Source organism: Nicotiana tabacum, chromosome 12, assembly GCF_000715075.1.
Source record: "Nicotiana tabacum cultivar K326 chromosome 12, ASM71507v2, whole genome shotgun sequence".
In the NCBI taxonomy this organism is placed as follows: Eukaryota; Viridiplantae; Streptophyta; class Magnoliopsida; order Solanales; family Solanaceae; genus Nicotiana; species Nicotiana tabacum.
The window spans coordinates 105,668,922-105,741,010 of NC_134091.1; positions in this window are offsets into that span (position 1 = coordinate 105,668,922).

Here is a 72,089-nt window from a genome sequence, read left to right on the forward strand (position 1 = left end):
TCAGTCGCAGCTCGGAAAGGTGCTCTAATTGAACCACGTGCCCCTCCTTGGCCTCTACCCCGGCCCCGACCTCTTGCGACTCTAACAGGGGCACATCTGTCTAATCATCCGATACAGCAGTGCGTGTCCTCACCATCTGTGAGAGCATAGAAAGTCAAAGATTTAGATTTCGAAGTCAACCAATTCACACGATAAGGAATCAAAGAATATAAGATGTCCTAACAGTTTCGTAGCCTCTCGAAGATAAGTACAAATAGCTCCATACCGATTCGCAAGACTCTACTAAACCTGCTTATAACTCGTAACACCTATGAATCTAGATCTCTGATACCAACATTTTACGACCCCAATTTCCCTCCTTAGGATGCCTTGATGGCACGTAGTCTCTAAAACTAGGTAAGCCTAATATTTAATAATAACTTGGCAAAAATAATCAAAAGAAATGCTAAAGCAAGACTGATAAGCTCATATAGACTTCCAATATAGGATCTCAACAGCACACTTCCCAAAACCCGTAGAACTAAGTCATAAGCTCTACAGAATAAACTAGAATGTCTACTACAACACCGTTTGAATGATAAATACAATAGAAAAGTAAGATAAGGGAAGGTGACTCCGAGGCCTGTGGACGCCGAGCAGGTATACCTTGAAGTCTCCGAATAACAGCTGCAATCAAACACTAACGCCCGGCACGAGCAAACGTACCTGGATTTGCACAAAAAGGTGTGCGGAAGTGTAGTATGAGTACACCACAATGGTACCCAGTAAGTATCAAGAATAACCTTGGTAGAGTAGTGACGAGGTCAGGTCAAGGCCCTATACTAGGACATAATAAACAGAATGAAAACATTATAATGAGAAGTAATGGAAAATGGAGAAATAGATGATACAAAACAAGTTTATATCATATACTAATGACAAAATTGTAAGCATTGAGATAACATAAAGGAAGAAATTAAAGAGAACCATGACAGTCAAATGCGAACAAAAACTGCTAAGACAAGGAAGAATAATACAATAAGAAGTGTTTCACCAATACCTCTTTTCAACATGAGGTGCACAACAAGAATTACAATCGAGGTACCGCCTCGTATGCAACAAGATTCACAACTGAGGTACCGCCTCATATACAACAAGAATCACAACCGAGGTACCGCCTCGTGTTCACATTGCTCAATTTCTATCACAATCTTTCCTTATACCGCCGTGTGAGCCTTACATTTAAATAGTTTTGAAATTATTTTCCCCAAAATAGCTATACGCACTTTAGCCCATCTTATGACGCCGCGTGGCTTCAAGTAATTCGCTAACTAGCAACATGCACATAAGTCCCACCACATTAACCCCTATCTTTATACAGCCGCATGCGCATCGATATCACATCACACTAACAACTCGCACCACAAGTGCCCATATGCCATAACTTGCCAATAATCAACAATATTAATGTTTCACAACAATAGGACATGGCTCATCCACAATGTGTACATGAATATCAATAATAACAATGAATGTAAATTTTTCAACAATTAACAACTTCACCTCAATTTGATAACGACTTTTACAACTTCAACACCAATAACTCAACAATGAGAGAGATAATGTGTAACCAAGATATCAAATAAGAATAAATCACAATGGGAGAGATAACGTGTAACGAGGACTTCAAATAAGGATAAGTCAATAATAGAAGAGATAACACGTAGCAATGACTTCAAGTAAGGATAAATCAACAATGGAAGAGATAATATGTAGCAATGACTTCAAATAAGGATAAGACAACAATGGAAGAGATACCATGTAACAATGAAAGAAGCAACAACTTCAACTAAAGCATAAGAGCAAGGTATCAAGTAAGATGTAGAACAAGTGTTAACAAAGTCAAATAATGCATGTAAAGATATACTAACACAAGTAAGAGTAGATTACAACAGCAACAATGACCCAGTGAAATCCCACAAGTGGGGTTTGGGGAGAATAGTGTGTATGCAGACCTTACCCTACTCCAGAGGAGTAGATAGGCTGTTTCATATAGACCATCGACTCACGACGATGGTAAAGGACAGTGGAGCAGTAACATCAAAGGAAGTTATAAAGATAACACCAATAACGTGATAACCAGAAAGAAGAAAAAAAAAAGCAATAACAATAACAAGTAACAATGGCAAAGTAATACAAACACGATAGAAGTAATAAAGACACAACAAGATCCACTAGTATCCTAAGACAAAACACTATTAAACTAGCTACTTACAACCTAACATGCCACCCTAATGAAGTAATATGGACACAACAGGGGCTACTAGTAGCCTAGGACACAACACTATCAGACTAGCCTCCTACCTCCTAACCTACAACCCTAATGCTCGACCTCCACAGCTTTCTATCAAGGGTCATGTCCTCAAAAATCCTAAGCCGCACCATGTCCTGCCTGATCAGCTATCCCCAATACTTCTTAGGCTGCCTTCTACCTCTACTCATACCCGTATAATACGTGGGAGGGGGGGGGGAGAGGTGGGGCGACGCAAAATATAGAGAAGGGAGGAAGAGGGTAGAGGCGAGGCAAAATGAAAGAGGGGTGGTGCCACTGGTCAGAACTGTCATCAGTGGGGCGATCTAGGGTTTGCAGAGGCAGAGAAGGAGAATAAGGGGGAAGAAAAAAGAAAGGTGAGAGAGAAATGAGGAGAGAGAAGTTTTTGCACAAGTAAGAGTAGATTGACTATGAGAATTTAACACATGATATGACAATTCAATTAAGGCATGTAAAAAGTCTAAATAGCTTAAACCGATCAAATACCACATACAACTCGTTTACCCACTCGTCACCTTGCGTACGCGGCTTTCACATAGCATAAATAGCATAATGAATCCCAAATCCTAAGGGGTAGTTCCCCACACAAACTTAGGTAAGATACTTACATCAACTAGGCTAACTCAACCCTCAAAAATAGCTTTTCCCCTAAATTCACATCCATATGGCTCAAATCTAACCAAAATTGACTTAATATCATCAAATTATGCAAGGGAAAACAATTACAATAAATAAAGCTATGATCTTTATACTTTTACCAAAAAGTCAACAAAAGCCAACCCGAGGCCCGCCCGGTCAAAATCCGGGTCCAAGGTAGATTCCGACTGCCCATAACCCCACGAGTCCATATATATATGATTAGTTTCAAAATCCGAGTCCAAATCGACTCCCAAAACTCAATTTATCATTTTTGAAAAACTTGACAAAATTTCCCAATTCTTCCTCTTTGATTCATATGATTTTGATGTTAAATCTAAAATATAATCATGAAATATAGTTGGTAATTGATTAGATTCATTTACCCAATGTTTGTAGATGAAAATCCCCTCTCCAAGTCGCCTCCTACCGAGTGTAGGTTTCTAAAATGTGAGGAGGTGAAATCCCGACTTCCCAGCCCTTATGACCAGCTACAGATATCGCATTTGCGACACAAGATTCCTATTTTCACACCCTCACAAGTTGTGAATCAGGGGTCGCATTTGCGAACCCTGACAACCTCAACAAAACTAACAATTGCGACAAAGGCTTCGCAATTGCGAAGCTGGCCACCATCACAAATGCGACCAAATGATCGCTATTGCGAACTATCTCTCAGGCCTTCTTACTTCGCAAATGTTAAGGGGAAGTCATATTTGCGACATCTGAACACCCCATGTCACCTTCGCAATTGCGATGTTGGTGCTCACAATTGCGATAACTGAGCACCAGCACTCCAGCAATTTCATTTTCAGTTCAAACCATTCTGGATCATGTCCGAAACTCATCTGAGTCCTCGGGGATCCAAACCAAACATCCACACAAGTCTAAAAATATTATACAAACTCGGTTGCGTGATCAAAACACAAAAATGACATCAAGAACTACAAATTGTACACCAAAATGCATGAAGTTAAAAGTAAATTTCAAGAAGTTCTAGAATTGCAACTAAGCGTCCGAATCCTATCAATTCAACTCCAAATGACACCAAATTTTTCATATATGTTCTAAATAGCATAACATACCTATTCCAAGTCCAAAACAATCAAATTACGAACACGATAGTTAAACGTCAGCCTACGGTCAAATTTTGGCAAAACAACACAAATTAACCTACGGACTTTCGAATTCGATTCGGGGCATACGCCCAAGTTTGAAATCACAATACAAAGCTATCGGAGCTATCAAACACCGTTCTAGGGTCGTTTTCACAAACGTCAAAGTTTGGTCAATATAAAAAACTTTATCTTGTAAGCCAAAAAACTCAAAGGGTTCAAATCAACTTGAAATCTTCCCGGAATTAAACTAATCAACCTCATAAGTCATAAAATCATAAACACACATGTTTAAAGCATTAAAAGGGGAAACGGGCGCAATTACACAAAATGGTCGGTCGGGTCGTTACATTCTCCCCCTCTTTAAACAAACGTTCATCCTCGAACGTGCATAAGGACAAATCTAAAGTGATGAATAGATGAGGATAATGAATCCTCATGTCGCTCTCGGTCTCCCAGGAAATATTCCCAATTCCATGTCCCATTCCGTGGTTAAAACTCATAAATATCATTTCTAGGTTTTCTTCCAAAATCCCGCAATTTCTACCAATTTTCATGTTAATATCCATATATAATCCATGTATTTAACTTGTAACAAGTAAGAATCACTTACCTTGCAATAAAGGATGAAATACCTCTCTAAAATCGTCCCAAAAATTGGCTCCAAATGAGAAAATGAGATGAAAATGAGCAAATTCCCGGTTTCCTATCTTATACACTTCCCAGCCGTCCTTCTACGTGATCAGGAAACACTCTCACGATCGCGAAGGCCAATACGGAATCTCCCATAATTCGACCTTCGTGAACATAAGGCCCGTCCATCAACGATCACGAAGCTCATCCTGCCAAGCCAACGCGACCGCGGGCCCTGCTCTGCGAACACGAAGGCCAACACCTCCAAGCCCAAAAAATGCCTTCCGCTATTAAGAACATCTCCCCGCGATAGTGAAGAGCTACCTTCCAAACTAGGCCACCTCTCTAATATTTCGCATTCCTGACCCTTTCCATGCGAATGTGATGAATAACCTGATCAAACATTGAAATCGTGAGCCCTTAGTCGTGATCGCGAAGAAATATTCTTCACAGCTCCCAAACAACACTTAGCGATCACGAGCCTTTCTTCGCGGTCCAGATGCACACCCCTACCACCAAAAACCAGCAGCCACAAAATAAAAGGAAATAGTCTGAAACCATTCTGAAACACGCCCGAGGCCCCCGAGACCCCCGTCCAATCATTCCAACCAGCCCCTATATATTGCGGCGTGATTCTATTTCACTCCGGTTTGCCATATTGGTTTGCCTTAGCATATTTACTTGTTTTGGTTCCTATCTCTAATGTTGAGAGATGCTCTATAGTTGTTTATAGTATTGATATTGTTGTTTGGGATCGGGTTCCACGCCGTAATGGATATTGATATTGTTGTTTGGGATTGGGTTGCATGCCGCAACGAATATTGATAACTTTATTGGGATCGGGTTACATGCCGCAACAGTATTGGTATTGATATAATATATGTGGATCGGGTTTCGCGCCGCAATAGAGAAGATATATTATGATTGTTCTTAACTGTTGGTTTCGCATCCGTGTTGTATCGTGAAATTTAGCATAGATGATATTCTGAGCCCTCTGCTATGTATTTTTTGTTCCATTTTGTTTTTGTGAAAACTCTTTTTTCTCTATTCTTCTATTGCTTTTACTTATACTCGTACAGATTTATAGTGAGTGCTTTGTTATAGCCTCGTCACTACTTCGACGAGGTTAGGCTCGGTTCTTACAGAGTACATGGGGTCGGTTGTACTCATACTACACTTCTGCACTTCTTGTGCAGATCCCGATCTTGGTTCCAGTGGTGTCTAGATGAGTTTGCGCAGATCTGACTTGCCCAAGAGACTTAAGGTAGAGCTACACTGTCACGACCCAAAATTCCTCCTTAGGAGTCGTGATGGCACCTAGTTTCTAAGACTAGGTGAGCCTAACTCTTACTGAATTAATAACAAATTTTAACCAATCAACTATTAAACATGAACTAGAAATTTCTATATAAAGCCAACAATCCCAAGTAGATATACAATATCCCAAAAATCGGTAGTACAAGTTATAAGCTCTACCGAGTTCACTATAAGAATATCAAATACATCACTGTTTGGAATAGAAATAAACAGTACAAAGTAAAACTTTAGAAGGTGACTCCGAGGCCTACGAACGCGACGACATGTATACCTTGGAGTCTCCACCGCAATACTCGATCAACTATCAAATGACCAACACGCTTCGAGATACCTGGATCTGCACAAAAATGTGCAGCAAGCGTAGCATAAGTACACCACAACGGTACCTAGTAAGTATCAAGATTAACATCGGTGGAGTAGTGACGAGGAACAATCAAGACACCTACTAGACATAATAACATGTACAAGTATGAATATAAAACTAACATGGAACAATATAAAGCTAAACATGGTAGGAATAATGTTACAATACTTGCAATAAGAACGAGAAACAATAGTTAACAGCAAGGAGCAAACAGGTAATAACGCTGTAAAGTAGGCAGAATACAGTTAAGTTCGGTGAAACCAAGTAAGGGAAAACAAGTAACAACCCAATAAAATAATGTTTTCACACAAGGTTTATACAAGAATTTCCCAGAGGTACCACAACTCATAATCACAAATCATGTGTCCCAAATCACGAACCCTAATCACTTGGCATCTTATGCTCACATTACAAATCACAACCGAACGGATAACTCATGTACTGCACGGACAACTCACATGCCAATACCATTAATACCTCATATCTGCACAGACAACTCACGTGCTAAGAGAGTAACAATATCCCATATCCGCACGGACAACACACGTGCTAGCGGGTATACCTCGTATACGCACGGACAACTCATGCATAGAAGGAAGGTATACAAGAATACATGTAAATGATCAATAACATCAAGGTTCATCTTCTTCGACTAATATGAGTGACTAATTATGGTGTACGCTTGTGCAAGTGTTCTATCACAACTCGAGTCAACAAGTATGATCAGTGACAATGAATGGCACATAGGAACTAACACAACAAAACCGTAATATGCATGACTAACATAAGGTAGGAACACCACTGCACAAATATCATCAATAACAATGTCCCTAGGCCATCACTATTCATCATAAATCATCCTCGACATTGGCCCCCTTGTCTCGCCGGATGTGCAACAATAGAGTATATGTTCACCTTATCTCGCCACACACGTATACTAATATTCTCACCTTATCTGGCCACATGCACAAACCCACATATATAGCCCGCCTTGTCACGCTGCATGTGCAAGTATCAATAATAACAATAACACAGATAACTCACGTGCGAACACCCTGAAAAGCTTCTCAACAATACCACATGTGTGAAAACATAGAAAAATAACGTAACAATATGCACTACATGTGCCTATATACCAAAACGTTTCCATAACAACAATTCCAATACCACAACCACACATAGCCCACGACTCAACAACACCGAGTACAACAAGAACAATAATAACACGAGGGTACAAAAAGTAAATCAATATAAGAATTATGAATATAAAACGAAGTAGAAGAATAAGCTCAACAATGAAATGCATAACAGGTAATAATGACTTCAAGTAAGAATAGTTCAACAATAAGAGAAATAATATGTAACGTCGACTTCAAAAAAGGTTAACCAATTATGGAAGAGAAAACATGTGACAAAAACTTCAATTAAGATAATCAACTACGGAAGAGATAACATGTAATAATTACTTCAATTAAGTATAATCAACTACGAAAGAGATTACATGTAATAATAAAAGACAACAATTACAATTAAAGCGTGTGTGATTATATTTGGCAACAAAAGATAGGACATGAACCACCAACTTCAAATAAGGCATATAAGAGTAAATTTAACAATAAAGAACATAACATGATATAGCAACTTCAATTTAATATGCATAAGAACCCTAAGAGTCTAAACTGGTCGCATTTCCACATATAAAGTTGTGTGCACACTCGTCACCTCGAGTACACGTCTTTCACGTAGTTCAAATAGTACAAACAAACCAATCCCTACAGGGTAGTTCCCCAACACAAAGTTAGGAAAGATACATACCTCAAAAGCCCTCAATCAATACTCTAAAATAGCTTTTCCTTTACAATTCTCCTCTGTTCGGATCAAATCTAAAAAACACCACAATGCAAAAAAAAAAAACAATTACAATAAATAAAGCTATGGTCTTTGCATAATTCTTCAAAAGTCAACAAAAGTCAATCTCAGGCTCGTCTGGTCAAAACCCGGGTCCAAGGGTAGATTTCGAATACCCATAACCTCACGAGTCCATATATATGTTTTGTTTCAATATCCGAGTCCAAATTGACTCTCAAAACTTATATTCTTATTTTTCAAAACATAGATAAAGTTCCTCAAAATATCACTTTGATTCTCATAATTTTAATGTTAAATCTCATATATAATCATGTAAAATAGTTGGAAATTGAACAAAATCACTTTCCCAAAGACTGTAGATGAAAATCCCTTTTCAAAATCGCCTCCTACCGAGTCTAGGGTTCCAAAATATGAAAATGAGACCAAAATCCCGTCCCTTAGCTATTACGTCCAGTCGCAGGTGTTACAAATGCGACCTGAGGTACACAAATGCGAGGAAATGATCGCAAAAGAGAAGATCCTCACAGTCTTGCTAACGTCGCAAATACGACATTAAGTTTGCAAAAGTGAAAATGGGAAACTTCGCAAATGCAAACAAGATCACCCAGGCCCCCCATCGCAACTGCGAACACTGGGTTGGCAAATGCAACCCTAGAAGATCCCTAGCCAAATTTGCGATCAATATTTCGCAAATGCGAGACCTGAAGCACCTGTGCAAAAACATGCAATGCTAGAATCCTTCCAAACACTTTGATACGTGTCTGAAACTCACCCGAGCGCTTGGGGCTCCAAACCAAACATCAATACAAGTCTAAGAACATAACATGAACTCACTCGCACGATCAAATCAGCAAATTAACATCCGAAACCATGAGTCGGACCTTTAAAACACATGGAATACTTATGAAACTCAAGAATTTCTAAATACACAACAGCGCATCTGATTCATATAAAATCAACTTGGAATAACGCCAAACATTGCGAACAATTTTCAAATGACAAAATAGACCTATTCCAAGTTCTGAAACAAAAATCCAAACATGATAGCTACGAAGTCAACTTGCAGTCAACCCAATAAACCTCAAGTTGCCAATTTTTGGTAAAACAATGCAAATCAACCTACGGACCTCCGAATTCGATTCCGGGCATACACTCAAGTCCAAAATCACGATACGAACCTACCGGAGCCATCAAAATACCATTCCGAGGTCGTTTTCACAAAATTCAAACCTTAGTCAACATTTTCAACTTAGGCTTCTAAAATGAGACTCAATCATCAAAATAGATCCTGAAACGTCCAAAAATCGAATCTGACCATGCACGCAAGTCAATATATACAATATGTTACCACTCAATACCTCGAACCACTTAACGGAACCATAAATCTCAAAACGACCGGTCAGGTCGTTACATTCTCCCCCTCTTAAACAAACGTTCGTCCTCGAACGTGCCAATAGTCTTTCCCAAGCCGCCAAATCACCGTATAAACTCTCTATACACATACACACGGGTGATCCTATGTCACCCCAATCCACATAAGCCTGACAACATCATCACAGCCGAAGATTGTTCCTCTCAATCATGTCCATAAGCCTTAGAATTAAATTTTCACATCTACCAAGGGCCCTATTACCACACAAACACACTGTAAAATCCTCAAGTAGCTGTAATGGCTCATGCATACATCCACAAGATACAACCACATGACATAACACATCGCCCGTATGCCCGTAACAACAACTCTAACCACAATAACTACCTATTACCAAGCCCAGTACCGGCAAACAGACTTATATCGACTAGAACCTTGTTCAAAACCTTCACAACACTGAAAATAATGCACGGAACATGCGAAACTCATAACCAATCATCCGATCAACAAGACACATTGAACGCCACCTGAACACATATATCGCAATCCAAACCCAACAAGCACAACTCGACTCTAACAGAACATGGAAAGAGAAACACATAAGAGAACTACCGAACAAGTCCAACAGGTACAACTCCCCGTGAGTATCATACTACGAATCAATTCCACAAGGGAGAAACAAAACATATGAACTAATCACAAGGATCTCATCCTAATATAATTCCACTGCGGCACGTAGCCTGATTCACACATATCAAACCACACGAAGGTACCAGGATCCCATCCTTAGCTCTAAATTACAAGTAGAATACACATCACACCAACCCAAACCTTCCGCTAACTCAATTCTGCAAAACAAAATCACAACACGTAGCAAATTTCCCATATTGATAGAGTATCCAAATCACAAGTCGTAGCCAAACCATCCAGAAATCACATCAAACCTATCGTAATGAGTAACATAAAGTTTATTCTAGTCTCATAACTCTCAATAGTGAAAAAACCAAATCGTTACAAATGGGCTATCATAATAGAATTACCCAGTCAGCGCGAACAAATGATCAAGCGCAAGATTCATGAAAAATAACCATATACGAAGCAAGGTAGGATGAATCATACCAATAAATAGGACCGAATCGAAGTAACATAAATGAATCTATATAATTAATTGTAACCAAACCTGTAAGGACATCATCTTGTGCATCAGCCTCTACCCAATCACGAAGAGCATAACAATGGGCATGGCCTCCCCCTCTAGGACGACCTCTACCCACCTAAACTCCACCCCTAGTTGGCAGTGTAGGTATATAAATAACTAGAATTGAACTCATCGCCTGAATACCCCGCTGTGACACATCTGTCCGGAGTCTGAGACAATCTCTCACCGTGTTGTTGGTATCTTCACACTCAAAGCAACCTCTCCGCTGACGCGGTTGTGGAACCTATCCGGTACGGGTACTCTGGGACCCATGGATATCTGAAGCACCCCGTGAAGCCTGAAGTGCAAACTAAACTGGTTTACCCACAAAAACTATATCATGACGCACCCTACCTCCAAAATAGGGATCATTAGATCCTCCCGGTCCACGAGGCCTCTTAGCCTCCCTGTCCTCTCTCTCTTGGCCCCCTATACCCTCTAATATACGAGCGATCTCTACCACCTGCTGAAACAGAACATCCATCTCCTACTACCGATCCAAGCTGAATCGAATACCATAATTGTGCCCCTCAATGAACCTGCAGACCCGCTCTTTAACTGTAGAAACCAAATCAGGTATATGACAGGACAACTCACTGAATCTGATGGCATACTCTGATAGTGTCATAGTGCCCTGACGCAGCTACTTGAACTCTATGTGCCATGCATCCCGAAGGGTCCGGGGAATAAACTTCCCCAAAAACATCTTTGAAAACTGAGTCTAAGTGAGTGGCGCTGCATCCGCTGGCCTACCCTCCTCATAAGCCTGCTGCCACTAATATGCTACTCCATAAAATTAAAACATAGTAAAAGCAACTCCTCATCTCCATAATACCCATGGTGTGGAGAATATGGTGGCACTTTTCTAGAAAACCCTTCCAAACAATGTAATACGCGTCTGAAACTCACCCGAGCTCTCGGGGCTCCAAACCAAACATCAATACAAGTCTAAAAATATAACATGAACTCGCTTGCGTGATCAAATCATCAAATTAACATCCAAAACCATGAATCGGACCTCCAAAACACATGGAATTCATATGAAACTCAAGAATTTATAAAAACACAATCGCGCATCTTATTCCTAACAAATCAACTCGGAATGATGCCAAACTTTGTGGAAAAGTTTCAATTGACAAAATGGACCTATTCCAAGTCCCAAAACATAAATCCAAACATGATAGCTACAAAGTCAACCTACGGTAAAACCTCTAAACCTCAAGTTGCCAATTTTCAGCAAAGCAAACCAAATAAACATACGGACCTCCGAATTCGATTTCGGGAATACGACCAAGTCCAAAATCACGATGCGAACCTACTGGATCCATCAAAATAGCGTTTCGAGGTCATTTTCACAAAAGTCAAACCTTAGTTAATATTTTTAACTTAAGCTTCTAAATGAGACTCACTCATGAAAATAGTTCCCGAAACGTCCGAAAATCGAATTCGACCATGCACGTAAGTTATAATATACAATATGTTACCATTCAAGACCTCAAATCACTGAACGGAACCTTAAATATTAAATGACTGGTCGGGTCGTTACATGCACGACATTCCCAGACCCTGGAGTCCCCTTCTTATCCTTTGTACTGTTTATATCATTCAGACAATTGTATTTTTATTTCAGACCTTGGTTGTAGTATATTTTTAGTAGCTCATGTACTCTTGATACCTAATTTAAGTATTAGACTAGACAACATATTTGGAGTTTATTCTATATATTTTTTAGTTTTAAAGCTTTACCTTCTTATTAATCTGCTTTTAAATTATTAAAAATGAAAAATGTGTAGCTAATGTTGTCTTGCCTAGAAAGTTAATGTGAGGCGCCATCACGACCCTATGGTTGGGATTTCAGATCGTGACAAGTTGGTATCAGAGCACTAGGTCTCACGAGTCATGATCAAGCTTAGTAGTGTCTGGAGGATCGGTAAGGAGACATTTGAACTTATCTTCTAGAGGCTATAAGGCTTTAGGAAAATTCACTTCTTTCTTTCTCTATCGTGCGACTTTATTCTATCATTGAGTTTGAATCATTCGATTCTTGGTCTCTCATAGATGGTACGGACACGCACAACATCCACAGCTGATCAGAAGCCGGAGTGTAAGGCCCCGTAAAATTTTGCATTGCCGAGGGAGAGCCAGAGACAGAGGTCAACCTAGATCACATGCAGCATCACTTGCAGCAAAGTCTCAGATCGAGCAGGAGGAGGAGATCTTTATTCAGACCATGCTAGTTGGACTAGCTTAGAGCCTAGAGGGGTTCATTGCCACCCAGTACTTCAAAATGCCCTAGTCCACCTTGTGGGTCTTATGGAGAGTGGGGCCCAGGACAGTGTATTTCCTATGGCACCAACCATTGTTCTGGCTGGGAAGGAGCACAGACTCCCGCTACTTACACTTCAGACTAGATAACTCAAGGATATCAAACTCTGGAAGTTCCACCAGCTGGAGTAATTCAGCCTATTATTACTACATAGTTTAGGAAGGGGCTTGCGAAGTCATTTGAGGGGTTGAAGAGGTTGTACAGGATAACCAAGTTGTTTCCTATTTGCTTTGGTGGTACACATTTTGAGGACCCTCAATATTACCATTGCCATGAGGTAATTCGCATCATGGGTGTAGTGGAGTCCAGTGGAGTTAACTTCACAGTGTTTCAGATGCATGGCTCTACCAAGAGGTGGTGGCAGGAGTATGTTCAGAGTATGTTCAGGGCAGATCAGTAGGTTCACCTCCACTCACTTGGGATCAGTTCTCAAAGCTATTCTTGGAGAAGTTCATCCCCTTCAATTAGAGAGAGGACTTCCGTAGCCAGCTTGAGCACCTATAATAGGGTAGCATGACTGTTACCCAGTATGAGACTAGATTTGTGGATTTATCATGCCATGCAATTATTTTGATCCCTACTGAGAGGGAGATGGTGAGGAGATTCATAGATGACCTTACTTATGGCATCATGTTATAGATGGACAAAGAAACTGATTAATGATATTATTTTCACTCGGGCTATGGAGATCGTTAGGCAGATCAAGAGGATTCGTGGAAAGGGTAGAGAGGAAGCATATAAGAATAGGCCTCGTCATTTCGGTAGTTTTAGTGGTGCCACATCTGGAGGCAGGGGTTCATTTGCTAGAGACCATCCTACCAGGCCTATCAGGCTGGTTCAATTAGTGCTTCAGGTATCACATGGTGCTTAGGGCAGTCATGGTTCTTATGGGCCTCGTCCTAAGCAGCTAGCCTACACTGCACCTTTATCTCCCATCAGTGCGCCACCAATTCAAAGCTATCATGGTGGTAATTCGGAATGCCAAGGCCAGTCCTAAGTTCAACAACCCCGTCAGAAGAAAGAGAGATTTGAGTGTGGAGGTATAGGTCATATCAGGAAGTACTGTCCTACACTTTAGAGTAGTATTCCAGAGTAGGGTACTAGTTCTATGATTCCAGCACCGTTTGCTCCACTGCCCGCTCAGCCATCTAGGGGCAGGAGTCAGGCAACCCAAGGTGGTGATCTGGTCATTAGAGGTTGAGGCCTGCCAGAGAGAGTTCATCCGATTGGTGGAGGTCAGATTTGTGGTGCTCATCCTCATTACTATGCATTTTCAGCTAGATCTGAGGCATAGTTGTATGATACGGTTATCACAAGTATTGTTCTATTTTGCCATAGAGATGCATCATTTTATTTGATCTGGGCTCTACTTATTCATATGTCTCATCCTATTTTGCTTTATATTTGGAAATGTTTCGTGATTCTTTGAGTGCTCTTGTTTATGTCTACATGCATGTTAAGGATTCTATTATGGTGGACCTAGTCTATCCTTCTTGTTTGGTCACCATTGGGAGGTACGAGACTAGAGTCGACCTTTTTCCACTTGATATGGTAGTTTTGGTGTGATTTTGGGCATGGGTTGGTTGTCACCGTATCATGCTATTTTGGATTGTCATTCTAAGACTATGACGTTAGTCATACCATGGTTGCCCCAAACGGCATGGAGAGGGACTCCTAGTCATTCCAATAGCGTGATTATTTCATTTGTGAAGGCTCGACGTTTGGTCGAGAAGGGGTATCTGGCTTATTTGGCCTATATCCATGATTTTAGTGTATAGGTTCCTTTCATAGATTCAGTTTCGATGGTGAGAGAGTTTCCAGAGGTATTTCTTACATATTTTATGGGTATGCCACCCGACAGAGATATTGACTTTTGCATTGACTTAGTTCCGGGCACTCAACCCATTTTTATTCCACAGTACCGTATGGCCCCAGTTGAGTTGAAAGAATTGAAGGAATGGTTGCAGGATTTGCTTGACAAGGAATTCATTAGACCTAGTGTCTCACCTTGGGGTGCACTGGTGTTGATTGGGAAGAAGAAGGACTAATCAATGATGATGTGCATAGATTATCGGTAGTTAAACAAGGTCACTATCATGAACAAGTATCTGTTGCCGAGGATTGACGACTTATTTGACCAGCTTCAGGGTGCCAAGGTATTTTCCAAGATTGACTTGAAATTTGACTATCATCAGGTGAAGATTAGGGTATCAAATGTCCCTAAGATGACTTTTCAGACTCGCTATGGTCACTACGAGTTCTTGGTGATGTCATTTGGCTCGACAAATGCCCTAGAAACATTTATGAATTTGATGAACCGGGTGTTCAAGCCTTATATGGATTCTTTCATCTTTGTCTTCATTGATGATATTTTGGTTTACTCTGTAGTCGAGAGGAGCATGAATAGCATCTCCGTATTGTACTTCAGACTTAGAGGTATTGTTAGTTATATGCCAATTTTTCGAAGTGTGAGTTCTTGTTGGACTCAGTTGCCTTTTGGGGCATGTTGTTTCTTCCTAGGGCATTATGGTTGATCCTAAGAAGATTGAGGCAGTTCAGAACTGGACTAGACCTACTTCAGCTATAAAGATTCGGAGCTTCTTGGGTTTGACGGGTTATTATCACTGGTTTGTGAAGGGATTTTCATCTATCTCAGTCCCATTGACCAAGTTAACACAGAAGGATGCTCTTTTTAGATGGTCTGATGATTATGAGGTGAGCTTTCAGAAGCTCAAGATTGCATTAACTACAACCCTAGTATTGGTGTTACCTACAGGTTCGGGATCTTACATTGTGTATTATGATGTATCGCGTATTGGGTTTGGTGCGGTATTGATGCAGGATGGTAGGGTGATTACCTACGTGTCTCAATAGTTGAAGGTTCATGAGAAGAATTATCATGTTCATGATTTAGAGTTGGCAGCCATTATTCACGCGGTGAAGATTTGGAGGCACTATCTATACGGCATCCCATGTAAGGTCTATACCGACCATCGAAGTCTCTAGCACTTGTTCAAGTAGAAGGACCTTAATTTGTGGCAGCGGAGATGGTTAAAGTTGCTGAAAGACTATGATATGACTATATTATATCATCTAGGAAAGGCCAATGTAGTGTCCGATGTATTGAGTAGGAAGGCTGAGAGCATGGATAGTTGGGCATATTTACCAGCGGTGGAGAGGCCACTAGCTATGGATGTTCAAGCTTTGCCCAATCAGTTTGTGAGGTTGGATATTTCGGATTTCTCGCTTGTGTGGTGGCACAATCATTGTTGTTAGAGCATATCATGGCTTGCCAGTTTGATGATCCTCACTCTTTGTTGTTGAAAGGCACAGTGCAGCAGGGTGGTGCTAAGGAGGTTGTGATTAGTGATGAGGGTGTTATGAGGCTTCAGGGCCGGATTTGTGTTTCAAATATTGATGGACTGAGATAGTTAATCCTTGAAGAGACTCACAGTTCATGCTATTGCATTCACCCAATTGTCACGGAGATGTACTGTGACTTGAAACAACACTATTGGTGCCGAAGAATGAAGAAAGATATTGTTGATTATGTCTCTCGGTGTTTGAATTATCAACAGGTGAAGTACGAGCATCAGAAATTGGGTGATTGACTCAGAGATTGGAGATACCGGAGTGGAAGTGGGAGCGCATCAATATGGATTTTGTGGTAGGCTTACCATGGACCTTGAGGAAATATGATGCAATCTGGGTTATTGTAGATTGATTGACTAAGTCTGCATACTTCATTCCAATGATGACTTCCTATTCTTCAGAGCAGTTGGCTCACATTTACATCCGAGAGATTATCCGCCTGCACGGCATGCCTATTTCTACCATTTCTGATCGAGGTATGCAGTACACATCATATTTTGGAAAGTCGTGCAATGTAAGTTAGGCATGCGGGTCAATCTGAGTACTGCGTTTCATCCTCATACAGATGGATAGTCCGAGCGCACCATTCAGATATTGGATGACATGTTACGTGCCCGCTATATGGAATTTGGGGGTCAGTAGGACCAATCTTTACCTCTAGCGGAGATCACCTACAACAATAATTATCAGTCGAGCATCCACATAGCTCCGTACGAGGCCTTATATGGGAGACGATGTCGTTCACTGATTGGTTGGCTTGATCTCGGTGAGGCTAGATTGTTGGGCATTGCTTTGGTCCGTGATGCGTTGGAAAAGGTTAAGGTGATTCAGGAGAAACTTCGTACAACTTAGTCTAGGCAAAAGAGTTTGCGGACCACAAGGTTCGAGATGTGGCTTACATGGTGGGTGAAAAGGTTCTTCTCCAAGTGTCGCCTATGAAAGGCATGATGCAGTTTGAAAAGAAGGGTAAGTTGAGCCTGAGGTTTATTGGCCCATTCGAGATCTTGGGGAGAGTTGGGGAAGTTGCTTATAGGCTTGCATTGCCTCCTAACATAGCAAGGGTAAATCTATATTTCATGTTTTTGTGCTTCTGAAGTACCATGATGATAGATCACATGTTTTGGACTTCAGCACAGTGCAACTTGATGAAAATTTGACCTATGAGGAAGAGCCGATAGCTATTCTCGACCGGCAGGTTCATAAATTGAGATCTAAGAGTTTTCCTTCTGCGAAAGTGCAATAGAGAGGTCAGCCGATTGAGGAGGCTACGTGGGAGAACCATTACGATATGCGGAGTAGATACCCCCACCTTTTTACTTGTCCAGGTACTTTTCTATGGTTGTTTGAAGACGAACGTTTCTCTTAGAGGTGGAGAATGTGATGACCTGATATGTCGTTTTGAATACTAGCCTTAATTTCTATGTTTTGAGACATATTATAGCCTTATTGATGCTTATTGGTTTGTGTGCATGGTCCGTGTCGTTTTGCGTAAAGCATTTACGTAAAATTGTGAAGAAAAAGTGATTTTTGACCTAAAATGAGGCTAGAGTTGACCAAAGTCAATATTTTTGGTAAACGGTATCATATTAGTGTTTTGACGATTCTAGTAGGTTCGTATAATATATATTTTGACTTGTACGCATGTTTGGTTGGCTCCCGGGTGATCCAAGCGCGTTTCAATGCATTATGTGAAAGTTGGAAAGATATTGAGTTATAAGTTGAAATTCTTGAGTTATGATGATTGACTCTTGATGCTTGATGTTATTTTGGTGAGTTGAGTGAGTGGGTGAGTTTATATGATGTTATAACACTTGTGTACATGTTGATTGGAGCTCGAGGGGCTCGAGTGAGTTTCAGATGCATTGCGGATTGATTTGGTACTGTTGGTGCTCAACAATTGCTCGCATTTGGGATGTCAGGCTCGCAAATGTGAACATGGGCTGGGGGAACTGATCTTCGCTTTTGCGAACAATTGATCGCATTTGCGACCTGGAGGTGGTCCGCATTTGCGACCACTTTGTCTCTTTTGAGAAGATTGGAATTTTGAGACTGCTTCTCCGTAGTTTGCAATTGTGACGTCTGCAACTAGATAAAAGATGAAAAAGTAGGGATTTATCATATTTTACATCATTTTTCCACCCTAAACACTCTAGAGGCGATTTTTGAAGAGGACTTTCTTCCCAAATTCATTGGTAAGCATCTTCAACTAGTTTTTAATGAATTTCAATTACTTTTCCATGAATTTTATCATCAAATCCATGAATTCAAAGATATAAATTATGGGTTTTCCGTAAAATTTAGGGATTTTGAAATTATTTGATTTAGACCCCAAATTGAGGTCAGATTTAGAAACAAATCACATATCCGGGCTCGGGGGTGAAGGATTATCGATCGAATATAAGATATTGACCAAGCGGGCCTAGGGTTAACTTTTGTTGACTTTTTTATAAAAGATCAAAATTAAACCTTTTTCATTCGTGGATAGTTTCTAAAGCTTATTTTGGATTGTTTGATCGATAATTGGCTAGATTCGGTTGGTTTGGAGGCTTTTTTGAAAGGAAAGGTCGTGGTTGATTGTTGATTTAGTTGCGGAAAGAGGTAAGTGTCATGGTTAACTTTTACTTGAGGGAATTAGGACTTGATTGATCTATTTTCTACTTGATCTTATGTGTAGGGACAGTGTATGTACAAGGTGACAAGTGTACATATATTGTCATGGGTTAAGCATGCGAGGTGGGTTCTTAACTGTGCATTTTAGCTTTATCATGCTTTCTTTTTCTATGTGCCACTATTCATGTCATGCCTACATTGTACTTGTCCTTATTTGTTAATTAAATATCTTCCTTGTTACATGCCCTTCTGGATACATGTTTCGTGCACCCATGTTTTACTTATTGTCCGTTTTACCTATTGTATTCCTTTAATTTTCTATTTGACTTTACTTGCTTCTATTTCACTCTGGTTTGCCTTATCGGTTTGCCGTAGCATATTTTCTTATTTTGGTTCCTTTCTCTTATGTTTAGAGCTACGCCGTAGTTATTTATAGTACTGATATTGTTATTTGGGATCGGATTGTACACCGTAACAGATATTGATATTGTTGTTTGGGATCGGGAACGCCGGAACTGTATTGATAATATTGATATGATATGTGTGGATCAGGTTGTACACTGCAACAGAGAAAATATATTATGACTGTTCTTAACTGTTGGTTCCGTATCCGTGTTGTATCATGAAATTGAGCATAGATGACATTCTAGGGCTCTCTGTTATGTATTTTATGTTCCATTTTTTTGTTGTGAAAACTCTTGTTTCTCTATTCTTCAATTGGTTTCATTTATACTCGTACATGTTTATAGTGAGTGCCTTGTTATAGCCTCGTCGCTACTTCGCTAAAGTTAGGCTCGACACTTACGGAGTACATGTGGTCGATTGTACTCATACTACACTTCTGTACTTCTTGTGCAGATCCTGGTGTTGGTCCCATCGGCATATAATAGAGGCTTACTCTGACTATCCTTACTCGAAGACTCGAGGTAGAGCTGCACGACTTCGCAAACCCTGAAGTCCTCTTCTCATCTTTTGTACTGTTTATTTCATTCAAACAGTTGTATTTTCATGTCAGACCTTGGTTGTAGTATTTTTTTAGTAACTCGTATACTTTTGACACCTGATTTCGGGATTAGATTAGACAATGTAATGAAGTTTATATATATATATATATATATATATATATATATATATATATATATATATATATATATATATATATATATATATATATATATCTACAGTTTATTATCAATCTCTTTTAAGTTGTTAAATAAAAATGAAATTAGCTAATGTTGGCTTGCCAAGCAAGTGAACGTTAGGCGCCATTACAGCCCCGTGATTTGAATTTCGGGTCGTGACAAATAGAATTCAAGTTGAATCTAATGTTTGGAGGAGATCGAATCTGATTTGCTAGGGTTTGGGTCAGAAATTTCAAAATCAAGCGAAGAAGATGAATGGGATCTTTTTCTTTGTACTGATGTTTGATTCAGAGATGTAATTGGCCGTTCTCTGGCGATGATAGAGATTAGAAGGGAGACAATAGAGAAGAGATAAAGAGGAGAGGAGAGATAAAGGAACATGGAAGAGATAGAGAGAAAATCGCTGCCCACAATTGGAGGGACGTTTATTGAGACTATTGTATATAAATTGTAAGAAAAATTTAATTATAGTGGGTAAATTTAAAACTTTAGAAAAATTGGTAAATAAGTTTAAAATATGTTATAGGAACGAAAAAATCTTTTTATTTAATTCATAAAATTATGATTGGGGTGAATTTTACACATGTATAATATGGGTCAATCAATGTTTGACCCGCCCATTTATCTCTCGACCCATTTTTGCCCAACACAAGAAATATGGGTGGCGTTGGGTCTTAATTCGTTTTTTATTCAACTCGGTTTCAGACTTTCAGTTCGTCCAAATCTGGCCCAGTATATCACTTGCCACCACTACTTAGACTCTTCTTCTTTGTATTGGTTGACCATCGCGAGAGATTCCTCAGATGTCCTATATTGTATTGCCTCTTCTTCAAAAGACCACCGTGAGAGGCTGAGACAAAATGTCGTTGTCAGTCTCTAATCACTTGAAGTGTCACTAATAATCATAGTTTTTTCTCTTTTGCTGGCGTAGGGTATTGGTTTAATCATCCAAGATCCAGCAACTAATGACGAAAATGACTTGATTACTAAATGACTTTGATTCAATAATTGAGCGAAGTCTACGATTCATGAATTAATCAATTAATCTAACTGGTATCATTTGCATTTTTTTTAGTTTACATGCCGCTAACACCGGATCTGGTCGGCAGACATGGTGAGCTGCCTTTCACATTGTCAGTTATGTTCTTTGATAATAATAATAATAATAATAATAATAATAATTTATATATTATTAAAAGGAGAGGAAAAAGTTTTCTTCTTAAGACAAGTGGCAGCCTAGAAAAAAGCCGCATGGCATAAGTAGTTAATAATTAGTTATTTAGTTAATAATTAGTTATTGCTTATTGTTTTTGAATTTAAATATCTATAAAAAATAAAATATTTTATAATAAAAAACGATAATTAAAATACATCTATCCATTCAAATTGGAGAATAATTTCAAGTTAGAGTTTTTAAATCATTTTAAAATAAAAAACTAAAATTACAAAAAAATAAAGAACTGCCAATTCAAAATTTCTTTGTTTTCTTAAATAATTTTTGTTTTTATTTTTAAAAATAAAAAGTTTATTTATTCAGAAAGTATTATTGATAATAATAGAATAAAATAAAATAAAATAAAATAAAAATCTTCTATTATATTATAAAAAGAAAGTAGCATACAAAAATTTAATAAAGTAATATGCTAATAAAAGTTTCTATTAACAATCCAATAATACTAAATATTGGATAATATAATAAAGAAAAATACCAAACAAGCCTATTATTCGATGCCTATTTAAGTCTCATTAATTTAATAGAGATTATTTTCATTAAAATTAAGATAATATTATTAAGAACAATCCATATCTATTTATATATTATTAAAAGGAGAGGAAAAGGCCATATCCTCAAGCCAAGTGGCAGCCTAGAAACAATTCGCATGGCATAAGTAGTTAATAATTAGTTATTTAGTTAATAATTAGTTATTGCTTATTGTTTATGAATTTAAATATCTATAAAATAAAATATTTTATAATAAAAAACAAAAATTAAAAAAACAATCTATATATTCAAATTGGAGAGTAATTTCAAGTTAGAGTTTTAAAATTATTTTAAAATAAAAAACTAAAATTACAAAAAATAAACAAATTGCCAATTCAAAATTTCTTTGTTTTTCTTAAATAATTTTTTTTTTATTCTTAAAAATAAAAAGTTTAATTATTCAGAAAATATCTATATATTATTAAAAGGAGAGGAAAAAGCCCTATCCTTAAACCAAGTGGCAGCCTAGAAACAATCCACATGGCATAAGTAGTTAATAATTAGTTATTTAGTTAATAATTAGTTATTGCTTATTATTTATGAATTTAAATATCTATAAAATAAAATATTTTATAATAAAAAACGAAAATTAAAAAAAAATCTATCTATTCAAATTGGAGAGTAATTTCAAGTTAGAGTTTTAAAATTATTTTAAAATAAAAAAATAAAATTACAAAAAATAAACAAACTGCCAATTCAAAATTTCTTTATTTTTCTTAAATAATTTTTGTTTTTATTCTTAAAAATAAAAAGTTTAATTTATTCAAAAATATCTATATATTATTAAAAGGAGAGCAAAAAAGCCCTATCCTAAAATCAAGTGGCAGTCTAGAAACAATTTACATGGCATAAGTAGTTAATAATTAGTTATTTAGTTAATAATCAGTTATTATTTATTATTTATGAATTTAAATATCTATAAAATAAAATATTTTATAATAAAAAACGAAGCATAAAAAAAATCTATCTATTCAAATTGGAGAATAATTTCAAGTTGAAATTTTAAAATCATTTTAAAATAAAAAACTAAAATTACAAAAAATAAAAAACTGCCAATTCAAAATTTCTTTGTTTTTCTTAAATAATTTTTGTTTTTATTTTTAAAAATAAGAAGTTTATTTATTCAGAAAATATTATTGATAATAATAGAATAAAATATAAAATAAAAAAATATATATTCTATTATATTATAAAAAGAAAATAGCATACAAAACTTTAAATAAATTAATATGCTAATAAAAGTTTCTATTAATAATGCAATAATACTAAACATTGGATAATATAATAAAACAAAATACCAAACAAGCCTATTATTCGATGCTTATATAAGTCTCATTAATTTAATAGAAATTTTATTCATCAAAATTCAGATAATATTATTGAGAACTATCTATATATATTATTAAAAGAAGAGGAAAAAGCTCTCTGCTTAAGCCAAGTGGCAGCCTAAAAAAAGCCACATGGCATAAGTAGTTAATAATTAGTTATTTAGTTAATAATTAGTTATTGGTTATTGTTTTTGAATTTAAATCTATATCTATATCTATCTATATATTATTAAAAGGAGAGAAAAAAACCCTCTACTTAAGCCAAGTGGCAGTCTAGAAAAAAGCCACATGGCATAAGTAGTTAATAATTAGTTATTTAGTTAATAATTAGTTATTGGTTATTATTTTTGAATTTAAATATCTATAAAATAAATTATTTTATAATAAAAAACAAAAATTTTAAAAATCTATCCATTCAAATTTGAGAGTAATTTCAAGTTAGAGTTTTTAATCTATATATCTATATTTTATTAAAAGGAGAGGAAAAAACACTCTTCTTAAGCCAAGTGACAGCCTAGAAAAAATTCACATGGCATAAGTAGTTAATAATTAGTTATTTAGTTAATAATTAGTTATTGCTTATTATTTATGAATTTAAATATCTATAAAATAAAATATTGTATAATAAAAAACGAAATTTAAAAAAAAATCTATCCATTCAAATTGGAGAGTAATTTCAAGTTAGAGTTTTTAAATTATTTTAAAATAAAAAACAAAAAATTACAAAAAATAAAAAACTACCAATTCAAAATTTCTTTGTTTTTTCTAATAATTCTTTTTATTTTTAAAAATAAAAAATTATTTATTCAAAAAATAAAATAAAAAATATTTCAAGATTACTAAAACATATATATCTTCTCTTATATTACAAAAAGAAAGCGAACAAACAAAAATATTAAACAAAATAATATGCTAATAAAATCTTTTTATTAACAATGTAAAAATACTAAACATTGGATAATAGAATAAAGAAAAATTTAGAATAAAAAGGTTATTCAATGACTACATAAATCCCTACGATCTAATATGTTCAAACAAACCCGATCATAATTTAATTTAATTAATATTATTTAATAGTGATCGCGCATTGCGTGGCAAAAATATTCTTCAATGACTATATAAGTCCCTTTAATTTAATAGATATTTTATTATTGGGTATATCATATTGACAAATAAGATGACAATTGAAATTTATTAAAGCAACCCGATCTAATATGTTCAAACAAGCTCGATCACAATTTAATTTAATTAATATTTTTTAATATTTACAAACACAATAATAATAATAATAATAATAATAATAATAATAATAATAATAATAATAATAATAATAATAATAATAATAATAATAATAATAATAATAATAATAATAATAATAATAATAATAATAATAATAATAATAATAATTAAAAAAAAAAATTCTTCACTATATTTTATACTAATAAACTCCCAGCGAGATAAAGAGTCCGTTTGAATTAACTGATTGTAAATAGCTGATAAGCTTGAAGTGCTGAAAAATATTTTTAAGTTCTGAACCTGATTTTTTAAATAAGCATTTACGTGTTTGGAAAGACGTGCCGAAACTGATAATAAGGAGTTGATGTGTTTGGTAGAAAAGTGCTGATAAATTATTCTTTTATTAAAATGATTAAAATATCCTTAAACATTTTACAAAAAATTATAAATTAAAAGGTTTCTTTGTAAAAAAAAAAAAGATGAACAATGAATATGGAATGAAAAGAAAGTTAGAAAATTTATTTTGGGAAAAATATTTTGTGAATTAGAAAATATTATTAAGGATAAACTAGTAAAAGTCTTGGTCAAATTAAAAGTGCTTATAAGCTAAAAAGTCTTAAGTTGGGGTGACCAACTTATGACTTATGGCTGATTTTAGCTTATAAGCACTTGACTTATAAGCACTTTAGGTATTTACCAAACGCATAGATAAGTCAAAAGATGGTTATAAACCAGTTTAACCAGCTTATAAACTTAGCCAAACACCCTAAAAGGCTCGTGAACATGTGAAATAACGGAGAGGAGGAAGGCTAGGTGAACTTTGTGATGATCATTCATGGATTATACAAGTGAGTATGATCATCCGATTTCTAAATTATTGAAACCAAGTATTTCAACTTTCAAGATCTTGATTTTCAAGCACCAACAACAAATTAATAACTCTAAAGTGACTGTTGGCAGCTCATAAAAATATAGGCAAGTGGATAACTATTAGGCAGTGGCCTTTTCAGGTTAATTTTTAATTCTCTTTGAACTTCAATTTTCTTCCTAGACTGTTTTTGTCAGATAACCATAACCTTATAGTGCATTTTTCTTAATTATCAGATTTAATTTATTTGAGATGACCCAAGTCGCTCAACATGTTCAATTGTAGGCCTAGAGCAGTTTAGTTGGATAAAAAATCTTGGTAACCGGTATGGCCAAGCTTGGGGGCGAGTTCCTTTAGCAAAAATGATCGTTTTGTGAAGTTTCTTAATCAACTGCTCCGGGAAATATTCTTCAGTCTTCCGGCTAATCGAATAAGTAGAGAGAAAGAAGCTATTTGTTTACCCGTAAAACGGTACAGTTGAATTTGTAACGTGATTTATAGACAAACGGATATATCGATTTGATCCAAAAATAATAGAGAAATAGAACAAGGAAAATAAGATTAACATCTGAAATTAAAAACGGACAAGGGTCAAAGTTGTCCGTGAAGTATCGAAATTGGTATAAAAATGCTCTTTGTCCACCTATTTAAATAAAAATATCCATACCGTTCTTTTTTGGGCTCAACATTACCCTTATTACTACAAAAAAAAATCTAAAAAAAAATCTAATTAATATTTATGTGTCACCGTTCCATTAGCCTAACCTGAACTTCAACCAAAATATAATTAAATTCACCCATAACCCGTCCGAATATAGACCCGCTCCTTATTTTAAAACACAACTCTCTCTCTCTCTCTCTCTCTCTCTCTCTCTCCCTCCCTCTCCCTCTCTCTGCCTTCTTTTCCTCATTGCTACTTGAGCGGAATCCACCAGCAGAGCAGATCCGCCAGAAATAGCAACAAACACAATAACCCATCTCACTTGTAAATTATGGATAGAAAATCCTTTTTTTTCACTAGATTTAGCACAATAAACTAATCTAAAAAATTGAATCCATGATATAAAAATGGTTACAAAAAACGAAAACAAATACTAGTCAATAAATCATCTAAAATATTTCCAACTATTATTAGTACATCATACGAACCAAGCGTGTATGAAATATGATAATTGCACAACACTTGTTACAAAGAACAGAAAAGCTTACATATTAATAGAAAAAATAGCGAAATAAATTGAAAATAGAAATACACATTACACAAACAGTAAAAGAATTAAAAAAATACTCAGATTTTCACAGAGGAATAACAAAAAATAATAAAACCACCAGAAATTTTAAATTAAGAAAATACAATAAAGAATACTCATTACATAAATAAATAGAATCTAAAATTTTCGCATAAAGAAGAATATTACACTTCCTTTCATCTTTCATAAAAAAATTCTAATAGATAACTCAATTTTAGGTTTGCCTCATGAATAATCGTAGAAATACACTCGTACAAAAATACTCATTAAAATGAAATGGCAAAGAGACAGAGGTAAGAGAGAGAGAGAGAGAGAGAGAGAGAGAGAGAGAGAGAGAGAGAGAGAGAGAGAGAGAGAGAGAGAGAGAGAGAGAGAGAGATTTTAAAATTGGGGCGGGTCAATATCCGGACGAGTTAAGGTGGGTTTAATTATAATTTGGCTTAGGATTTATGTTAGGCCAATGGGACGGTGACACATGGATATTAATTTAAAAAAATTCAGAATTTTCTATTAGTAATAAGGGTAATGTTGAGCCAAAACAAATAATGGGAGGGCTATTTTTATTCAAATAGGTGGACGAGGGACATTTTTATACCAATTTCGATACTTTAGGGGCAGTTGTGAGGGAAGAGATGAAAGCAATGATATAATTATTAGATTGAGCGTAGAATAATGAAATACAGTTTTATGTGCAGAGTTTCATGTCTTACAAGAGTTGTCAACCTAATATTTATAGTTATTTCTAGGGAGACAAGATCCTAAAATCAAGACCTTCTTGAATGAGAATAAAAATATCATTGATGGGTGCATAACTACTAGCTTTGAATGCAGATATTCTCTATAATGGCTGGTAGTTAAATATTATCCGATGTCAAGTCAAGCCTTTGAGTCTTTGCCACCGGTTATGCTCCAATCGGGATCCATCTTGTACCGGTTATGCACTTCATGACCGATGCCGATTATTCATCAATTCAACTTCAGTCTATTCTCAGTTCTACTTGTCACCTTGCTATTTTGCCATTTGTTATCAACCAATTATACCCCATACAGATAGTCCCCTTACTTTTCGGTGACGCAACTCAGTGTCATCGGGAAGCAGATGAGTATTCTTTTCTTGGCGGGAAAGTTCCTGAACGGTCTCAGACATTTGAAGAGACGCATGTCTCTTCGCATTTAATACTCCGAATACGTGTTGCCCCGTGATTCAGCAAGTATTTTCGCTGAGTTTCGAGGTAGTCATGACCACGATTTTTGCCATCTATTTTTTCTTCACTACTCATCATTATTACTTATTCACTTTTGCTACTTTCACAATCCTCTTCTTCCTCTCAATTTCCTCAGAGCGTTTTTACAACCTTCAACTTCCTCAGTAAGAACATCTTTAGTTATCTTTTACTATCATGTCTTCATACACTTTTTCCTTCGAAAACACCGGTCTTTTCTTTGATGGTGGCCCGAAGAAAAAATAAAGCCAAGGAGGTTGACGTTGAGTCTGATCCTCTAACTGTTAACACCATCATACCACTTCATCTCAACACCGCATCCGATCTCCAAGAAAAATCCCTTCTGCAACTTCTCAAGGCCACCGGTTTTGGCTAGTTCGTAGGTACCCATCTTCCATTCGTCCTTCTAGTATCCCAAGTGTGAAGAAGGACTGCAACTGCACTAATATTGAGATCTTCGCCTCAGATATGGTAGAGCGCGTTACCTACTGCCAGGAGGGGTTTACGTATGTTTTTATGTATCCCTTTACTTTGGGTCCATTCTCGTTGGGGCCGAGTGAAGGGTTCGACCCAATACTTTTGGAATTTTTCCACCGATATTAGGTATGCTTAGCATAAGTAGGCCCATCTATATGGCGGACAGTGGCCTGCCTTTGACAATTGTGCACTGAGACCGGGGAAACCCTAACTCTTACACATGTGATGAACATTTACTCTCTAAAAATTTTCCGTGGGGGAGTATTAAACTTCAACAAGCGTGGTCATCACACCCTTCTCACCAGCGTAGAAGATGACAAAGTCTGTGGATGGATGGAACGGTTCGTCGCTATTGCTTCCAGGGATATCATCCCAACCACAACTCTAACTTTTCCTGAGTCATGGAAACTTTTTCGTAAGTCTTCGGTTATTTTCTTCCTTTCTTTGTAAAAATATAATTTCCTATATTTGTTGATTTTATGTTTCCTTCGTTTCATCTACCTTTTAGGAACCATCATGGGTTCACGGTTTGGACCGATGGGTTCAGAAATATTTGGACATTACTACTCCAGAATCCCAACAGTGGAAGAAAATGGCTCTCAAATACGGCTGGAAGGCAAGGAATCATGGTAAGTTAAAGTCCTTCTTTCATTTATCCTTGTTCGAACACTAGAAATTTCATGAATAAATTGCTAACTCCGCTTTTGCCTTATATAGGGCTTCTGTCACCTGACCTGAATTAGACGCCCTAGATGACCCCGAGGAGGCTAGGAGGATACCCTTTCCCGTAGCAGAGCTCGTGGATCTACCCGAGCCTTCGGTGAGGATGCCTCATAGCGGATTCCCAGTCCAAGGACATGAAACTGAAGAGAAGTCGTTCTTTCTTGGCTGGGAATCTGGAGAAAATAATAAAGAAAGCACCAACTGAGCCGGCCACAGTCACAGTGGTCCTCAATGATAAAGAAAAAGCCAGTGATGAAGAGGCATCCTTTCAAAGGAGATCTTCCTTAGCTCAACCGGATGCTCAGCCGAGGGAGCTCCAAAATCCTTCGACAGAGGAGGTTCGGGCACTTTGGGGGGAGATGGGTTTAGTCGAAAATGCTGATTCCCATTTTTCAATCCCTGTCGATGTTCTTGACATGAGGATTTCGGCCCCTGACCTTTCCCTATCACCAACCATTGATCCGTCCTCAATCACTGTCCCCTCCATACTGCCTGCCACTCTACCATCTACACCAACATCTTCCTACCCATCAACACCCCTATTCCTTTGCCACCAATACCAAATGCATCACCTCTATCGGTAACATCTGCTCAAGAGAAGAATGATTCTCCCCCTCGGTCTCCCGACCATGGAAACTTGGGGAATAATTACTCAACCCCTTATCAAGATCCTTGAGGGAGGCGAAATGCCACTCTTTCGGTTTCGAAAGAATGTCATATTTTATCCAAGCCGGTGGATCTTGCTAATTATCTGAAGCCTCTGTCTTTGGAGAAAGATTGGAAGAAGATGATCTCCCTTTCTGGGGATTGCCTGATAAACAATAACATGCATAGTGTGGCGCGAGTATCATCCTAATTCCATTCTATCTTCTTTACCGTTTACATGCTACCATGATAACCCCAACTTTAACCTTTTTAGGATAACCTCCTTGCTTATGAAGGCCTGCAAAGGTTGATTCCGGACAAACAAAGACTTGCTTCCTAGCGGGATAAACTTTTGACTGAGAGGAACCAGCTTGCGCGCCTCCCGATACTGGAGGCAAAAAATGCTTAGATAGACGAGCTTGAGGCTCCGTTACAGTATACTAAGCAACATAAGATGGCCACCAAGAAGCTACTCAACTGCACAAAGACTTTAGAGAGGCCAAGGCTAAGTGGGTCGAACTTTAAGATATTGTAATCGCTGTTGCCGAATGCGAGTCTGCCTTCGAGGAACAAATTAATAATATGAAGGCTAAATTTTGCTCCAAAATTGAGAAGGCCAATGCTGTCGAGGAGAAGAGGGCCAGAATAGAAGAGAGGCTTAAGAGGGCCATGAAGTAAAATCAACTTCACTCAACTACCAATGTTGACCTTGATTCCCGCATCAGTGCTAAGAAGGCTGAACGAGAGGAGCTCCAGGCTGAAATTGACAAACTCCGAGCAAAAACTAGTCGAAGGAAAAAACATATAGCACATACTTTCAGTGTTGGTAGGATCCGTCAACAGTAGTACCTTTTGAGGCGAGTCACATTCCAATTATTGTGCAACTTTACTGGTAACGGCTGAGACCCGGTAAGGACCTTTCCATGTTGGTCCCAGCTTCTCGGCATTGATTTCCGAAGTTTTTTGAGTCACATTTCTCAAAACCAAGTCTCCTACTTTGAAGTAGCAGAGATTGGCGCTCCGATTATAATATCTCTCCATCCTTTGCTTTTGGTCCACCATCCTCACATATGCCAGGTCCCTATATTTGTCTAGCAAGTCCATCCTTACTAAAAATGCTTCATTGTTTGCTTCTTTGTTTGATCGGAAAAATCTTAGAGTTGGTCCCCCTACATCCACCGGTATCAGAGCTTCTGCACCGTATATGAGAGAGAAAGGTGTTTCTCCCGTACTCGACTTTGTTGTTGTCCGGTATGCCCATAGTACACCCGGTAACCCTTCTGGCCATTTTGCTTTAGCAGCTTCTAGCTTCTTTTTAAGGTTCTAGATAATCACCTTATTTGTTGATTCCGCTTGTCAGTTAGCACTTGGATGATACAGTAAAGATGTTATCCTATTGATTTTCAAATCTTTCAAAAAATTGTGATTTTCGAGCCTATGAACTACAGCCCGTTGTCACAAGCAATCTCATTCGATATTCCAAATCGGCAGATTATGTGGTCCCATATGAAGTCCATTACTTTGCATTCACTGATATTTTGGTAAGGACATGCTTCAACCTATTTAGTAAAGTAATCCATTAAAATTAACATAAATCTTACCTTTCTGGGCCCCGATGGAAAATGACCGACTATGTCCATTTTTCAATTCATGAATGGCCTTGGGGACAACATCGAATGCAAGAGTTCTGCTGGTTGGTGCACCAATTGTGCATGGCGTTTACATTTGTCGCATTTCTGAACGAATGCCTTTGTATTCTGCTCCATCCAGGACCAATAGTATCCTGCCCTAACTAGTTATAAAACTAAAAAATCTGCACTAGAATGGTTCCTGCAAATCCCTTCTTGGAATTTTCTCATCACGTAGTACGCCTCCGAGGCTCTCAAACATCGGGCCAATGGTCCTAGGTATGATCTTATATATAATTGCCCATCCATGAGGCAATAGCGGGCTACTTTGGTTCATAGTGCCCGGGATGCCTCGTTTCTTCGGGTAATTTACCATGCCAAAGATATTCGATGAACTCATTCCTCCAGTCCCAAACTAAGTTAGTTGAATTGACCTCACAGTAACCATCCACATCCAATACCGAATATAGAAGTTGCACGACGGATCTAGAGTCAGATCCTTTCATCTTCGTAGATGACCACAAATTGGCCAATGCATCTTTTTCCGCATTTTCCACCCTTGGGATATGTATGATCGACCATTCTCTGAATCGTGCAAGTAATGCATGAAACTTGCTCACATATTATTACATGCGTTCTTCATTTTGTGTCAAAAATGTCGTACACTTGGTTTACTACCAACTGGGAATCATATTTGATCTCGATGACCTCAAAGCCAAGTCCCCAGGCTAGTTCAAGTCCTGCAACCAAAGACTCATACTCGGCTTCGTTGTTAGTTAAAGGAATAGTCTTAATGGCTAGTCTCAGGGTTTCTCCCGAGGGTGTGACTAAAACTATCCTAAGGCCGGTCAATTTTACATTGGAAGCTCTATCCATAAACAAGGTCCAAACTCCCGATGTCATTTTCGGCACCAACATTGCTTAGTAGCTAAGGGCATTAATCCAGGACTGAAATCGTCCATAAAGTTGGCCAAAATATATGAGTTGGTCGCAACCCTGGCCTTTTACTTAATGTCGAATTCGCTAATTTCGACTGCCTATTTAGTCAATCGGCATGACAACTCAAGCTTGTGAAGAACATTCCTCGGGGGGAAGGTTGTCACAATGGTTATCGGGTGGCACTGAAAACAAGGCCTAAGATTTTGAGAGGCGACTACGAGAGCTAAAGCCAAATTTTTGAGGTGCGGATAGCAAGTCTCCTCTACCGATAATATTTTACTAACGTAATAAATAGGAAATTGTGTACCATTTTTTTCTCTGACCAAAACAACACTTACCGCTACTTCCAAGACTGCTAGATATATCAGCAATTGTTTGCCTTCCCCCAGTTTTGATAGTAGCGGGGGGCTGGATATGTACCATTTTAAATCCTTCAGTGCCTGCTGGCATTCAAGAGTCCACTCGAAATTGTTCTTCTTTTTGAGAAGCAAGAAGAAGTGATGACATTTTTTCGAGGAACATGAGATGAACCTTCTTAAAGCGGCAATCTTTCAGTTAACCTTTGCACTTCCTTTATGCTTGTTAGCTAGTTCGGGATGTATTTGATGGCTTTTATTTCATCGGGATTTACCTCGATCCCTCTTTGTGAGACAAAGAACCCCAAGAACTTACCGGAACCAACCCTGAATGCGCATTTCTCTGTGCTAAGCTTCATGTTGTATTTCCTTAGAATGTCAAAGGTCTCTTAGAGATGCTTAAAATGATCCCCTACATTCAAAGACTTGAATAACATTTCATCGATATATACTTCCATTGTTTTGCCTATTTGTTTCTCAAACATTTTATTAACGAGCATTTGATAAGTGGCTCCGGTGTTGTGAAGCCCAAACAGTAACACATTGTCACAGTATGTGCAAAAATTTGTTATGAAAGAAGTTTCTTCCTGATCCTCCTGGTTCATTTTGATTTGATTGTACCCGGTGTAAGCATTAAGGTAACTCATTAACTCCTACCCGGACGTAGCATCAATCATTTGATCAATATTCGGCAAGGGAAACGAGTCTTTAGGGTACGCCTTATTTTAGTCCTTATAATATATGCACATTCTAAACATTTTAAGTCTCAAAGATTGATTTTAGCTACCAACCCTAGTTAGCAAGCTGAAAACATTTCTTCTTTCTTACGCGAACTAATTTTCGATATAGTTTTTTCCATATTTTATCATCTCGTAAATATGAGTCAGCGGGTGAGCAAAAAGTAGTTATCTTTAGCTTGGGCTTTCTTATTAATTATTGATAAGGCAGATGGGGAGCATCATCCTTATAAGACTGTTGCTAAACAAAAGCAATTCTCTTTCACATTCAACCATGAGAGGGCAACGTGAGTAATCAAATCTACGCTCTCTTCCACTGCTGACTATGAACAGTTGACAGCTAATGATTTCTACTTTACTAAGCTGGTTCGGTAAGTTATGGTCTATGCTTGAAACGAAAAAAAGAGGTAAGGGAAGGGGTCGCTAAAGCATTGAGAGATAGAAGGAATGCTCTGTCTAACCGTAATGCTTGCCTGGCCTCTCCAGTCAAATTGAGAAATTATCCTAGCCCATTCCCATTTTTGGCGGAACAGATCCACTAATTCTTTGATTCCAGTTAGTAAGAGGGTTCTTGAACTAAGAAATATACTCTAGAAGCTAAAAAAGGCTAATTAATTCTTATTCCCACTTCTTAAGAGTGAAAGGCAGGTCTTGAATAGCCTAGGTTCACTCATTACTTAGTGTGCAAGACCTGTTCTCCTCTTTCAATAAGTGAATAAGAAAAGATCACATCGCCAAAGGTGGCGGTATCACCGTCTATAGGTCGAGTCATGAGATCTAAGTTACAAATACTCGACACCGTGAATCGAGAAATTCGGGTGATATACAGATGAAGCCGTTGGTCTGTTAATCTCTTCATGCTCGTTCCAAGCTCGAAGTACCATTTGTACAAATAAGACCCTGCTGGCTGGTCAATCTCCGAGATCTTATCGGCTGGCAAACCAGAGATGGACTACCACGATCCCGGCCTTACCAACATCGGAGGTGTACTAATCAATGAACCCACAAAACCAACTTTCTTTTATGATAAAATAAACCAAGCCTAAACGGTCACGACATCTTGTTAATATTGATTGAGGAGTTTGATGGAGTTTAGCTGACTAAATCCATCCATAAACTTAGACTGCGGTAACCTTTGTAACCAAAGCGTCACGACAACATCCAAAGGTAACCTTTGGATTCATAAATAGAGGGGCTAGGAGGAGCACGTAGGAATGTCGATCACTACATAAGCCACCTTGTATAGGTTGGGCGGATCTTAAAGAAGCAAGCCCATATCAGAGAAAGCCATTGCGCACTAGCCTAGTTAGTTAATGTTTTTCAGCTGGCTGTACAAAGTTGTCCCTTCTACTGATCGAACCCTCAGTTCGGGGGCCTTTATCAACATGTTACGAAGCTCCAGTCTTAAGATAAGTCAAGATGAGTCATAAGTATTCTTCATCGAAACTACAACTATAATAGCTAGCCATTCTGGATATTTTACCTCCCGAATTGAACCAATGTCGAGTAGTCGAGTTACATCTTTTTTAACAAACCTGCTTCTGACCTAGGCTATTGGGCATTTCTTTTTCTTACCTGTGGGAAGTTCGGATCCTAGCTTAGCTTGTGCACGGTAACCTCTAATGGGATATCTATCATATCCTAGTGCGACCATGCAAAGCAGTCGATGTTAGCTATAAGGAAATTAATAAATCCTGACCTGAGCTCGGGGTTTAACCCTGTTCCCAATGGAACATCCTTTCCAGAAATTGTTCAAACAATGCCACTTGCTCGAGTTCTTTTGCAGTTGACTTGGTTGCATCTGTCTCCTCCGGAACCTGAAAGTATCTCGGAACCTGATAGGAGTCTAGTGACTCCTCACTCTTATCATCTTCATTCGGAGAGGAAAAGGCATCAGCTCTTGTAATTGCTATTTGTTGGACTCCTTTCCCTTGCTGCTGGTAATAGTTATCGTGTTCCTCTCCCTTGTCGCTGGTTGGTCTCCTCTTATCTGTTTGATTCCTTATGGGGTTGGGAATTTCAAAAATTGATGATATGTTGAGGGCACATCCTTCATCTAGTGCATCCTCGACCTTCTAAGGATTCCATTGTAGCACATATCTCCATCTACCCCTTCGAATAAGGTGGTTTTGGTTCCCCCTTCAGCGTTCATGGGCAACAGGATCTCTCATCGGGTTGTCACACTTGTCAAGTTGAACCCAGCTAAGAGTTTTGTCGCTGGGATGATGCTTTCGGTTAGTTTTTCTTGCTACAAAACTCTCTATTAGATGATGTTCGCCGAACTTCCTAGGTCAACCAAAACAAGTTTAATTTTGAAATCTAAAACATTAAGGGAGATTACGAGAGCATCATTATATGGAAGAAGGATCCCGTTAGCGTCTTTCTCCGTGAAGGTGATATCATCTTCCGCGACCTCTTGGAGTCTCTTGTTGTAAGTCATCGATATCTTTATTTTCTTGGCCACCGAGAAGGTTACACCGTTAATTGTATTTCCTCCGAAAGTCATGTTGATAGTGAACCGAGGTGAGTCTTTTTCTGCCTTTGAAGGCTCTGCATTGTCCCGGCCTGAACCATAGTTGTTTTTGGCTCGATCAGTTAAAAAATTCCTTGAGATGGCCATTCCTTAATAACGTCACCATCTCTTCACGTAGATACCAACAGTTACCAATTCTATGGCTGTGAATCCCATGATATTTACACTACAAGTTGGGATCCCTCTGGCTGGGATCAGATCTGATTGGCTTTGGGAATCACGCTTCTTTGATATTCCTCATCACCGACACCAACTCTACTAAACTGATGTTGAAGTTATAATCCAATAATCTGGGATATGTGGAGTCTTGGGCCTTTGGTACCTTTTTTTCTTATAATGATCTGCTATTTCGGCCATAGTCGGCTCTTTTATCAGGAGAGAACCTATCTGAGGACCGGAACCCTTTGCCGTTGCGTTCCTCAGCTCTTTCATATGGCAAGAAATGACTTTTAGAAGACCGCTGATCCGTATCGAAGTCACTTTTAAACTTATCTTGGTTTTTGTCTCGATACCATCAATTGGTTGATGTTGGGAAATCGAACTGATCGTCTTTTATTCTTATTTTTTACTCATAACGGTTATGGACATCCGCTCATGTGGTTGCTTGGAATTCGAGCAGGCTTTCCTTCAACTTCTGGGAGGCGTCAGAGCTTTGCAGATTCAAACCCTTTATGAACGCCTCCGCTGCCCAGTCGGTAGTAGAATCCTTTCCTTCTCGAACTGAATCACAAATTCCCGCAATAATTCGGACTCACCTTGCACAATACTAAATATATCCACCTTCGTCGCTTGGACCTTCCTTGCCCCGATATGGGTCTTGATGAATGAATCTGTAAGCATTTCAAAAGAGTCAATTGAATGCTCGGGTAAGAGTGAATACCATGTCAAGGCCCCATTTGTGAGGGTTTTACCAAACTTCTTCAGCAAGACCGATTTGATCTCATGTTGAGCTAAATCTTTCCCTTTTACAACCGTGGTGTAAGTTGTGATGTGCTCATACGGATCCGAAGTTCCATCGTATTTTGGTATGTTCGGCATCTTAAACCTCTTCGGAATTAACTCTGGCGCTTAAATGGCAATTGCATGTGTTTCTTCGAATCTGGGCCTTTAAAAACTAGTGTCCGAAATCTAATCCATTCGGGTGTGAAATGCCTTCGCATTTTGATCCATCCGTTCATTTCCCTCATAAATATCATGAGCTCGGTTTTGAATGGGTCATTCCCATTATCATTCCCGAATCCACTACCGGTCCCTCTAACACCACGGAACCAGACCCCCCCTCCTTGGGGTGTTATTATCGACTCTTTGAGCTGTTTGATTTGCAGGAGCACTGGGAAGAACCGGTCCCCTTCCATTTGCTTTATTGGAAGCACCTGGCAATGCTTGTTTTATCTCCATCATTACCCGGTCCTGCCTTGAGAGGTGACTCATGATCGCCCTCTACTATTCTCTTAAGATTTTTATCATTTCCACGACATGTTCTTCCTTCATATCATCGGGAGTTGGCTCCCGCATATGTCGGGGTTACTGCCCATCATGAACCGGGGTTGCTTTGTCTCCCTCGTTACGGGTGTCGCTGATTGAGTCTTCGTGTTGAGGCAAAACTTCGTCTCCCTCAATGTTGTGCGTGATGTTGGCATCATTAGCTGCCATTGTTGATTTCTTGCTAAGGAAAAAATCAAATGAGTTAGCAGCAGACATAAAGATCAAAGCAATCGCGCAGCTGTCTAAGCCCCACGGTGGCTGCCAAACTATTTACCCATAAAATGGTACAGTTAAATTTATTACGTGGTTTATAGACAAGAGAATTAATTTGATCCAAAATTGATAAATAAATAAGATTTAGAAATTGAAATTGAAGAAGATGACAAGTCTGACTCCGAGCGCAATGTCTCTGAGGACAAAAATAAAAGCAATGTAAAAGAGCAAATAATGTTGTTTAATTGAGAGCAAAAATAAAATATAACATGTGTTTCTTCAAGAATTTCGTGTGTTACGATGGCTGTTGAGCCTGCTATTTATAGTTATATCTAGGGAAATAAGATTCTAGGATCAAACTCCACTTAAATGATAATAAATGAGTCATTGATGAATATGCAATGGCAGGTCATGAATGCAATCATTCTCTGCAACGGTTGCCCAATTAATATTAGATAATATTCTTCATTGAATGCTGCCCAATGTCAAATAATTGATCTGCTCCCGTTGACCATGCTCCCTTCCAGATTTACTCGATGTCGATTGCAGCTGTTGTTCCCGGTACTGGCTGTTACTTAACTCGCCTTTTACCTATCTTCAGTTCCACGTGTCACGCTATTATTCGATCATTTATTATAAATCAATTTTATCCCATACAATGCTCCCTTCGGGATCCATCTTGTACTAGTTATGCACTTCGTTACCGATGCCGATTATTCATCGATTGAACTTCTGTCTGTTCTCAGTTCCACGTGTCACCTCGCTATTTAGCAACTTGTAATCAACCAATTCTACCTCATACACTATTGTTGAAGTGGTTTGCCAAAATTGGGCTCTCATATATGAAAGAACTTGGATATGCATGTTAACCCTACAAAGGAAAAAAAGCACTTTTTGCACACAACTTAATAGCAGTGTTCATGGTTCGGTATAGATTGATTTTTTCTTGAAAACAAACCAACCCAAGTAAGTCAGTTTTTTAAATATTGGAACCGAACCAAACCAATTAAGTCGGTTTTTTATCGATTCGATTTATGTCGATTTTTGTTGGTTTTTTTGATTTTTTTGGTTATTTATTGGTTTTTTTCTTAAATATGAGACATATATTACCAAACACAAATTCTCGATGACTATTTTCAACATAATACTATCAAACCAATTGTTCTTTGAGAAATCTATCATTTTCCAAGATATTGGTTTTCATTTGATTTTCGGGTTTTTATGAACACCCCTACACCAAACCGAACCAAAACAAAAAAATATTGGTTTTTCATTCGATTTGATTTGGTTTTCGATTTGGTTCGATTTTCGGGTTTTTATGAACATCCCTGCTCAACTATTGCAGGCCGGATGTTTCTAATAGGAAATTATTAAAATAACAGTTCAACACGAGCAAAATTAATTACATTCTCTGGTAAATTTTAATACCACTTCGGAAAACCAAATTTCTTCAAGGAGGTTTCCATTTCCCACATAATCTATGGCTTGACTAATGTGATTGTCAAATAAATTGTCACACCTTTGACTTAGGTGGCAGTGTTTTTAGAATATGGTGAAAGAAATTTGGCGAAACTTTTTCGAGTTTTAATAGTATTTACTAAAAGAGATTAATTACCATTTTTCAATATTTGAAAAACATATTGGTCAGATTTTTTAAATTAATGTTTTCAAAATAAAAAGATATGTATGATATGATTGTTAAAGGAATATGAAGAAGCAAGTTAGTTGCAAGTTGTTTTCTCCCTATTGGGAGTAATATTCATATATTCCACAACCAAAAATTTCACAGAGAAATGGTGAGCTTTGTTGTTATATTAATCACTTACCTGAATTACCAGATTTCATAGGCTAAGAAACCCCCATGTCAGATTTAATTTTTTGTTGTAGAGGAATTTGAACTTGGCCTTATTTTTGCTGTTGAAAGAGTTAGTTTAGTAAAAAAAAATTGTGCTGTGTAAATTTTTTGTTCTCAAAATTAAACCAACTTATCATAGGCTGACCCCCTAACCTCTCATGTTGGTTTTCTGTTTGGTTATAAAAGCAAAGAGGCCTTGTATGTCCTAGTGATAATTGATAACTATGGGGGTGGAATAAAAAAAGAAGAATTGATAACTACGGGTTCTCACATACAAATATTACCAACTAAATCAAACTCTAAAAATAAAAAATTACAAGTTAATTAACATTTTAAAATCTTTTAACATCAGGTATGTTTGATCATTTGATATCAGTTTGATTTCTCAAGTCATAAGGTTGAATGTCTATGTGAAAGAATTACTGATAACATCCTTACTGTATTGGGTAAAAAATATGTCATGACACATGGCTATCCGAGAAAGGGACACGTAGAACCCAAGATCGGGGATGACTGAAGACTGAAGACAACTGTTTTGTTTGTCACCGAAAAGAATAATACTCATAAAGATATGATAAATGCTCTTCTCTCAGTAGCATTCAATAGAGAATATTCATAGCATTAAGAGCAATTGCCCGTTACAAGGAATTTGGCATTTATGTTCACCGTTACATCTTCATCAATGCCCTTCATAATTGACATTAAAGAAGGGCACGACCCGAAGACCTTCTTCATAGCTATAAATAGTGAGCTCAATTGTCATTGTAAAGGACACGAATTTTCTGGCAAACTTACATTATATTTTATACCAAGCTCAATCCAATCTTATCGTCTTATTTCTCGATTCTTTTGTTGTTGTGCCCGGAAATTTTGTTCGCGAAATTGTTGCTTCTACTGTTTCGTCTATATCTTAAGGCTAAGTAATGCGTAATTCTTCAATTCTTTATTTATCTAAGGATCAAATTAATTAACTTATCTAGAAATCACGTATAAATTCAATTGTACCGTTTTACGGATAAACACTTGCGTTTCTTTACAAATTTTCCCGACCAAAACAAAGCTTATATTTCATTTTCGATTTCAACATCTCTATTTATACTTTATTTTCGATTCATCATCTCTATTGGGTAATTGAATGCCAATTGAAATTTGTGAAGTTTCATTTCTGTTTCCTCAATCATATCCTCTAAAGTCCCGTCTATCCACTAATGAAGATAATGACTTTTAATTTAAAACGGCTTAGTTGCAATAATTGAACGGAGTCGACGACTAATTCTACCGAGTGAAATTCCATTACATTAATGACTATCCAGGTACTCCCTCCGTCTCATCATTTATTTGTCTCAAATTATTTGTCGAACTAAAAATAGTTGTCTCAAATTATTTGTCATTTTAGAATTTCAAGACAAAATTAATTGTTTTTAAATTAATTGTTTTTTTTACTTTTTTACCTTTAGTAATAATTGTTCTTGAAGATAGAGATAACTGAAGAAAGATTATATCTTAAGATATAAATAAGGATAGAATAGTCTAATCCCTTTGTTAATTAATATATTTAAGGGGCGTGTAAAAGAGAAACACGACACATAATATGAGACGGAAGGAGTATTATATTATATATGTCGATTTGGCGGGCAGTTGGCGACTTTCGCGTTACCGTTTCAATAAATAATATTAGAGAGTTGGTCATGACAAAAATATTAGGGAGTTGGTGGTACTATTTTATAACAATTTCTTGAAAACAAAGACTTGAGACCTTCGGAATAATGGAGATAGAGCAGTCGCAGATGCCTATACTTCTCATCATACTCATTTTTTTTTTCTTTCTCAAAAGTTGAAAATTGGAAAAAAATATTGCCAAAAGATTTTTCACTTTGTTTTCGAAATAAACATGCCCTTACTGATATCTATGCTATGAGTAAAGGAAATTTGAAGAAATAATTTCCTACAAGTTTTACATTCACCACTTGGGAACAATCATGTATATTTTTCCATCCATAATTCCAGGAAGAAATGGTGAACTGTGTCATCGTAGTATCATTTACCTAAATTGCTGGGTTTCATAGACTGATACTTCCCACGTAAAATTTAATTCCTTTCTCTGGAGGATGTTTGGATTGGCCTTAGGTTTTACTGTTAAAAAAGTTGATTTAGTAAAAATATGTGTTGTGTGAATTGTTGGTTCTCAACTGCAGATTTGTTTGGATCAAAATAATGGATCAAAATAATACGGCGTGGTGCATACAAAAGATGGAGCAAATTCTGAACGGTAATAACTAAATCAGACAACAAAAAGGTGCATACAAAAGGTGATATAATATTTTAATATAATTTGATCAATTGATCTATATATAAAAAAACTAATATAAAAAAAGTATAAAAACTATCAAGAGAATAATCTTTCCTTAACAAGACTCTTCTAATGACTCATTGTGGATGCTATTTTTCTTTTTTTTTTTTAACAACCATTGAGATGGGGTTTAGGCAGACTCCGTCCATTACTTCACAAAATATACAGAGGTGGCCATTTGTCTAAACCTCAATTGTGTTACATGAAGACTGAATATTTCATCCTTCAATAAAAAAGTACCAACTAAAGAGACTAGAATGTCCATTCTTACGCAGATAGAACAGTTAAGAATTAGATCCATACCCTTATGTGATATACAATGTTGACGTGTTAGAGTATGGTTAGAAAAAGAGACTCCAACTACATAGATTACACCAAAAAAATACATATATTCAATATATTCAACTTATGAGAAGGCTTCTGATAATGTTTTAAGCTGAGATGCATGATCCTAAAATTGGGCATATGACTCTTATCCATTCTTAAGGCTCCCCTAACCTCCTTAGGTATATCTTGTGAATTGTCAAAAATGCTTGCTATTGGACAGAATTCCATGTTTGCTCTATGCTTTGCTGCAACAGAATTACCCTTCCTAAAGTAATGTTGAATAACAAACTTTTGTTGTTGTCACGATCCTATCCCACCGGAGGTAGTCGTGATGGCACCTAGTCTCTAAGACTAGGTAAGCCGGTTACATACAACAGTTAAACCAGTCAAGCCTCATATTTTTAAAGCAGAGTTAATATAAATACTGAGATAAAGGTGATACAGGCCTACGCGACAATAATCACAATAATCCTCCCAAAACTAGGTAGTACAAAATCACGAACCCTAACTGAATATATAAAAATATCTCAAACAAAATACAATACTATTCAGATAGCGAATTAACAATACAATTCAAAGAAAAAGACTCCAAGGGACTGCGGCGATCGAGCAGCTCTACCTTGAATCCTCGCGATCGAAGAAGCTAACCCTGCCAGAGTCCGTTATCTCAATTACCTAGATTTGTGCAAAAATATATAGAAGTATAGTATGAGTACACAACGGTCGGTACCTAGTAAGTATCAAGACTAACTTCGGTGGAGTAGTAACGAGGTACAAGTCAAAGACACCTACTAGACATAATAACCTGTGCAGTATATAAGTATAAAGCTAATAATGAAAGCAGGAATCAGTAAATGGCAACAAGGAATAAACATGTGAAAAAAATAGTAATGTAATCAGAACCGTTAAAGTACCAGTAAAACCAAATAAGGCAAACAAACGACAACCAACAATCAAGTCGTTCTAACACTAGGTTTATAACAAACCACCCCGAGGTGCCACTTCTCAAAAATCACAAGCCACGAGTCCCAAATCATAAATCATATACACATGGCACCTAGTGCCCACATCAGCAATCATAACCTCATGGATAACTTACATGCCAATACCTCAATCCGCCCGCATGGTCACATGCTCACTATCACAATCCGTCCTGCATGGTCACAAGCTCAATATCACAATTCGCCCGATGCGGTCATAGGCTCAATTTCACAATGAGAGCAGATATACAAGAATATATGTGCATGATTAATAAATGTCAAGTTTTATACTCTTAAACTGGTATAAATGGAAATGCTACGGTGTATGCATATGCGAGTGTACTATTGCAATTCAAGTCAACAAGTAGTATAAAAAACATCGAGTAGCTCATTGAAAACAACACAACAAGTCACGTAAGGTACATAACACACAAGGAAAAATCACGCCATCACACGAATATCATCAACATTGTGCCCTAGGCCGTCACATATCATCCCTGACATAACCACCCTTATCTCTTTGTATTGACAATATCATAATAGCCATCCATATCGATCCGCCTAGACATTTAACATAAAAGTCACCCGTATCAATCCACTCAGACAATAACACAATAACCACCACCCGTATCACTCTGCCCAGACAATAATACAATAGCCACTTGTATCACTCCGCACAATAAAAAATAGTGAGATTCCACCCTTATGCTTCGCATACACCCAATCAATCCACTCAACAAATCTGCATATGCTAACATCACAACAATAAGATATATCAATTCATACCATAAGTGCTCATGGGGCACAACCTTTCCCAAAACAACAATACCGATATCACCACAATACATAACCCACGACTCAACCACGATGTGTACAAGAATCTCAATAGAAACAAATGAAACGGGAAAATAACTCAAAAATGAAAGATACTCCATTAAACAACAACTTTAACTAAACAGGTTAATGGCTCTCAATAACTTCTACTTCAATGAATTGAATAAGAATAAATTCAATAATGAAGATATTTTCATGAAATGACAACTTCGAATTCTAGTGTATAACATAAGCTAACAATGGAAGAGATGGCATGATATTGTATGAGAATAACTCGATAATGAAGGAATATCATGTAATAGAAACTTCAGATAAGAATAACTCAACAATAAAAGAGGTAACATGACAATAAAAGAGGTAACAACTTCAACTAAGCATATAAGTGTAAACTTGAAAAATAAAAGTTAGAACATGTGCTAACAACTTCAAATAAAGTATGCAAGAGTAAACATAACATGGAGGATATAACATGATATAACAAATTCAATTAATGCATGAAAGAATCCTAGGAGTTGAACCGGTCAAATACCACATATAAGCTCGTGTGCACACTCGGTACCTCGCATACACGTCTTTTACATAATTCAAATAATACAATCAACCCAAATCCTAAGGGATAATTCCCCCACATAAAGTTAGGCAAGATACTTACCTCAAAGAAGCTAAATCAATACTCTAAGAAGCCCTTCCCGTGTGAAACAACCTTCGAACGGCTCGAATCTAATCAAAATAACTTAATATCATAAGTAAAAGACATAGGAAATAATTCCGAATAATTAAACTTTGATCGTGAACAAGAATAAAAAAGTCAACCCAAAAGGTCAATCCTAGGCTCGGACCTCGGAACCCGACAAATTCAACAAATTTCAAACACTCATTCCGATACAAGTCAAACCATACTAAAATCATCCAATTCCGACCTCAAATCGACCTTCAAATCATTATTTTATATTTTAGAAAGTTTTTATAAAAATCCCCAATTTCTCCAATTCAAATCACTAATTTAATGACAAAAACAAAGATGGAATAATGAAATATAATCAAATCCGAGTGAAAAATGCTTACCCCAATCCAAAACGTGAAAATCTCCTTCAAAACTGCCCAAATCTGAGCTCTCTAACTCAAAAAGTGATAAAATAAGAAAAACACTCGACATAAAGTACTATATAGTATACCCAGGGGTTCCTCTTAGCGATCGAAGGACATTCTTCGCGATCTGTTCTCCGTGAATGCAGTCTAAGCCATGCGAACGCGACACTCAGCAAAACAATCCTTCGTGAACGCGATGTTGGGTATGCGAACGCGAACGCACAAGCCAACCTCTGGCGCCCTTCCAGCTCTTCCTCTACGCGATCGTGAGGCAAAGGACGTGAACGCAATGGTTCTCTCATCTTAGGATCCGCGAACGTGACTGCAATCTGGAAAACACGATGTGCAAATTCCAAGCCACTCAAAATACACTTTGCGATCGTGTACATCCTTCCGCGAACGCGATGAACTGCAGACATTAGAAAAACTAGCAACTCCAAAACATGAAAAAATGTCTCGTAGCCCGTACGAAACACACCCGAGGTCTCCGAGACCCCGTCCAATCATACTAATCAATCGCAAAACAAAAAGCGGACCTACTTGATGCCTCAAACCATACCAAACATTATCAAAACTATATATCACACCTCAATTCAAGCTTAATAAACCATTGAACTGTCAACTTCTATAATTCATGCCGAATCATATCAAATCAATTCAGAATGACCTCAAATTTTGCATACAAGTCCCAAATGATACAACGGAACTATACCAACTCCTAGAACCATAATCCGAACCCTATATCGAAAAAGTTAGCTCCCGGTTAAATCGTTTTGAAGTCATCAAATCACTGAATGAACTCACCTTACACATACTCTCAGGTGATCCCACATCATTCCAATCCACATAAGACCGACAACACCATCTCAACTAAATATTATTCCTTCCACCCATACCGATAAGCCTTAGAACCAAATGCCAACATCTGATCATCGCTCAAAAAACCCGATTCCCACATGACCACACTGTATCAACCTGAACTAGCTGCAGCAGCTCATGCATACACCCACAAGGTATAACCACACGACGTAACACATCACCCACATGCCCGTAATAACACCTCCGACCATAGTAGTTGCCCATAATCAAACCCAGTACCAGTAATTAACCTCGTACTTACTAGAACCCTTTTTCAAACCTTCCCACCACTTCTAATGATGTAAGAAACGTGTAGATCTAATAACCACTCACCCAATCAACAAGTCACCCTAAACGCCACCTGGGCACATACCTCACAATCTAAACCCACAAGCACAACTCGAAAATGACTAACTATGGAAAGAGAAACTAACATGAGAGAACTATCGAACATGTCCAACATGTCATACTATGAATCCATTCCACAAGGGAGAAATAAAACATATGAACTAATCACAAGGATCTGATCCTAACATAACCCCACCATGGCATGTAGCCCGGTTCAAACATATCAATCCACATGAAAACACGAGGATCCCATCCTCAGCTTTAAATTACAAGTAGAATACACATCACACCAACCAAAATCCTTTCACTAACTCAATTCCGCGGAAGAAAATCACAACACGTAACGGACATCCCATATCGTGATGTCGCCTAACCCGCTCGCTAGGCAAGTGAACACTCAACAACAATAAAAAAATCTAATTATTATACCATTTAACTGTTTCATGATATAAATAACAATGTAAATTAAATCATAATTAATTATTATAATTACATAATCAATGCTAAGGTCTAATCACGACCAAAATAATCTAAAATGCCCAAAACTCGGTGTCACCATATCACGAACATCTAACAAGAGTAACTAGAATCAATTAAACAAATACATATGTCCAAAACAATACACATATAGAAATAGATAAGCAGGGAAAGGGGACTCCATGTGCGGTGAATCGGGTCATACCAAACAACTCACCACTAGGTCTCCAATAACACTCCTTCTCAGGTCAAGGGTATCACAAATACCAGCCCCAAAACGTGCACAAAAATGTGTAAAGTGTAGTGTGAGTACAAACCACGGTACCTAGTAAGTATCAAGTCTAGCCTCGAAGAACTAGTGGTGAGAGGTCGACTCCGCCACCTACTAACAACTTTATAAGTATATAAAGCATGAAATAAAGCATTATATCATCAATAAGGTCTGTTGACGGTCAATTTTGACCCTCCCTTTTAAATTTAATTGATTTATACTTAATAATTTACAATGAACATTTTGAATATATTTTCTTTTGTCAATAACACCTATTTTTACAAATTAATTTGGTATTAGTAATTTTGAAATTGATAATTCAATGTTATAATACTTACTATCTTACTATTATTAAAATAATATATATATATATATATATATATATATATATATATATATATATATATATATATATATATATATATAAGTGTCACGGGCCCAAATCCTTACATTGGGTAGCGGCACCTCCTCGCCCGTGCGGCGCCTGCAGTTCCCCTCGCTGCAGGCCAGCTTGTTTCCTATCCCAGGATTCCCAAGCACGGCCATGTGCCTGTTGGTGGGACTCGCCCGTAGGCTTGCCCCAACTTGTGCCTCCCGTAAGATGTCTAGCACCTTGGCCCTAGACATGTCGTGGCGCTTCATCTTAGGATCACTATCCATGCGCACCCTGGGGGATGGGCTTAGGATGTCTTGTCCCTCGCCCAAGACTGAGCATCGCTCCCGTGTGCACAACCCAATCCTCAAGCTTGACACTCGCCTAGTGCATCCGCGACTAGCTCATGCCTCGCCCGAGTAAGGAAACCTTTAGCCCTTGGCCATTGTCATGCGCATCTTTCGTGCCATGCCCATACATTTCCCTTGCGACACGCTTCCATCCTGAATTATGCAGTGTCGCCCCACAACTGCACCTTTAGGCTAACGAACCCTTGCTTACATGGTTGAACCCAAGCCATGCTCACAAGTCGACACATGATGCCCCTATGACAGGTGCCTCAAGTATCCAATCGGCATGGAGATCTCGTTCCAACATTCGGCAGCCCGTGGGGCTGGCCTTCCCACACATCGAGCCTCCAACACCACTTTGATGCCCAACGCTAGCCCGAAGGTGTCGCGCCACCCATAGAGTTTCCCTAACTCGTATGGGTACCTTTAACACTCATTTGTGTCATCTAGGAAGGCCCTTGAGGTTGCCCCCAAGGTAGCTCATTCTATACGGCTCGGTGGCAGCACGTATGGGGGAGGCAGGTCAGAGTTTTCATCACCTATACCCCCCTTATATATGCTTAAAATTAAAAAGCCAAAGTTGCCCGAGTAGACAGTTCTACGTCAGATCATCAGAAGGACCTTTTCTCACTAGATCTTAGCAGAAATCACAACTCCAAAGTGCGAGTTGTGACATCCTCCCACACTCATAATGTCATCGACCCCGATGACACATCATGGCTTAAGACATCCCGGAGTCTTCCCCCTCAGGTATGCCTATTTCAGCTCCCTTTGTCCTGTGGGTTAGACTTCCTCGAAGTCCTTTCTCAAAAGGAGTCGTGCCCCATGCACTTCTCCCTCAAGTATCTTCCAAGCGTGCCTCTGCACTTCACCTCCATTCGGTGTTCAATTAGAAAGTGCCTCCGCACTTGCACCCTCTGGTGTCTAACTTTGTGATTGACCTACACTAGTCAATCATACCATGACCCTCACGGCCTTCATGTACGTATGAAGCTTTCCTTCACAGGTTAGCACATCAATGTGCTCTTTTGACGCCGCTCTCGTAGCCTTTCGCTCCCATAGCCTTAAGATGCCCTTGGCATGGCTCCCGTAGCCTTTCGCTCCCGTAACATTAAGACGCCCTCTTGGCATAACTCCCGTAGCATTCCGCTCCCGTAGCTTTTAATTGCCCTCACTACCTTGAAGATGTGTTCGCTTACAGTCCCACGACTTCGCCCATATGCCTCTTGCATAGGCAGGATCCTCCCACACTCAATGTGGAGGATACATCTTAGCACTGTCGTCTCACTTGGCATTCGGCCAGCTCTTGGGACGACCTTTGGTGAGTACTACATTCCCAAAGTCATAGCGTCGCCGCATTCCCGAACATAGCTCTTTGCTTTCCAACTGTCACTTACTCAGCAAGTAGCCAATGCTCCCGGTAGTACTTCAGTACTCTCCCTATAGACAGGTACTCTCTTGGTCCTGCTAGCACGGCTTCCCGGTTCGGTGTGCCTCGCACCTGGACACTCACGGTCCCCGATCATTCGACATACTCTTTTCCAGAATGACACCTTCTAACTTGGAAATCCGCCCAGTTCCGAAGCTTCGCTATACCCTCGAATCCGTTTCCTCACCTTGGCAATGCCCGCAGGCAGCTCACCAGTCTATCCCGAAGGAAAGACACTCAACTGATGCGTTGCACGCATCATTGGCAAGATCTCCGCTATGATCATGCCCCAGTTTATAGTCCATGGCTCCCACTTTTTGCAATATGGTTGCACGACCTGGAAAACATGGCTTTCTCTTGACCATCCGACTCATCGGCATATCACCTCATTCAGTAGCACCTTAGACTCTCGAAAGACAATGGAATCACCCATTTCTTTCGTTTACCATCAGTATCGGGTTCTCGATCTTTGGTGGCATATGAACATCAATCTCTACTTTGATGTGATCTCTACACTGACATCCAAAATGCGCTCGCCATATTCACCCTTTGCCTTGACGTTGTGCCATGGCATAGTATGGCCTTAATCAGCTCTGATACCAAGTATCACAGGCCCAAATCCTTACATTGGGTAGCGGCACCTGCTCGCCCGTGCGGCGCCTGCAGTTCCCCTCGCTGTACACCTATTTTTACAAATTAATTTGGTATTAGTAATTATGAAATTGATAATTCAATGTTATAATACTTATATATATATATATATATATATATATATATATATATATATATATATATATATATATATATATATATATATATATATATATATATATATATATATATATATATATATATATATATATATATATATATATATATATATATATATATATATATAGTTAATTGGTCTGTCATTTGAAAATTCAAAAATTAACAATACAATTTACGAAAAGGAAGTATTGTATAAACAATTAATTACAATAATTAGTAGTATATAATAATTATAATTTTACTACATTTTATTGAAAATAATTAATTTTTTTAAAATTAATTTCAAAGGGTAAAAGAGTAATTTTCTATTAAACACAAAGTGGCTATATTTTAAATTAATTTTGGCCCAAATACAAGCCCATGTCTGAAATACCCAGTCCAAATAGCCCCCTCCTCTCCACTTTGGTAATCCATGCCTCCCATTAGACCAATCAGGACCTGCCATGTTACCCATCTCTCAAACTCACATACCAAACACAAAAATTTTTGGGCTCTCCATTCCATATATCAACAGCCCACAATATTAACTCCCATTTTTCTTTACTTTCAAATACAACTCCAGATCTAATCCTCACCGTCTAAATATGTAGATCCAACAGACACCCAAACTTCCCATAAAATTGTTAAATCCTTAAAAGATAGGATCGTTGATCTAAATGATCAACTGACCAAATCCCATCTCTAAAACATAAATCAGAGACGGCCAACTCCAATACCCAAAACCCTAATCATTTCCCCTTGACTCTGCCAGCCCCTTTCCCTTTCCTCTCTTCCGTATCTCATTTCTCAGGCCCTATCAATCAAATAAACCTTGTACAAATTTGTGCAAGGTCACAAATCTGGACCCAGAATCATCATCTTTGTTCCCCTATCCGCGAATCCCGCTAGAACCTTTCCCGTTTCAGCATACAAATTCAAAATCTCAAGTTCTCTGACCTAAACACAAACATGAAACTTCAGTCTTCAAAGCCTTCAATGCTGCAACAAAATCTCGCATGCATGATGCATTTCGTGATGATTATTCAAAGCCAGAGTCCAAATGCAATGACCTCTGGACCTACGATCTTTATCCGATGGTTCTTCACTTGCAACGGCTGTCACACACTCATGTAAGATTCTCACTCATTTTTCCCTCTGATTCACTCTGATTTTACTCTGATTTCGCCCTCTCTGCTATCATCATCCATCCTTCATCATCTTCCACTATCGATTTGAATCTATGAAACCCTAGGGCTTCACAATCACTATAAATTGGGGCTTTTAATACTGTCACCAATCACTATAACGGGATAAGTATTCTTAACTCAATAGTGATTAAATTACCCAAAACCATGGTTGTTGTTAGCATTTAATTGGTGAATTAAGTTGGAAAAATTTATGAAAGCACTCTTGGTTTAATTTGGAGATTTGAGGGTCGAGTTGATGTCGGATTTGAGTAAAATTTATATGGATGGACTCGTGATTGAATGGGTGATAATATTTTATAACTTTTGTCGGATTCCAAGTTGTGGGCCCCAAGGGTGATTTTTGGAGAGTAATTTCGGATTTTGTGGAAATATTAGTATTTTGATATGGAATTAATTCCTATAAAATTTGTAGGCTGAATCAAATTAATTGTGACTAGATTCGAGCCGTTTGGAAGATGATACATGTAGAGTGGAATTGTTGGAGCGTTGGTTAACTTGCTCGACATTGAATTTGGCTTGTTCGAGGTAAGTAACTCTTCTAATCTTGGAGTTGAGGGTATGAACCCTGAATATATGTATTTTGTGAATTGTTGGTAGGTGACGCACATTCTAGGTGACGGGCGTATGGGCGTGCACTATAGAAATTGTGACGTAATTGTTTATGTGAAATTTTATAGTTAAATAATATTGACATTTTCCATGCGGTTTTATGTGTTAAAGAAATTGAGCTGAAAGGCATATTAAAAATCATGTTGAGGCCATGTGCCAGTATTATTGGGACCCTCAGAGGTCATATTGCTGTGAATTATTGTGTTAAATTGAAAATTCATAGTCAGTCATATTCATTTCATTGCATTTCATAACTAAGTTTTATGACTCTATTTTGATGCATATAAATGTTTTGGGCCGAATGCCCTGTTTTACTGAGATTCCCGAGTGGCTCGAGAGGTTTATGACTGAGTGAGGCCGAGGGCTTGATTTATATTGCATATTTATGGGATCGGACTGCACGCCGCAACATGTTGCATATTTATGGGATTGGGCTGTACGCCGCAGCATGTTTGATATCGGCTGAGGGCCTGATTTGTGAGGATGAGTGTGGATCGGGGCTACCCGCCTGCAGCATATTTATGACTGAGTGAGGCCGAGGGCCTGCTTTGTGAGGATGTGTGTGGATCGGGGCTGCCCGCCTGAAGCATACTTTATTATTATAGTACGTGAGTTGTCCATGCAGCACGTGAGTTGTCCGTACAGATTATAGCGCTTGGGCTGTAGGAGCCCCTCCGGAGTCTGTACACACCCCCAGTGAGCACAGGTACCTACTGAGTGCGAGTTCCGAGTGTCGAGTGCTGCTTGACTGGGTGGCATGAGTGATTGTGAGGTATGCCCGAGTGGTAAGAGTGATTGGGAGGTATGCCTGAGTGGCAAGAGTGATTGTGAGGTATGCCCGAGTGGCATGAGTGACTGTGAGGTTTTGCCCGAGGGGCTGTATATGAGTGATGTTCTGCCCGAGGGGCTGTTTATGATCTTATCATTGAGTTGCATTGCATTGGCATGCACACATGACATACATGCATAGAGATGTATTTCCTCGTGCTGTACTGCATCACATCATTCATGATTTTTCACACATTGTTGACAGATGGGCATAGTGATGCATTTGTTTTTACACGGGTTATCCGGAAGAAAAATGAAACATCTTATTTATTATTGTCAAGATTTTGGGAGAAATTTATTATTTTCAAACTATTCATATTATTGGCAACTCCAGCAAACGATTTGTTTTTTTTTCTTGCACTGATGTATTTGAAAGAAAGAACTACTATTTTTGAAATCATGATTTGGCTGGGTATTTTATCCCTGAGTTACTTCTGGCATTATTTGCTTTATGTTGTAACGGATTGTTGTGGACTATTGCTTTTGGACTAGACCTTGGTGAAAGCTCGTCACTACTTTCAACCTACGGCTAGGTTTGTTACTTACTCAGTACATGGGGTTGGTTATACTGATACTACACTTCTGCACATTGCGTGCAGATGTTGGCTGCTATTGTTGCGGGACTTGAAGATGTACCTGCGTTCCTGTTATAGCTGCCTCTTGTTCAGGGTAGCCTTAGATTTATAAAAGCTCTATTTATGTATTATTCAAACAGACTATGTATTTATTTTATTTCCGCTTTGTATACTCAATTCTTAGAAGCTCATGATTTGTACTACCGGTTCTTGGGGATTGTACACGATTAAGACCTTTATTCACTTAAATTGCTTTAATAATTATTATTGAAATTGGATAGATGGTAATTGGCTTACCTAACGGGTTGGGTTAGGTGCCATCACGACTAGTTGGATTTTGGGTCGTGACAAGGTGCTATCAGAGCTCTAGGATCATAGGTTTTACAAGTCATGAGAAAGTGTCCAGTAGAGTCTTGCGGATCGGTATGATGATGTCCATAATTATCTTCGAGAGGATATAGGGTATTTAGGATATACACTTCCCATTTTTCTTTCTTTATCATGCGAGATTGATTCAGCTTGAGATATAAACTCTTTGAATTCCTTTCACGTATTCGTATGCGCACATGAGCGCTCAGTATCATCTGTGCATCGCCGGATTATGATTCTATGAACGAGGTTCGAGGTGAGTATTCTGTGTTTTGGTGATGGGACAGTCTGGAGGACTTGAGGCCAAGTTTAGACCGCAGCTTAGGCTTGGTAGCTTCAGTTGTAACCTGTATATTTGGATTCATATGTCTGGTAATGACCCTAAAGTGGAATTTGTGGCTCGATGAGCGGTGGAATAGCGGTATGATGGGTATGATGTGACCGCGGGATGTGTTAAGACGATTTGAATGTGACGAGAAGTGTTTTCTTGAAATGTAAAGAAATGGCCATGGGATGCTTGATTTTCGTTTTAATGTGACGCACAGTCTCGAGTATGAATGTTTTGAAGGATCTTTATATTGTTAAATTTTGGGGTAAATTAAATTCTCATGTCTGGGTAATGAGTTTTGACGCAGATTGACTAAGTGATTGCATAGTAATTATGACTACGAAAAGATATAACAAGATACCAGATTGAGGCTAAGCAGGTGGATTATCCCCTGCGGAGTAATCTATGTAGGAGTATTTCTTATGATGTGAGTGGAGAGTTTATTTTCTGCCGACGGGGTGTATGGGTGGATATTTGAATTAGAATCTGGCTGATAAATTTGACTCGAGTGTCAAGAGAATAAATGCGAGCTTAGTGGATGATTGAGGTATTTTATGGTTGGCGTTGTATGAGCTTGAGAATGATTTTTCGTTGAACCGACTGCGGTATTATGACAGTAATAGAGTATGGATATTGCGAGTTATCTAGTGTTTAAATTTATGGCTTTGAGCCAAGTGGGGGAGTATGCTATTAACAATTTGATTTCATGGTTAGGTGTTAAATTTTAATTTTGGTCTGAGGCATACTTGTGGGTTAGCTATGACTTGCAGAAGTTAAGATCGAGGATGACTCGAATAAGGAAATTTTTGGTTAAGGATTATATTTCATGTATGATTAAATGAAATTCGTGGGATGAGTGAGTTGTTATTGGTGAATGATATAGTGCGCACGGAGTATGAATTTGATATGTGATGTTAAAGTAGAGTTACTTCTTTGAGTGTTGTGGTGCTAATGGGGCACGTGTCTTTTGGCCCATTTGGGCAATGCAATTGGATTTGGGCAAAGTGGGTGACTCCCGAGAAGATTCCAGTGGGTTTGAGAATTATATATAGCAATTGAGAATGTTTCCGGACTTGTGTATTGATTCTACATTTTTGTGTAAGGAAGGTAAGAAGAACAATTTCAAATTCACATAATGTATTCTCAGAGTGAGTGTTGTAGTTGTGGTATTTTTGAAGGTGCTTAAGAAGAATACAGTTGCTTATGGGCCGTAGGGCATTGTGGTTCTATGTTAATGTTTGTGGGGTAAGTTGTGGTTAAAGATCATGGTATTTTAGCAAGAAGAAGTATCAATCTGAAGACAAATTCGGAAGGGACTTGGATAAATAGGACAACTTGGTAGTAGGTTGGATCAATATGGTAATGGATATGATCGGTTCTTTGAGTGCTTCTGATGTGGGGGTTTTCTACAGGTGCTTTGTGGCAATACACCTGGACTTGGCGACCTGTGTGGCTTGGTCGAGTTAGAGGAATTTAGTTTTAAGGGCTTGATTATGTGCAAATGGATTCCAAAGTATTCTTGATGGTTTCTACCGGTGTGGAGAACATGTTATGTATTGTGATTTTCTCCTGGAAAGAAGCAAGAGAAAGGTTTCTAACTAAAATGGTATGTAAATTATTGGTGACTCAAAGTTGATAATAAGATTCTTGTGCTTTTCACATTATGGCAAGATAGATGTTATGCGAAAGCTAGATTTTCATGTACAAGGTGGCAGTACCATCTTGAAGAGAAGGTAACGAATGTTGGACAACATGGACGATTTCAAATAACTAGATAAATACTATTACTACTTGGTGTTGTATGATAAAGAGGCGGACTTCCGAAGGCACATTGTATTTTTTTTTACTTACGGAGGTATAAATTAGTATTGCGGTACTCACATGGTTGATAGACTACTGATATTCAAATTTTATCAATTGGCACGGAAGAAATTTTAAAGTATTTCTTGTGGGATGATCGTGTATGAGTGAGTTATTAGGCATTCGGGCAGTGGAGATGGAATCAAATATGGTGATTCACGTGTTCTATGGATTTGGAGATTGGGAGTTCTCAGGAGCGGATTGTTTCATGGTTGTGGACTATGAAGTTGTGGCCGGAGCTAGCCATATGATAGAATGTGTTATGATTTAGTCATTATGGATTTTCGGAAGAATTTTTATCTATTTGTGGGTAACCCGAGTTGATTTAGGGGTCCATAGGTAGGCCCAATTAATATGTGTATTCTACACCGAGCCGGAATGGTTGGCTCCATACTGCTATTATTGAGGGATGTGTCATTTGGTTGATGTTGAACTTATTCGTGTTCTCAAATGATCTGGGAGTTATTCCTTTATGCTACGAGGAGTTGTGATTCATTGGTTATGTGCACAGATGGTGCGGTTCTATTTGAGCTTTATAGCGGAATTTGAGTGTGATGAGTAATTGGGTATTGCATGATCGATAGCGTAATGGTTATGTCCTTTCAGGTTTTTGTGTGGTATTTTTGTCATTTGCCTCTCCGTCGTTATTAAATTGGAGCAGGGTGGCTCGGAGTATATAATATGAACCTCGTGTTAGAATCGGGTGATGGTTCTACCGTGTATGATGAATTTTCAGCGTTTTGTTGTGGAAGTACTTGTTAATCTGGCAGGGCAGTTCTCTCATTTGAGTCATTTTCCATGACTGGGTACATTTGAATTGTTGCGTATTAGTGCACGAATGGCACGAGTTGTGGCTCCGAGTTATATTGGTGCGGTATGTCTGTGGAGTAGTTATGTTTAGTAATATAAGGTCATTGGACCTGGAATGGGTACTATCGGGTTTAATTTCGGTATATTCAGGAGTATAATATTGAAAGTCGGCTCAGAAAATGATTATGGTTCCAGTTGGGGCAAGATACCTCCATGACTTGTTGGTCTGATAAAGGGTTACGAGATTCTGCGTGTTTCTTTTATTATCAACAATGTACGAAGGTTTTCGATATGGGTTTAATACCAGTACGTGGTTAGTTTTGGAGTAGTCACTGCGATCAGGAATGGTGCTACGAGCATGCGAGTTGTGTAATATGCTGGGTGATTATATCCGTGGTTATAGTTATAGCTCGATGCAGCCTATTTGGACTTATACAGTGTGTAAATGTAAGAATCGTGTCTTGAAAGAAATTTTAAAGGTTGGAAATTAAACTCCAAGGTTTATGGGCTAAGGTTAAATTAATGATTTTCAGTTGCATTGTGTAGTCAAGCCTATTTGGGATAGGCTGACATGGGTTCTCCCTCGGGTGCGTGTGTGGTAAGATGGAACAGTGATTTGATGGCTTAGAAACAACTCTTGGCACGTTCGAGGACGAACGTATGTTTAAGTGGGGGAGAATGTAACGACCCGGCCGGTCGATTTGAGTATTACAACCCTGCTTCCCCCTTTACTACTCAATTTGTACTTTACAGTTGTTGTGTGAATTGCTGGGATAATTGGTTCGGGTCCGGTGAGGTTTTGGAATGAATTGGAACACTTAGTTCCAAGGTTTAAAGCTTAAGTTAAAATAGTGACCGGATGTCGATTTATGTGTAAACAACCTCGGAATTTAATTCTGATAATTTCAATAGCTCCGTATGGTGATTTTGGACGTAGGAGCGTGTCCGGAAATTTTTTTGGAGGTCCGTAGTGGAATTAGGCTTGAAATGCCGAAAGTTAAATTTTTTGGGTAGTTTGACCGGGGAGTTGACTTTTTGATATCGAGGTCGGAATCCGATTCTGGAAATTGGAATAGCTTCTTTATGTCGTTTATGACTTGTGTGCAAAATTTGAGGTCAATCAGACGTGATTTGATGTGTTTCGGCGCAAGTTGTAGAAACTAGAAATTTCAAAGTTCATTAGGCTTGAATTGGGGTGTAATTCATGGTTTTAGCGTTGTTTGAGGTGATTTGAGGGTTCGACTAAGTTCGTATGATGTTTTAGGACTTGTTGGCATATTTGATTGAGGTCCCGAGGGGCTTGGGTGAGTTTTGAATGGTTAACGGATCATTTTTGGCCTTGGTTAGATTGCTGATATCTGTTGCTGCATTTTTCGGATTTACTCTTCGCGTTCGCAAGGAGGTCTCGCATTCGTGAAGAGAAGCTGGGTTGTGCATCGTGGGCATGGACTTTTGCCTTCGCGTTCACGAAGAAGGGCTCCATAAAGCATCGCGTTCGCGAGGAGAAAATGTTGGGAAGCACATTTTGTGCTTCGCGAATGCGAGGGACCTGTCGCGTTCGCGAAGAAGAGAGGTCTGGACAGTAAGTTTAAGTTCAGAAAATGGGAATTCGTCCCATTTTCCATTTTTAATGATTTGGAGCTCGGATTTAGGCGATGTTTGGGAGATTTTCATAGTAAATAATGGGGTAAGTATTCTTAACTCAATATTGATTAAATTATCCGAATCCATGGTTGTTTTTAGCATTTAATTGGTGAATTATTAAGTTGGAACTATTTGTGTAAACCCTCTTGGTTTAATTTGGAGATTTTAGGGCCGAGTTGATGTCGGATTTGAGTAGAATTTATATGGCTGGACTCGTGGTTGAATGGGTGTTAATATTTTGTAACTTTCGTCAGATTCTGAGACGTGGTCCCCATGGGTGATTTTTGGGGCGTAATTTCAGATTTTGTGGAAATATTAGTATTTTGATATGGAATTAATTCCTATAAAATTTGTGGGCTGAATCAAATTAATTGTGACTAGATTTGAGCCGTTTGGAAGTTGATACACGCAGAGTGGAATTGCTGGAGCATTGCTTAACTTGCTCGACATTGGATTTGGGTTGTTCAAGGTAAGTAACTCTTCTAATCTGGGAGTTGAGGGTATGAACCCTGAATATATGTATTTTGTGAATTTTTGGTAGGTGACGCACATGCTAGGTGACGGGCGTGTGGGCGTGCACTATAGAAATTATGACGTAATTATTTATGTGGAATTTTATAGTTAAATAATCTTGACATTTTCCATGCGGTTTTATGTGTTAAAGAAATTGAGCTGAAAAGCATATTAAAAATCATGTTGAGGCCTTGTGCTAGTATTATTGGGACACTCACAGGTCATATTGCTGTGAATTATTGTATTAAATTGAAAATTCATACTCAGTCATATTCATTTCATTGCATATCATAACTCAGTTTTATGACTCTATTTTGATGCATATAAATGTTTTGGGCCGAATGCCCTGTTTTACTGAGATGCCCGAATGGCTTGAGAGGTTTATGACTGAGTGAGGCCGAAGGCTTGATTTATATTGCATATTCATGGGATCGGGCTGCACGTCGCAGCATGTTGCATATTTATGGGATCGGGCTGCACGCCGCAACATGTTGCATATTTATGGGATCGGGCTGTACGCCGCAGCATATTTGATATCGGCTGAGGGCCTGATTTGTGAGGATGAGTGTGGATCGGGGCTACCCGCCTGCAGCATATTTATGACTGAGTAAGGCCGAGGGCCTGATTTGTGAGGATGTGTGTGGATCGGGGCTGCCCGCCTGAAGTATACTTTATTATTATAGTACGTGAGTTGTCCATGCAGCACGTGAGTTGTCCGTACAGATTATAGCGCTTGGGCTGTAGGAGCCCCTCTGGAGTCTGTACACACCCCCAGTGAGCACAGGTACCTACTGAGTCCGAGTTCCGAGTGTCGAGTGCTGCTTGACTGGGTGGCATGAGTGATTGTGAGGTATGCCCGAGTGGTAAGAGTGATTGGGAGGTATGCCCTAGTGGCAAGAGTGATTGTGAGGTATGCCCGAGTGGCACGAGTGACTGTGAGGTTTTGCCCGAGGGGCTGTGTATGAGTGATGTTCTGCCCGAGGGGCTGTTTATGATGTTATCATTGAGTTGCATTGCATTGGCATGCACACATGACATACATGCATAGAGATGTATTTCCTCGTGCTGTACTGCATCACATCATTCATGATTTTTCACACATTGTTGACAGATGGGCATAGTAATGCATTTGTTTTTACACGGGTTATCCGGAAGGAAAATGAAACATCTTATTTATTATTGACAAGATTTTGGGAGAAATTTATTGTTTTTAAACTATTCTTTTTTTTGGCAACTCCAGCAAACAATTTGGTTTTTTTTTGCACTGATGTATTTGAAAGAAAGAACTACTATTTTTGAAATCATGATTTGGCTGGGTATTTTATCCCTGAGTTACTTCTGGCATTATTTGCTTTATGTTGTAATGGATTATTGTGGACTATTGGTTTTGGACCCGACCTTGGTGGTAGCTCATCACTACTTTCAACCTATGGCTAGGTTTGTTAATTACTCAATACATGGAGTCGGTTGTACTGATACTACACTTTCGCACATTGCGTGAAGATGTTGGCTGCTGTTGTTGCTGTGCTCGATGGTTGCAGAACTTGAAGATGTACCTGCGTTCCTGTTGTAGCTGCCTCTTGTTTAGGGTAGCCTTAGATTTATAAAAGCTCTGTTTATGTATTATTCAAACCGACTGTGTATTTATTTCATTTTCGCTTTGTATACTCTATTCTTAGAAGCTCATGATTTGTACTACTAGTTCTTGGGGATTGTACACGATTAAGACCTTTATTCACTTAAATTGCTTTAATAATTATTATTGAAATTGGATAGTTGATAATTGGCTTACCTAACGGGTTGGGTTAGGTGCCATCATGACTAGTTGGATTTTTGGCCGTGACATGTTAGCACTAGACGTGTGATTAAGAACAGGAACAAGATGCAAGGCATAGAACAACATCAAAACAAGGCAGCTTTGGCAAGAACCTCACCAAAAAGCTAGTTTTTGAACCAGGTAGTGTATAGTCGGGTAAGAACCTCACCAAAAAAGCTGAATTTAAAGCTTCTGCAATGAAGCATAATGACATGAATAGGCGTGAACCATTATGGATGGTTGTACAAGAACTAGCTAATCAACAATTAGAGGAAAACTTACGTGTTTCCATTTTTGACAAAGGTGAGCTTGAATATTGTCCGGAAGAGGCGGCTAAAAGTGGAAATTTATCTCCAATGCATAGAGGAAAAAAGAAGGTGAATCAAGGAATAACACTCAGGCAACTCCCAATGAGAGCTGCAAAGCAAAAAGGGGCTGCCCCTTTCACATCTACAAGGTCCAATCGATCAAAGAAGAAATGAAATGAAGAATTTTGAAGATTTATTAAAGATAGCTGAAGAGGAATTTAAGGAACTTCAAATTGAAGAACTCACAAGTGTGATAAATGAGGGGCAAGACTCTACTTTCTACACTGTTTTATGTTATCATTTTCAAAGCATCATCACATGTAATATCGTCATAGAGTGTGTTATAAACTCTATGACGATCATAGAGTATTTAGTCCTTTCTAGTTCCTATTTTTTACATACCTCCTAGAAGATGAGGTTTTTATGCCCCAATAGGAATTGTAAGGTAAGGTCTTTGCCCCCCTTACATGTACTCTATCTTTGTGGTTTTTTTATTTTATTATTAATAAAATAACTACTAGGCAAGCCTAGTAGTATAATTTGCTTAAAAAAAAAACTATTTCAAACACTATTGACTGCCAAACCCCAGCAACATCGCCAATATTTGATGAGCGCAAAACATACAAATTCTCTCGCTAGTCAAATATAGTAAAGTATAATATCGTATCCACAGGGATTGGATTTGAACAGTATTCTCATAGTTTCTAACTTGATCAGTATACAGGATGATCAACAATTGAGAAGTATATGATTACTAACTAAAATTACTAAGAGTCTAAAGCTATTGACTAATGATAATCGAAATAAAGATAAGCAAGGAAGTTATCAGTGGGAGAAAATAGGGGTTGACCGAATAGGTGCAAGATAATTTGTTGGGATCTAACTCTAGATAATTCACTTCTAATATTTAAGAGAGTCCCGAATTCACTCAATTCTTAGTTCAAACGTTCAGCAAAAACTCCTCTCTCGATTAAGTCTTAACCTCACAAGATGAACTAATTTAAGCACGTGAAGATATGCAAGAATGCGTAATGGATTGGTCTTTAGGAAAACCTCTTCAGATTATTCTCCTAACTAGGTTTAATAAATGATTCAACTACCTCTCTCGATTACTTAGGCGAACTAATGAAGTCAACCAATAATATAATGCAAAGATATCACAAGTTATGCCTCTCTCGATTACATGAACAAGTGAATATAAGTGCAGCAGTTAAATCATCCAACAACGCTTCAATACTTAACACTAAAGTTATAATCCACAAACAATCATCAATTCACCAAATCCATTAAATCCTAAAGAGGAATACTCCATAGATACGAAGCAATTTATCACAAATAAAGTTAAAGTATATGAAAACATAAATTTAATCCAAACTCATGTCTTGAGTGAGGAAGGAATGATGAAATCCTTGTGCTCATGTTCTTCCAACTCCTCCTTAGCCTCCTTAGGTCAAATATGTGTCAAAAGTCTAGAAAATAATATTTTTCCATGTATTTATACCAAGTAGGGTCGGGCCCAGACGAAATCATCTTTTCCTAGCCGAAATAGGATATTTACTATGTAAAAGTTGCACAGGCGCGCCGCATGGGGCAACGCGCCATGCAGGACATTAGTGGAGAAATCCAGAGAGCTCAACTTCTGTCAGGCAGCCAAAAATACACTGCTGCGTCGTACTATGCGTCGCCTATCCAGATGTGGTTCTCGATCCTCGAACGCGATCCCGACTTAATCGTTTTGGCTTTTACTCAGATTTCAAAGCTCTAAATAGCTCGAATTAGCTATGTAACATCTACATTACTTGGAATCATGCCTAGAAGGCATAAAATACACAATAAGTGCAAAAAACTCTTAATTAACACTCAAATCAAGTAAAATACAGTGAATTAGATTGCAATAAGCGACTAAAATACGTAATTATAGGCTACCATCACCTCAGCTGGACAGAATTCTTCTAATTCCAAAATGATTTCGGATTCAATCTGAATCACACCTGGGGCCCCGGGACCATGCCCGAACATACCATTAAGTTCCAAAACACATAATGAACCTACTCGAGGCCAAACATCACATCAAACAACATCAAATCTATGAATCACACTCCATTTCAAACCTATTGAATCCATGAACATTCAAATTCCTATCCTCAATCACCCATACAACATCAAATTTCTTCAATGTTCGTGGGAGCCCAACAATGAAGTCTATGGTAACATGCTCTTATTTCCACTCAGGAATATCAAGTCTCTGAAGCAAGCTGCCAGACCTCTGATGCTCATACATCACTTATAGACAATTTAGTCACCGAGCTACATACTCCACTATGTCTTTCTTCATTCTCCTCCACCAATAGTGCTGTCTCAAATCTTGATACATCTTAGCGGCACTCGGATGAATGGAATACCGCAAATTATGGGCCTCCTCAAGGATCAACTAATGCAACCTATCTATATTGGGCATAAAACACCGGCCCTACATCCGCAACAAACCATCAACATAAATAGAAACCTCATTGGCATGACCGTGCCAAACCATGTCTTTAAGGACAAACAAATGGGGGTCTTCATACTGACACTCTCTAGTGTGCTCAAACAATGAAGACCAAGCAACCATGCAATCCAGGACTCGACTGGGCTTTGAAACATCCAATCTAACAAACTGATTGGCTAAGGCCTGAAAATCAATGGCTAGTGGCCTCTCTACTGCTGATAGATATGTTAAATTACCCATGCTCTCTGCCTTTCGAGTCAAGGCATCGACCACCACATTGGCCTTCCCAAGATGATATATAACGGTGATATCATAGCCATTAAGCAACTCTAACCACCTCCGCTTCCGCAAATGAAAATCTTTCTATTTGAACCGATGCTGGAGACTCTGGTGCTCGGTATAGACCTTACCTGGGACACCGTACAAATAGTACGGCCAAATCTTCAAGGCATGAACAATGGCTGCCAATTCTAAGTCGTGGAAAGGGTAATTATTCTCATTAGCCTTCAACTGCAGAGACAAGTAGGCAATCACCATACCAACTTGAATCAACACCGCTCCAAGGCCAATACATGATACATCACTACCCAGTGTAATACCTCGAACCCATAGGCAATACCAACACTGGGACTATAGGCAAAGTAGTCTTGAGCTTTTGATATCTCGCCTAACACTCCTCATATATCGGAAAGGAGCACCATTCGGGATCAATCTAGTCATAGGTGCAACAATGGATGAGAAACCCTCTACAAAATGATGATAATACCAGGCCAAACAAAGAAAACTCCGGATATCAGTAGCTGAAGACAGTCTGGGCCAACTCTGCACTGCTTTAATATTCTTTGGTCCACCTTAATCCCCTCACTTGACACCACATGACCCAAAAATGCCACCGAATCAAGCCAGAATTCACACTTTGAGAATTTTGCATATAACTTCTTCTCTCTCAAGGTCTGAAGCATGATCCTCAAATGCTGCTCATGATCCTCCCGGCTTTGGGAGTACACCAAGATCATGTCAATAAATACAATGATGAATGAATCAAGATATGGCCGGAATACACTGTCCATCAGGAGCATAAATGTTGTTGGGGCGTGAGTAAGCCCAAATGACATCACAAGGAACTCGTAGTGACCATACCGAGACCTAAAGGTAGTCTTCAGAATATACGGATCCCAAATCTTCAGCTGATGATACCCTGACTGCAAATCAATCTTTGAGAACACTCTGACACCCTGTAGCCGATCAAATAAGCCATCAATGCATGACAATGGGTACTTGTTCTTCACTATAACCTTGTTCAACTGCCGATAATCAATACACATGCGCATTGAACCATCCTTCTTCTTCACAAACAAAAGCAGAGCACCCCAAGGCGACACATTAGGCCGGATGAAACCCTTATCAAGCAACTCTTGTAGCTGCTCCTTCAACTCCTTCATATGATATGGTGGAATAGAAATGGGCTGAGTGCCCGACAATAAGTCAATGCCAAAATTGATATCTCTATCAGGCGGCATGCCCGGAAGATCTGCCGAAAATACATCTGGATAGTCTCTCACTACCGGAACTGACTCAACGGTAGCAACATCATCAATGACATCTCTCACAAAGGCTAGATCTGCATCACACCCCTTCTCAACCATCCGTTATACCTTAAGGAAGGAAAACCCTGCTAGGAATATATTCCAATGTACTCCTCCACTCTAACCGCGAAAAACTTGACATACCAGTGTCACAGTCTTGCCATGACAATCCAGAATAGCATGGTAGGGTGACAACTAGTCCATGTCCAAGATAACATCAAATTCTACCATACTAAGTAATAATAGATCAACTTCGGTCTCAATAATACCAATAACAACTAAATACGACCAATACACATTGTCCACAATAATAGAATATCCCATAGGCATGGACACATATACAAGAAAACTCAAAGAATCACGAGCTATACCCAAATACGGAGTAAAGTAAGATGATATATATGAGTAGGTGGATATTGGATCAAACAAGACTGATGTATCTCTATGACAAACCAGAACAATACTTGTGATAACTGACCGCCTTCGTCCTACCCGAAAAAGCATACCACATGGCCTGGCCTGCCCCTCTAAGGTGACCCTTACCCGACTGAACTCTACCCCTAGCTGGCTGTGCCTCTGGCACGGTGGAGCAGTAACTGGGGCGGCAATCATGGCCTATGAAGTCTGCAGACAAGGTGGAATTCCTGGAGTCTGTGCAGTTTGTGGAGGTGCAACCCTCCTGAGTCTGGGGGAAGTCCCTCACTACATGACGGGTATCACCACACTCAAAGCAAGCTCTCGGTGGGTGTGGCTACTGGATCTGGCTTAGGCCTATTTGGCTGGACTGACTACTGAAAGCACCGCATGCAAGATGTGTGCTAGAAAGTGGTGCTGCATAACGGGAAACTTGAGACCTTGATGTAGCTGGAGTACCACTAGAAGCTGGAAGTGCTGAATTAACTAGACAGATCACATAGACTCTACAATAATGGGTTGCTACTAGGGTGCGGGTACCACTATATCCTCCAAAATCTCGAGGCTTCTTGGCCTCCCTGTCCTTTCTCTCACGACCTCGCATACCCTCCAACCTCTGTGCAATCTCTACCACCTGCTTATATGGGGTATCTGTCTCCAAATCTCGAGCCATGCTATATCTAATACCATATTTGAGCCTCTCGATGAATCGATAGACTCACTCTCTAACTGTAGAAACCTAGGTAGGTGCATGTCTAGACAACTCACTGAATTTGACAGCATACTCAAACACTATCATAGTATCCTAGCACAACTGCACAAGCTCCGTGTTCCATGCATTCCGAAGGCTCTGAGGAACAAACTCTCTCAATAACATCTCTGAAAATAGATTCCATGCAAGTGAAGCTGCGTCGCTGGGCTACCCTCCTTGTAAGCCCGCCACTACTGATACACTACTCCTCATAACTGGAATCTAGTAAAAGCAACCTTGCTCTTTTTACAATACCCATGGTGTGGAGAATACAGTGGCACTTCTCTAGAAAACCCTGTGCATCCTCAGTAGCTAGGCCATTGAAAATAGGAGGATGATACTTCATGAACCTCTCTAGTCTAAGCTACTCCTTCTTATATGTCAGTGCCCTAACCTCTGGCTGAACCAGAATAATAGGTTGTGCTGGCATAACCTCTCGGACCTGATCAACATGGACCCATGCTCTGGAGTACAGGCCGCGAGAGTCTGAGCTCCCCCCAGCCTGATATATGGCTGGTGCAAGTGAAATCAACCTCGCCTGAGCTAGAGTACCGAACATGTTCAAGAACTGTGCGAGGGTCTCTTGAAGTGCAGGGATGGCAACAGGGGCCTAAGGTTCCTGGCCCCCAACTGGAGCTACTGGTGACTCCTCTATCACAGCTGGGGCTAGTTCTCTAGTTGCACCACGGGCCCCTCCTCAGCCTCTGCCCCAGACCTGGCCTCTCGGGGCTCTAGTAGGGGGCGCATGTGTCTGATCATGGATCCCGCGGTGCGTGTCCTCAACATCTATAGGAGAATAGAAAGACAATAATTCAGAATTTTGAAGTCAACAAATTCGCACGATAAGGAATCAAAAAAGTTAAGTTTCCTAACAGTTCTGTAGCCTCTTGAAAATAAGTATAGACATCTCTATACCAATCCGCAAGACTCTGGTTCATAGGTGCTACGAGTCATAAGAATGTTTAGTAGAGTCATACGGATCAGTACAGAGACGTAGGTACTTATCTTCGAGAGGCTACAAATCTATTAGGAAAATTCCACTTCTTTGATTTTTCTTGTCGTGCAAATTTTTTATTTAGAAATTTGAGCCTTTGGCTTTCTATTCTCTCACATTTAGAGAGGACACACACTGTTGGATTAGATGATCAAATACCCACACCCCATGCTAGAGCCGCGAGAGGCCAGGGTCGGGGTAGAGACCGATGAGGGGCACGTGCTATAGCTAAAGCACCAGCCCGTGCACGATTGAGGAGCCACCAACAGCTCTTCTTGGGGGACAGGAACTCGAGGCACCTGTTGTTACCCCTGGGCTTCAGGAGACCCTACCATACTTCCTAAGCATATTTGGTACTTTAGATCCAGCGGGAGTGTTCCCGATTTCTCCAGCTATATCTCAGGATAGGGGAGGAGCTCAGACTGCCACGACCCGTACACCAGTGCAGCGGGTCTATGTTGATCAGGTTCCGAGAGTTTTTCTAGCACAATCGTTATTCTGATTCATCCTGAGGTCAGGACAGAGGCATTGAAGGAGGAGAAGAGGAGACTTGACAGGTTCAGGAAGTATGATCCTCCTACGTTCATTGGCATAGTTACTAAGGATGCGTAGGGCATTCTAGACTAGTGCCACTGTATTCTCCACACCATCGATATTGTGGAGGTGAGTTACGTTACCTTTACTACATTTTAGCTGTCAGGAGAAGCATATATTATGTAGGCCAGCTGATGCAGCCCCACTCCCTTATGCTCAATTTTCAGATATGTTCTTGAGAGAGATAGTGCCCCAGACCCTCCGAGATGCATGTGACACAGAGTTTGAGCAACATGTTAGGGGACTATGACATTGTCAAAGTATGCTATCAAGTTCAGTGAGTTGGAGACAGATACTCTGATTCAGTAGGTTGTACAGATTGTTTGGGGGATAGATGGTATGCGGGGCCGTGAAAGAGAGGATAAGGAGGCCAAGAGACCTCCAGAATTTGGAGAATATAGTAGTTCCCGTGCTCTAGTTGTAGCTCATCATGGAAGAGGTTATATGAGTTGACCAATTTATTCAGCACTCCCAGCTACTCGTAGTGCTCCTATTATTCCGAGGTCTCAGGTTGCTTATTTTGCACAACCACTTTCTAGTGCACCTCCTACATATGGTGCCTTCAGCGGTCAGTCTAGCCGACTAGGCAATAGTCAGTTCCGGCAGCCATGCCCATAGAGAGCTTGTTTCAAATATGGTGATATCAGGCATATGGTGAGGGACTGTCTCGGGCTTAGGAAGGGTGCACCTCCACAGGCTACATAGGCTCCACAGATTCCATAGGGTTCAACAGACTATGGTTACTGCTCCAGTTGCTTCCCCACCTGCATCGCCAGCTAGGGATAGAGGTAAGGCGGGTAGAGGCTGCCCTAAAGGGGGAGGCCAGGCTCGTTTCTATGCTTTTCCTGGTAGGATGGAGGTTGTTGCATTAGATGCGGTCATCACAGGTATTGTTCCAGTCTATCATAGGGATGCATCGATTTTATTCGATCCGGGTTCCACTTATACATATGTGTCATCTTACGTTTCTCTGTATTTGTATATATCTCGCGATTCTTTGGTTCTCGTGTATATGTGTCCTTGCCTGTGGAAGATTCTATTATTGTAGAGCGTGTTTACCGGTTGTGTTTAGTCATAATTGGTGGTTATGAGACCAGTATTGATCTATTGTTGCTCAGTATGGTAGACCTTGACGTGATCTTGGGCATGGATTGGTTGTTACATTATCACACTATTTTGGATTGTCATGCCAAGACCGTGAAATTGGTTATGCTACGGTTGCCGCGGTTGGAGTGGAGGGGTACATTAGATTATATTCCTAGAAGGGTTGTCTCTTTTCTAAATGCACAACAAATGGTTGATAAGGGGTGTGAAGCATATCCAGACTTTGTGAGGGATGTTAGTGCTCATACTCCTACCGTTGAGTCCGTTCCGGTAGTGAGGAATTTAACAGATGTGTTCCTAGCAGACTTGCTAGCCATTCCGTCCGATAGGGATATCGATTTTGGTATTGAATTGGTGCCGAACACTCGGCCTATTTCTATTCCACCATATTGTATGGAACCAGTGGAGTTGAAGGAATTAAAAGAATAACTTCAGGAGTTTCTTGATAAGGGTTTCATCCAATCGAGTGTCTCGCCTTGGGGTGCTCCAGTTCTATTTTTGAAGAAGAAAGATAGCTCTGTGAGGAGGTGTATTGATTACAGGAAGCTGCACAAAGTTACAATCAAGATCAAGTAACCAATACCCCATATTGATGACATATTTGATCAGCTTCAGGGTGCTAGGGTGTTCTCAAAGATTGATTTGAGGTCGGGTTATCATCAGTTGAAGATTCAAGATTTAGGCATACTGAAGACTACTTTCAGGACTCGCTATGGCCACTATGCGTTTATGGCGATGTCATTTGGGCCAAACAACACCCCAACATCATTTATGCTATTGATAAACAGTGTGTTCCAGCCACATCTGGATTCCTTTGTCATCGTATTCATTGATGATATGTTGGTGTATTCTCGCAGTCGGGAAGATCATATGCATTACTTGAGGATCGTGCTCTAGACCTTGAGAGAGAAGAAATTATATGTAAGATTCTCCAAGTGTGAGTTTTGTCATGATTCAGTGAGGGGAATAGGTGGATCCGAAGAAGGTGGGGGCAGTTCAAAATTGGCCCAGACCATCTTCTGCTACTGGGATTCAAAGTTTTCTAGGCTTGGCTGGTTATTATCGTTGTTTTGTGGAGGGTTTTAATCCACCACAACTCTTTTAACAAGGTTGACTCAAAAGGGTGCCCCATTCATGTGGTCTAACGAGTGTGAGGAGAGCTTTCAGAAGCTCGAAACTGCCTTGACCACACTTCCAGTTCTAGTTTTGCCTTCAACATTAGATTAATATATAGTTTATTATAACACTTCGCAGATTGACAATTAATGTGTATTGATTAGGAGGGTATAGTCATTTATTATGCTTCAGTCAGTTGAAGCCCCATGAGAAGAACTACCCCATTCAAGATTTAGAGTTGGTTGTCGTTGTTCATACATTGAAGATTTGGAGGCACTATCTCTACGCCATGTCTTTTGAGGTATTCGCAGATCATCGAAGTCTACAACACTTGTTTAAGCAAAAAGATTGAAACTTGAGGCAACGGAAGTGGTTAGAGTTGTTTAAAGAATATAATATCACCATTTTATATCATCCCAGAAAGGCCAATGTGGTGGCTGATGCCTTGAGTAGGAAGGCGGATAGTATGGGTAGCCTTGCATATATTCCAGCTGGAGAGAGACCATTAGCATTGGATGTTCAGGCTTTGGCCAATCGGTTGACGAGGTTGGATGTTTCAGAGCCTAGCCGGCTTATTGCTTGCGTGGTTTCACGGTCTTCTTTGTATGAGCACATCAAGACGCATAAGTATTATGAACCCCATTTTCTTGTTCGTAAGTAAATAGTGCAGCCTGGTGATGCTAAGGAGGGTTTTATTGGAGATGATGGGGTGTTGCGAATGCAGGGACAGATTTGTGTGCCCAATGTGGATGGGTTGTGTGAGTTGATTATTGAGGAAAATCATAGTCCACGGCATTCCATCCATCCGAGTGCTGCAAAAATGTACCAATATTTGAGGCAACACTACAGGTGGAGAAGCCTGAAGAAAGATATAGTAGAGTACATGGCTCAGTGTTTGAACTGCCAGCAGGTGAATTACGAGCATTAGAGGTCGGGCGTTTTGCTTCAGAGACTTGAGATTCCCGAGTAGAAGTGGGAGCGCATCACCATGGATTTTGGTGTTGGACTCCCACGGACCTTGAAGAAATTTGACGAAGTGTGGGTTATTGTAGATATACATAAAAAGTATGCACACTTTATTCCGGATGTGACTACCTTCTCCTTAGAGCAGCTAGGTCAGATCTATATCTATGAGATTATTCGTCTTCATGGTGTGCTAGTGTATATTATCTCCGTTCGAGGCACGCAGTTCACATTGCATTTCTAGAGAGATGTACAGTGTGAGTTAGGCACACATGTCAAGCTGAGAATGACATTTTACCTAGATGGACGAGCAACCGAGCAGGCCATTCAGATCCTAGAGGATATGTAACATTCCTTTGTTATGGATTTCGGGGGTTTATGGGATCAGTTCTTACGTTTGCAGAGCTTGCCTAAAACAACAGCTACCAATCGAATAATCAGATGGCTCCTTATGAGGCCTTATATGGGAGGCGGTGTCGTTCTCTAGTTGGTTGGTTTGAGCCAGGGGAAGCTAGGTTGTTGGGCACTGAATTGGTTTGGGATGCCTTGGAGAAAGTAAAGTTGATTCAGGTTACCTTCATATAACACGGTCTAGGCAGAAGAGTTATACTGATCGAAAGGCTCGTGATGTAGCATTTATGTAGCATTGAGATCCTTGAGAGAGTTGGTGAGGTGTCCTACAAACTTGCATTGCCACCCCAGCTTATAGCCAATTCACCCATGTTTCTATGATCTGGAAGTATTTGGGCAAACCGTCTCATATATTAGATTTCAGCTCAGTCCAATTGGACAAGGATTTGACTTATTTGGAGGAGCCGGTGGCTATATTGGATAGGTAGATTCGAAAGTTGCTGTCAAAGATCATTGCGTGAGTGAAGTTTCAATGGAGAGGTCAACGGATCGAGGAGTCAACCTGGGAGACCAAGCATGAGAAGTAGAGTCAATATCCTCACTATTTTAGCACTTCAGGTATGTCTCTATACTCATTCGATGACTAACGTTTGTTTTAAGAGGGGGAGAATGTAACGACGCGACCGGTCTTTTTGTATATTATAGCCCCATTCCCCTATTTATTGCCTCTTCTATGATCATTTATGGTTATGTGACTTGCTGGGGTGGTTGGATTGGTTTCAGGAAAGTTTTTGAGTGAATTGGGACACTTAGTCCTAAGATTTGAAGCTTAAGTTGAAAGAGTTGACTGTAGTTTGATTTGTATGTAGATGACACCGGAATGGAGTTTTGTTGGTCCCAA